Source organism: Aethina tumida, chromosome 8 (assembly GCF_024364675.1).
Source record: "Aethina tumida isolate Nest 87 chromosome 8, icAetTumi1.1, whole genome shotgun sequence".
Lineage (NCBI taxonomy): Eukaryota > Metazoa > Arthropoda > Insecta > Coleoptera > Nitidulidae > Aethina > Aethina tumida.
The window spans coordinates 3554839-3626927 of record NC_065442.1 but is presented as its reverse complement, the minus strand read 5'-3'; positions in this window follow the sequence as shown (position 1 = coordinate 3626927).

The following is a 72089-nucleotide window of genomic DNA, read 5'->3' as shown; positions in this document are numbered from 1 at the left end:
TCTAAAGAATCTAAAGAATCTAAAGAATCTAAAGAATCTAAAGAATCTAAAGAATCTAAAGAATCTAAAGAATCTAAAGAATCTAAAGAATCTAAAGAATCTAAAGAATCTAAAAAATCAAAGTATCTAAAGAATCTAAATAATCTAAAGTATCTAAATAATCTAAAGAATCTAAATAATCTAAATAATCTAAAGAATCTAAAGAATCTAAAGAATCTAAAAAATCTAAAGAATCTAAATAATCTAAAGAATCTAAATAATCTAAATAATCTAAAGAATCTAAAGAATCTAAAGAATCTAAAAAATCTAAAGAATCTAAAGAGTCTAAAGAATCTAAAGAATCTAAAAAATCTAAAGAATCTAAAGAATCTAAAGAATCTAAAGAATCTAAAGAATCTAAAGAATCTAAAGAATCTAAAGAATCTAAAGAATCTAAAAATCTAAAGAATCTAAAGAATCTAAAGAATCTAAAGAATCTAAAGAATCTAAAGAATCTAAAGAATCTAAAGAATCTAAAGAATCTAAAGAATCTAAAGAATCTAAAGAATCTAAAGAATCTAAAGAATCTAAAGAATCTAAAGAATATAAAGAATCTAAAGAATCTAAAGAATCTAAAGATTCTAAAGAATCTAAAGAATCTAAAGAATCTCAAGAATCTAAAGAATTTAAAGAATCTAAAGAATCTAAAGAATCTAAAGATCTAAAAAATCTAAAGAATCTAAAGAATCTAAAGAATCTAAAGAATCTAAAGAATCTAAAGAATCTAAGGAATCTAAAGAATCTAAAGAATCTAAAGGATCTAAAGGATCTAAAGAATCTAAAGAATCTAAAGATTCTAAAGTATCTAAAGAATCTAAAGGATCTAAAGAATCTAAAGAATCTAAAGAATCTAAAGAATCTAAAGAATCTAAAGAATCTAAAAAATCCAAAGAATCTAAAGAATCTAAAGAATCTAAAGAATCTAAAAAATCTAAAGAATCTAAAGAATCTAAAGAATCTAAAGAATCTAAAGAATCTAAAGAATCTAAAGAATCCAAAGAATCTAAAGAATCTAAAGAATCTAAAGAATCTAAAGAATCTAAAGAATCTAAAGAATCTAAAGAATCTAAAGGATCTAAAGAATCTAAAGGATCTGAAGAATCTGAAGAATCTAAAGAATCTAAAGAATCTAAAGAATCTAAAGAATCTAAATAGTCTAAAGAATCTAAATAATCTAAAGAATCTAAAGAATCTAAAGAATCTAAAGAATCTAAAGAATCTAAAGAATCTAAAGAATCTAAAGAATCTAAAGAATCTAAAGAATCAAAAGAATCTAAAGAATCTAAAGAATCTAAAAAATCTAAAATATCTAAAGAATCTAAAGAATCTAAAAATTCTTAAGAATCTAAAGAATCTAAAGAATCTAAAGAACCTAAAGAATCTAAAGAATCTAAAGAATCTAAAGAATCTAAAGAATCTAAAGAATCTAAAGAATCTAAAGAATCTAAAGAATCTAAAGAATCTAAAGAATCTAAAGAATCTAAAGAATCTAAAGAATCTAAAGAATCTAAAGAATCTAAAGAATCTAAAGAATCTAAAGAATCTAAAGAATCTAAAGAATCTAAAGAATCTGAAGAATTTAAAGAATCTAAAGAATCTAAAAAATCTAAAGAATCTAAAGAATCTAAAGAATCTAAAGAATCTAAAGAATCTAAAGAATCTAAAGAATCTAAAGAATCTAAAGAATCTAAAGAATCTAAAGAATCTAAAAAATCTAAAGAATCTAAAGAATCTAAAGAATCTAAAAAATCTAAAGAATCTAAAGAATCTAAAGAATCTAAAGAATCTAAAGAATCCAATGAATCTAAAGAATCTAAAGAATCTAAAGAATCTAAAGAATCTAAACAATCTAAAGAATCTAAAGAATCTAAAGAATCTAAAGAATCTAAAGAATCTAAAGAATCTAAAGAATCTAAAGAATCTAAAGAATCTAAAGAATCTAAAGAATCTAAAGAATCTAAAGAATCTAAAGAATCTAAAGAATCTAAAGAATCAAAGAATCTAAAGAATCTAAATAATCTAAAGTATCTAAATAATCAAAAGAATCTAAATAATCTAAATAATCTAAAGAATCTAAAGAATCTAAAGAATCTAAAGAATATACAAAATATAAAGAATCTAAAGAATCTAAAGAATCTAAAGAATCTAAAGAATCTAAAGAATCTAAAGAATCTAAAGTATCTAAAGAATCTAAAGAATCTAAAGAATCTAAAGAATCTAAAGAATCTAAAGAATCTAAAGAACCTAAAGAATCTAAAGAATCTAAAGAATCTAAAGAATTTAAAGAATCTAAAGAATCTAAAGAATCTAAAGTATCTAAAGAATCTAAAGAATCTAAAGAATCTAAAGAATCTAAAGAATCTAAATAATCTAAATAATCTAAAGAATCTAAAGAATCTAAAGAATCTAAAAAATCTAAAGAATCTAAAGAATCTAAAGAATCTAAAGAATCTAAAGAATCTAAAGAATCTAAAGAATCTAAAGAATCTAAAGAATCTAAAGAATCTAAAAAATCTAAAGAATCTAAAGAATCTAAAGAATCTAAAGAATCTAAAGAATCTAAAGAATCTAAAGAATCTAAAGAATCTAAAGAATCTAAAGAATCTAAAGAATCTAAAGAATCTCAAGAATCTAAAGAATCTAAAGAATCTAAAGGATCTAAAGAATCTAAAGAATCTAAAGAATCTAAAGAATCTAAAGAATCTAAAGAATCTAAAGAATCTAAGGAATCTAAAGAATCTAAAGAATCTAAAGAATCTAAAGGATCTAAAGGATCTAAAGAATCTAAAGAATCTAAAGAATCTAATGTATCTAAAGAATCTAAAGAATCTAAAGAATCTAAAGAATCTAAAGAATCTAAAGAATCTAAAGAATCTAAAAAATCTAAAGAATCTAAAGAATCTAAAGAATCTAAAGAATCTAAAGAATCTAAAGGATCTAAAGAATCTAAAGAATCTAAAGAATCTAAAGAATCTAAAGAATATAAAGAATCTAAAGAATCTAAAGAATCTAAAGGATCTAAAGAATCTAAAGGATCTGAAGAATCTGAAGAATCTAAAGAATCTAAAGAATCTAAAGAATCTAAAGAATCTAAAGAATCTAAAGAATCTAAAGAATCTAAAGAATCTAAAGAATCTAAAGAATCTAAAGAATCTAAAGAATCTAAAGTATCTAAAGAATCTAAAGAATCTAAAGAATCTAAAAAATCTAAAATATCTAAAGAATCTAAAGAATCTAAAGAATCTAAAAATTCTTAAGAATCTAAAGAATCTAAAGAATCTAAAGAATCTAAAGAATCTAAAGAATCTAAAGAATCTAAAGAATCTAAAGAATCTAAAGAATCTAAAGAATCCAAAGAATCTAAAGAATCTAAAGAATCTAAAGAATCTAAAGAATCTAAAGAATCTAAAGAATCTAAAGAATCTAAAGAATCTAAAGAATCTAAAGAATCTAAAGAATCTAAAGAATCTAAAGAATCTGAAGAATTTAAAGGATCTAATGAATCTAAAAAACCTAAAGAATCTAAAGAATCTAAAGATTCTAAAGAATCTAAAGAATCTAAAGAATCTAAAGATTCTAAAGAATCTAAAGAATCTAAATAATCTAAAAAATCTAAAGAATCTAAAGAATCTAAAGAATCTATAGAATCTAAAGAATCCAAAGAATCTAAAGAAACTAAAGAATCTAAAGAATCTAAAGAATCTAAAGAATCTAAAGAATCTAAAGAATCTAAAGAATCTAAAGAATCTAAAGAATCTAAAAAATCTAAAGAATCTAAAGAATCTAAAGAATCTAAAGAATCTAAAGAATCTAAAGAATCTAAAGAGTCTAAAGAATCTAAAGAATCTAAAGAATCTAAAGAATCTAAAGAATCTAAAGAATCTAAAGAATCTAAAGAATCTAAAGAATCTAAAGAATCTAAAGAATCTAAAGAATCTAAAGAATCTAAAGAATCTAAAGAATCTAAAGAATCTAAAGAATCTAAAGAATCTAAAGAATCTAAAGAATCTAAAGAATCTAAAGAATCTAAAGAATCTAAAGAATCTAAAGAATCTAAAGAATCTAAAGAATCTAAAGAATCTAAAGAATCTAAAGAATCTAAAGAATCTAAAGAATCTAAAGAATCTAAAGAATCTAAAGAATCTAAAGAATCTAAAGAATCTAAAGAATCTAAAGAATCTAAAGAATCTAAAGAATCTAAAGAATCTAAAGAATCTAAAGAATCTAAAGAATCTAAAGAATCTAAAGAATCTAAAGAATCTAAAGAATCTAAAGAATCTAAAGAATCTAAAGAATCTAAAAAATCTAAAGAATCTAAAGAATCTAAAGAATCTAAAAAATCTAAAGAATCTAAAGAATCTAAAGAATCTAAAGAATCTAAAGAATCTAAAGAATCCAAAGAATCTAAAGAATCTAAAGAATCTAAAGAATCTAAAGAATCTAAAGAATCTAAAGAATCTAAAGAATCTAAAGAATCTAAAGAATCTAAAGAATCTAAAGAATCTAAAGAATCTAAAGAATCTAAAGAATCTAAAGAATCTAAAGAATCTAAAGAATCTAAAGAATCTAAAGAATCTAAAGAATCTAAAGAATCTAAAGAATCTAAAGAATCAAAGAATCTAAAGAATCTAAATAATCTAAAGTATCTAAATAATCAAAAGAATCTAAATAATCTAAATGATCTAAAGAATCTAAAGAATCTAAAGAATCTAAAGAATATACAAAATATAAAGAATCTAAAGAATCTAAAGAATCTAAAGAATCTAAAGAATCTAAAGAATCTAAAGAATCTAAAGAATCTAAAGTATCTAAAGAATCTAAAGAATCTAAAGAATCTAAAGAATCTAAAGAATCTAAAGAACCTAAAGAATCTAAAGAATCTAAAGAATCTAAAGAATCTAAAGAATCTAAAGAATCTAAAGAATCTAAAGAATCTAAAGAATCTAAAGTATCTAAAGAATCTAAAGAATCTAAAGAATCTAAAGAATCTAAAGAATCTAAAGAATCTAAAGAATCTAAAGAATCTAAAGAATCTAAAGAATCTAAAGAATCTAAAGAATCTAAAGAATCTAAAGAATCTAAAGAATCTAAAGAATCTAAAGAATCTAAAGAATCTAAAGAATCTAAGGAATCTAAAGAATCTAAAGAATCTAAAGAATCTAAAGGATCTAAAGGATCTAAAGAATCTAAAGAATCTAAAGAATCTAAAGAATCTAAAGAATCTAAAAAATCTAAAGAATCTAAAGAATCTAAAGAATCTAAAGAATCTAAAGAATCTAAAGAATCTAAAGAATCTAAAGAATCTAAAGAATCTAAAGAATCTAAAGAATCTAAAGAATCTAAAGAATCTAAAGAATCTAAAGAATCTAAAGAATCTAAAGAATCTAAAGAATCTAAAGAATCTAAAGAATCTAAAGAATCTAAAGAATCTAAAGAATCTAAAGAATCTAAAGAATCTAAAGAATCTAAAGAATCTCAAGAATCTAAAGAATCTAAAGAATCTAAAGAATCTAAAGAATCTAAAGAATCTAAAGAATCTAAAGAATCTAAAGAATCTAAAGAATCTAAAGAATCTAAAGAATCTAAGGAATCTAAAGAATCTAAAGAATCTAAAGAATCTAAAGGATCTAAAGGATCTAAAGAATCTAAAGAATCTAAAGAATCTAATGTATCTAAAGAATCTAAAGAATCTAAAGAATCTAAAGAATCTAAAGAATCTAAAGAATCTAAAAAATCTAAAGAATCTAAAGAATCTAAAGAATCTAAAGAATCTAAAGAATCTAAAGGATCTAAAGAATCTAAAGAATCTAAAGAATCTAAAGAATCTAAAGAATATAATGAATCTAAAGAATCTAAAGAATCTAAAGGATCTAAAGAATCTAAAGGATCTGAAGAATCTGAAGAATCTAAAGAATCTAAAGAATCTAAAGAATCTAAAGAATCTAAAGAATCTAAAGAATCTAAAGAATCTAAAGAATCTAAAGAATCTAAAGAATCTAAAGAATCTAAAGAATCTAAAGAATCTAAAGTATCTAAAGAATCTAAAGAATCTAAAGAATCTAAAAAATCTAAAATATCTAAAGAATCTAAAGAATCTAAAGAATCTAAAAATTCTTAAGAATCTAAAGAATCTAAAGAGTCTAAAGAATCTAAAGAATCTAAAGAATCTAATGAATCTAAAGAATCTAAAGAATCCAAAGAATCTAAAGAATCTAAAGAATCTAAAGAATCTAAAGAATCTAAAGAATCTAAAGAATCTAAAGAATCTAAAGAATCTAAAGAATCTAAAGAATCTAAAGAATCTAAAGAATCTGAAGAATTTAAAGGATCTAATGAATCTAAAAAATCTAAAGAATCTAAAGAATCTAAAGATTCTAAAGAATCTAAAGAATCTAAAGAATCTAAAGAATCTAAAGATTCTAAAGAATCTAAAGAATCTAAATAATCTAAAAAATCTAAAGAATCTAAAGAATCTAAAGAATCTATAGAATCTAAAGAATCCAAAGAATCTAAAGAAACTAAAGAATCTAAAGAATCTAAAGAATCTAAAGAATCTAAAGAATCTAAAGAATCTAAAGAATCTAAAGAATCTAAAGAATCTAAAGAATCTAAAAAATCTAAAGAATCTAAAGAATCTAAAGAATCTAAAGAATCTAAAGAATCTAAAGAATCTAAAGAGTCTAAAGAATCTAAAGAATCTAAAGAATCTAAAGAATCTAAAGAATCTAAAGAATCTAAAGAATCTAAAGAATCTAAAGAATCTAAAGAATCTAAAGAATCTAAAGAATCTAAAGAATCTAAAGAATCTAAAGAATCTAAAGAATCTAAAGAATCTAAAGAATCTAAAGAATCTAAAGAATCTAAAGAATCTAAAGAATCTAAAGAATCTAAAAAATCTAAAGAATCTAAAGAATCTAAAGAATCTAAAGAATCTAAAGAATTTAAAGAATCTAAAGAATCTAAAGAATCTAAAGAATCTAAAGAATCTAAAGAATCTAAAGAATCTAAAGAATCTAAAGAATCTAAAGAATCTAAAGAATCTAAAGAATCTAAAGAATCTAAAGAATCTAAAGAATCTAAAAAATCTAAAGAATCTAAAGAATCTAAAGAATCTAAAAAATCTAAAGAATCTAAAGAATCTAAAGAATCTAAAGAATCTAAAGAATCTAAAGAATCTAAAGAATCTAAAGAATCTAAAGAATCTAAAGAATCTAAAAAATCTAAAGAATCTAAAGAATCTAAAGAATCTAAAAAATCTAAAGAATCTAAAGAATCTAAAGAATCTAAAGAATCTAAAGAATCTAAAGAATCCAAAGAATCTAAAGAATCTAAAGAATCTAAAGAATCTAAAGAATCTAAAGAATCTAAAGAATCTAAAGAATCTAAAGAATCTAAAGAATCTAAAGAATCTAAAGAATCTAAAGAATCTAAAGAATCTAAAGAATCTAAAGAATCTAAAAATCTAAAGAATCTAAAGAATCTAAAGAATCTAAAGAATCTAAAGAATCTAAAGAATCTAAAGAATCTAAAGAATCTAAAGAATCTAAAGAATCTAAAGAATCTAAAGAATCTAAAGAATCTAAAGAATCTAAAGAATCTAAAGAATCTAAAGAATCTAAAGAATCTAAAGAATCTAAAGAATCTAAAGAATCTAAAGAATCTAAAGAATCTAAAGAATCTAAAGAATCTAAAGAATCTAAAGAATCCAAAGAATCTAAAGAATTTAAAGAATCTAAAGAATCTAAAGAATCTAAAAAATCTAAAGAATCTAAAGAATCTAAAGAATCTAAAGAATCTAACGAATCTAAAGAATCTAAAACATCTAAAGTATCTAAAGAATCTAAGGAATTTAAAGAATCTAAAAAATCTAAAAAATCTAAAGAATCTAAAGAATCTAAAGAATCTAAAGAATCTAAAGAATCTAAAGAATCTAAAGAATCTAAAGAATCTAAAGAATCTAAAGAATCTAAAGAATCTAAAGAATCTAAAGAATCTAAAGAATCTAAAGAATCTAAAGAATCTAAAGAATCTAAAGAATCTAAAGAATCTAAAGAATCTAAAGAATCAAAGTATCTAAAGAATCTAAATAATCTAAAGTATCTAAATAATCTAAAGAATCTAAATAATCTAAATAATCTAAAGAATCTAAAGAATCTAAAGAATCTAAAAAATCTAAAGAATCTAAATTATCTAAAGTATCTAAATAATCTAAATAATCTAAAGAATCTAAAGAATCTAAAGAATCTAAAGAATCTAAAAAATCTAAAGAATCTAAAGAATCTAAAGAATCTAAAGAATCTAAAAAATCTAAAGAATCTAAAGAATCTAAAGAATCTAAAAAATCTAAAGAATCTAAAGAATCTAAAGAATCTAAAGAATCTAAAGAATCTAAAGAATCTAAAGAATCTAAAGAATCTAAAGAATCTAAAGAATCTAAAGAATCTAAAGAATCTAAAGAATCTAAAGAATCTAAAGAATCTAAAAAATCTAAAGAATCTAAAGAATCTAAAGATTCTAAAGAATCTAAAGAATCTAAAGAATCTAAAGAATCTAAAGAATCTAAAGAATCTAAAGAATCTAAAGAATCTAAAGAATCTAAAGAATCTAAAGAATCTAAAGAATCTAAAGAATCTAAAGAATCTAAAGAATCTAAAGAATCTAAAAAATCTAAAGAATCTAAAGAATCTAAAGAATCTAAAGAATCTAAAGAATCTAAAGAATCTAAAGAATCTCAAGAATCTAAAGAATCTAAAGAATCTAAAGAATCTAAAGAATCTAAAGAATCTAAAGAATCTAAAGAATCTAAAGAATCTAAAGAATCTAAAGAATCTAAAGAATCTAAGGAATCTAAAGAATCTAAAGAATCTAAAGGATCTAAAGGATCTAAAGAATCTAAAGAATCTAAAGAATCTAATGTATCTAAAGAATCTAAAGAATCTAAAGAATCTAAAAAATCTAAAGAATCTAAAGAATCTAAAAAATCTAAAGAATCTAAAGAATCTAAAGAATCTAAAGAATCTAAAGAATCTAAAGAATCTAAAGAATCTAAAGAATCTAAAGAATCTAAAGAATATAAAGAATCTAAAGAATCTAAAGAATCTAAAGGATCTAAAGAATCTAAAGGATCTGAAGAATCTGAAGAATCTAAAGAATCTAAAGAATCTAAAGAATCTAAATAATCTAAAGAATCTAAATAATCTAAAGAATCTAAAGAATCTAAAGAATCTAAAGAATCTAAAGAATCTAAAGAATCTAAAGAATCTAAAGAATCTAAAGAATCTAAAGAATCTAAAGAATCTAAAGTATCTAAAGAATCTAAAGAATCGAAAGAATCTAAAAAATCTAAAATATCTAAAGAATCTAAAGAATCTAAAGAATCTAAAGAATCTAAAGAATCTAAAGAATCTAAAGAATCTAAAGAATCTAAAGAATCTAAAGAATCTAAAGAATCTAAAGAATCTAAAGAATCTAAAGAATCTAAAGAATCTAAAGAATCTAAAGAATCTAAAGAATCTAAAGAATCTAAAGAATCTAAAGAATCTAAAGAATCTAAAGAATCTGAAGAACTTAAAGAATCTAATGAATCTAAAAAATCTAAAGAATCTAAAGAATCTAAAGATTCTAAAGAATCTAAAGAATCTAAAAATCTAAAGAATCTAAAGAATCTAAAGATTCTAAAGAATCTAAAGAATCTAAATAATCTAAAAAATACAAAGAATCTAAAGAATCTAAAGAATCTATAGAATCTAAAGAATCTAAAGAATCTAAAGAATCTAAAGAGTCTAAAGAATCTAAAGAATCTAAAGAATCTAAAGAATCTAAAGAATCTAAAGAATCTAAAGAATCTAAAGAATCTAAAGAATCTAAAGAATCTAAAGAATCTAAAGAATCTAAAGAATCTAAAGAATCTAAAGAATCTAAAGAATCTAAAGAATCTAAAGAATCTAAAGAATCTAAAGAATCTAAAGAATCTAAAGAATCTAAAGAATCTAAAGAATCTAAAGAATCTAAAGAATCTAAAAAATCTAAAGAATCTAAAGAATCTAAAGAATCTAAAAAATCTAAAGAATCTAAAGAATCTAAAGAATCTAAAGAATCTAAAGAATCCAAAGAATCTAAAGAATCTAAAGAATCTAAAGAATCTAAAGAATCTAAAGAATCTAAAGAATCTAAAGAATCTAAAGAATCTAAAGAATCTAAAGAATCTAAAGAATCTAAAGAATCTAAAGAATCTAAAGAATCTAAAGAATCTAAAGAATCTAAAGAATCTAAAGAATCTAAAGAATCTAAAGAATCTAAAGAATCTAAAGAATCTAAAGAATCAATGAATCTAAAGAATCTAAATAATCTAAAGTATCTAAATAATCAAAAGAATCTAAATAATCTAAATAATCTAAAGAATCTAAAGAATCTAAAGAATCTAAAGAATCTAAAGAATCTAAAGAATCTACAGAATCTAAAAAATCTAAAGAATCTAAAGAATCTAAAGAATCTAAAGAATCTAAAGAATCTAAAGAATCTAAAGAATCTAAAGAATCTAAAGAATCTAAAGAATCTAAAGAATCTAAAGAATCTAAAGGATCTAAAGAATCTAAAGAATCTAAAGAATCTAAAGAATCTAAAGAATCTAAAGAATCTAAAGAATCTAAAGAATCTAAAGAATCTAAAGAATCTAAAGAATCTAAAGAATCTAAAGAATCTAAAGAATCTAAAGAATCTAAAGAATCTAAAGTATCTAAAGAATCTAAAGAATCGAAAGAATCTAAAAAATCTAAAATATCTAAAGAATCTAAAGAATCTAAAGAATCTAAAGAATCTAAAGAATCTAAAGAATCTAAAGAATCTAAAGAATCGAAAGAATCTAAAAAATCTAAAATATCTAAAGAATCTAAAGAATCTAAAGAATCTAAAGAATCTAAAGAATCTAAAGAATCTAAAGAATCTAAAGAATCTAAAGAATCTAAAGAATCTAAAGAATCTAAAGAATCTAAAGAATCTAAAGAATCTAAAGAATCTAAAGAATCTAAAGAATCTAAAGAATCTAAAGAATCTAAAGAATCTAAAGAATCTAAAGAATCTAAAGAATCTAAAGAATCTAAAGAATCTAAAGAATCTAAAGAATCTAAAGAATCTAAAGAATCTAAAGTATCTAAAAAATCTAAAGAATCGAAAGAATCTAAAAAATCTAAAATATCTAAAGAATCTAAAGAAACTAAAGAATCTAAAGAATCTAAAGAATCTAAAGAATCTAAAGAATCTAAAGAATCTAAAGAATCTAAAGAATCTAAAGAATCTAAAGAATCTAAAGAATCTAAAGAATCTAAAGAATCTAAAGAATCTAAAGAATCTAAAGAATCTAAAGAATCTGAAGAATTTAAAGAATCTAATGAATCTAAAAAATCTAAAGAATCTAAAGAATCTAAAGATTCTAAAGAATCTAAAGAATCTAAAGAATCTAAAGAATCTAAAGATTCTAAAGAATCTAAAGAATCTAAATAATCTAAAAAATCCAAAGAATCTAAAGAATCTAAAGAATCTATAGAATCTAAAGAATCTAAAGAATCTAAAGAATCTAAAGAATCTAAAGAATCTAAAGAATCTAAAGAATCTAAAGAATCTAAAGAATCTAAAGAATCTAAAGAATCTAAAGAATCTAAAGAATCTAAAGAATCTAAAGAATCTAAAGAATCTAAAGAATCTAAAGAATCTAAAGAATCTAAAGAATCTAAAGAATCTAAAGAATCTAAAGAATCTAAAGAATCTAAAGAATGTAAAAAATCTAAAGAATCTAAAGAATCTAAAGGATCTAAAAAATCTAAAGAATCTAAAGAATCTAAAGAATCTAAAGAATCTAAAGAATCCAAAGAATCTAAAGAATCTAAAGAATCTAAAGAATCTAAAGAATCTAAAGAATCTAAAGAATCTAAAGAATCTAAAGAATCTAAAGAATCTAAAGAATCTAAAGAATCTAAAGAATCTAAAGAATCTAAAGAATGTAAAGAATCTAAAGAATCTAAAGAATCTAAAGAATCTAAAGAATCTAAAGAATCTAAAGAATCAAAGAATCTAAAGAATCTAAATAATCTAAAGTATCTAAATAATCAAAAGAATCTAAATAATCTAAATAATCTAAAGAATCTAAAGAATCTAAAGAATCTAAAGAATCTAAAGAATCTAAAGAATCTAAAGAATCTAAAGAATCTAAAAAATCTAAAGAATCTAAAGAATCTAAAGAATCTAAAGAATCTAAAGAATCTAAAGAATCTAAAGAATCTAAAGAATCTAAAGAATCTAAAGGATCTAAAGAATCTAAAGAATCTAAAGAATCTAAAGAATCTAAAGAATCTAAAGAATCTAAAGAATCTAAAGAATCTAAAGAATCTAAAGAATCTAAAGAATCTAAAGAATCTAAAGAATCTAAAGAAACTAAAGAATCTAAAGAATCTAAAGAATCTAAAGAATCTAAAGAATCTAAAGAATTTAAAGAATCTAAAGAATCTAAAGAATCTAAAGAATCTAAAGAATCTAAAGAATCTAAAGAATCTAAAGAATCTAAAGAATCTAAAGAATCTAAAGAATCTAAAGAATCTAAAGAATCTAAAGAATCTAAAGAATCTAAAGAATCTAAAGAATCTAAAGAATCTAAAGAATCTAAAGAATCTAAAGAATCTAAAGAATCTAAAGAATCTAAAGAATCTAAAGAATCTAAAGAATCTAAAGAATCTAAAGAATCTAAAAAATCTAAAGAATCTAAAGAATCTAAAGAATCTAAAGAATCTAAAGAATCTAAAGAATCTAAAGAATCTAAAGAATCTAAAGAATCTAAAGAATCTAAAGAATCTAAAAAATCTAAAGAATCTAAAGAATCTAAAGAATCTAAAGAATCTAAAGAATCTAAAGAATCTAAAGAATTTAAAGAATCTAAAGAATCTAAAGAATCTAAAGAATCTAAAGAATCTAAAGAATCTAAAGAATCTAAAGAATCTAAAGAATCTAAAGAATCTAAAGAATCTAAAGAATCTAAAGAATCTAAAGAATCTAAAGAATCTAAAGAATCAAAGTATCTAAAGAATCTAAATAATCTAAAGTATCTAAATAATCTAAAGAATCTAAATAATCTAAATAATCCAAAGAATCTAAAGAATCTAAAGAATCTAAAAAATCTAAAAATCTAAATAATCCAAAGAATCTAAATAATCTAAATAATCTAAAGAATCTAAAGAATCTAAAGAATCTAAAGAATCTCAAGAATCTAAAGAATCTAAAGAATCTAAAGAATCTAAAGAATCTAAAGAATCTAAAGAATCTAAAGAATCTAAAGAATCTAAAGAATCTAAAGAATCTAAAGAATCTAAAGAATCTAAAGAATCTAAAGAATCTAAGGAATCTAAAGAATCTAAAGAATCTAAAGGATCTAAAGGATCTAAAGAATCTAAAGATTCTAAAGTATCTAAAGAATCTAAAGAATCTAAAGAATCTAAAGAATCTAAAGAATCTAAAGAATCTAAAGAATCTAAAGAATCTAAAGAATCTAAAGAATCTAAAGAATCTAAAGAATCTAAAGAATCTAAAAAATCCAAAGAATCTAAAGAATCTAAAGAATCTAAAGAATCTAAAGAATCTAAAGAATCTAAAGAATCTAAAGAATCTAAAGAATCTAAAGAATCTAAAGAATCTAAAGAATCTAAAGAATCTAAAGAATCTAAAGAATCTAAAGAATCTAAAGAATCTAAAGAATCTAAAGAATCTAAGGAATCTAAAGAATCTAAAGAATCTAAAGGATCTAAAGGATCTAAAGAATCTAAAGAATCTAAAGATTCTAAAGTATCTAAAGAATCTAAAGAATCTAAAGAATCTAAAGAATCTAAAGAATCTAAAGAATCTAAAGAATCTAAAGAATCTAAAGAATCTAAAGAATCTAAAGAATCTAAAGAATCTAAAAAATCCAAAGAATCTAAAGAATCTAAAGAATCTAAAGAATCTAAAGAATCTAAAGAATCTAAAGAATCTAAAGAATCTAAAGAATCTAAAGAATCTAAAGAATCTAAAAAATCTAAAGAATCTAAAGAATCTAAAGAATCTAAAGAATCTAAAGAATCTAAAGAACCTAAAGAATCTAAAGAATCTAAAGAATCTAAAGAATCTAAAGAATCTAAAGAATCTAAAGAATCTAAAGAATCTAAAGAATCTAAAGAATCTAAAGAATCTAAAGAATCTAAAGAATCTAAAGAATCTAAAGAATCTAAAGAATCTAAAGAATCTAAAGAATCTAAAGAATCTAAAGAATCTAAAGAATCTAAAGAATCTAAAGAATCTAAAGATTCCAAAGAATCTAAAGAATCTAAAGAATCTAAAAAATCCAAAGAATCTAAAGAATCTAAAGAATCTAAAGGATCTAAAGAATCTAAAGGATCTGAAGAATCTGAAGAATCTAAAGAATCTAAAGAATCTAAAGAATCTAAATAATCTAAAGAATCTAAATAATCTAAAGAATCTAAAGAATCTAAAGAATCTAAAGAATCTAAAGATTCTAAAGAATCTAAAGAATCTAAATAATCTAAAAAATCCAAAGAATCTAAAGAATCTAAAGAATCTATAGAATCTAAAGAATCTAAAGAATCTAAAGAATCTAAAGAATCTAAAGAATCTAAAGAATCTAAAGAATCTAAAGAATCTAAAGAATCTAAAGAATCTAAAGAATCTAAAGAATCTAAAGAATCTAAAGAATCTAAAGAATCTAAAGAATCTAAAGAATCTAAAGAATCTAAAGAATCTAAAGAATCTAAAGAATGTAAAAAATCTAAAGAATCTAAAGAATCTAAAGGATCTAAAAAATCTAAAGAATCTAAAGAATCTAAAGAATCTAAAGAATCTAAAGAATCCAAAGAATCTAAAGAATCTAAAGAATCTAAAGAATCTAAAGAATCTAAAGAATCTAAAGAATCTAAAGAATCTAAAGAATCTAAAGAATCTAAAGAATCTAAAGAATCTAAAGAATCTAAAGAATCTAAAGAATGTAAAGAATCTAAAGAATCTAAAGAATCTAAAGAATCTAAAGAATCTAAAGAATCTAAAGAATCAAAGAATCTAAAGAATCTAAATAATCTAAAGTATCTAAATAATCAAAAGAATCTAAATAATCTAAATAATCTAAAGAATCTAAAGAATCTAAAGAATCTAAAGAATCTAAAGAATCTAAAGAATCTAAAGAATCTAAAGAATCTAAAGAATCTAAAAAATCTAAAGAATCTAAAGAATCTAAAGAATCTAAAGAATCTAAAGAATCTAAAGAATCTAAAGAATCTAAAGAATCTAAAGGATCTAAAGAATCTAAAGAATCTAAAGAATCTAAAGAATCTAAAGAATCTAAAGAATCTAAAGAATCTAAAGAATCTAAAGAATCTAAAGAATCTAAAGAATCTAAAGAATCTAAAGAAACTAAAGAATCTAAAGAATCTAAAGAATCTAAAGAATCTAAAGAATCTAAAGAATTTAAAGAATCTAAAAAATCTAAAGAATCTAAAGAATCTAAAGAATCTAAAGAATCTAAAGAATCTAAAGAATCTAAAGAATCTAAAGAATCTAAAGAATCTAAAGAATCTAAAGAATCTAAAGAATCTAAAGAATCTAAAGAATCTAAAGAATCTAAAGAATCTAAAGAATCTAAAGAATCTAAAGAATCTAAAGAATCTAAAGAATCTAAAGAATCTAAAGAATCTAAAGAATCTAAAGAATCTAAAGAATCTAAAGAATCTAAAGAATCTAAAGAATCTAAAGAATCTAAAGAATCTAAAGAATCTAAAGAATCTAAAAAATCTAAAGAATCTAAAGAATCTAAAGAATCTAAAGAATCTAAAGAATCTAAAGAATCTAAAGAATCTAAAGAATCTAAAGAATCTAAAAAATCTAAAGAATCTAAAGAATCTAAAGAATCTAAAGAATCTAAAGAATCTAAAGAATCTAAAGAATTTAAAGAATCTAAAGAATCTAAAGAATCTAAAGAATCTAAAGAATCTAAAGAATCTAAAGAATCTAAAGAATCTAAAGAATCTAAAGAATCTAAAGAATCTAAAGAATCTAAAGAATCTAAAGAATCTAAAGAATCTAAAGAATCAAAGTATCTAAAGAATCTAAATAATCTAAAGTATCTAAATAATCTAAAGAATCTAAATAATCTAAATAATCCAAAGAATCTAAAGAATCTAAAGAATCTAAAAAATCTAAAGAATCTAAATAATCCAAAGAATCTAAATAATCTAAATAATCTAAAGAATCTAAAGAATCTAAAGAATCTAAAAAATCTAAAGAATCTAAAGAATCTAAAGAATCTAAAGAATCTAAAAAATCTAAAGAATCTAAAGAATCTAAAGAATCTAAAGAATCTAAAGAATCTAAAGAACCTAAAGAATCTAAAGAATCTAAAGAATCTAAAGAATCTAAAGAATCTAAAGAATCTAAAGAATCTAAAGAATCTAAAGAATCTAAAGAATCTAAAGAATCTAAAGAATCTAAAGAATCTAAAGAATCTAAAGAATCTAAAGAATCTAAAGAATCTAAAGAATCTAAAGAATCTAAAGAATCTAAAGAATCTAAAGAATCTAAAGAATCTAAAGAATATAAAGAATCTAAAGAATCTAAAGAATCTAAAGATTCTAAAGAATCTAAAGAATCTAAAGAATCTCAAGAATCTAAAGAATCTAAAGAATCTAAAGAATCTAAAGAATCTAAAGAATCTAAAGAATCTAAAGAATCTAAAGAATCTAAAGAATCTAAAGAATCTAAAGAATCTAAAGAATCTAAAGAATCTAAAGAATCTAAAGAATCTAAAGAATCTAAGGAATCTAAAGAATCTAAAGAATCTAAAGGATCTAAAGGATCTAAAGAATCTAAAGAATCTAAAGATTCTAAAGTATCTAAAGAATCTAAAGAATCTAAAGAATCTAAAGAATCTAAAGAATCTAAAGAATCTAAAGAATCTAAAGAATCTAAAGAATCTAAAGAATCTAAAGAATCTAAAGAATCTAAAGAATCTAAAAAATCCAAAGAATCTAAAGAATCTAAAGAATCTAAAGAATCTAAAGAATCTAAAGAATCTAAAGAATCTAAAGAATCTAAAGAATCTAAAGAATCTAAAGAATCTAAAGTATCTAAAAAATCTAAAGAATCTAAAGAATCTAAAGAATCTAAAGAATCTAAAGAATCTAAAGAACCTAAAGAATCTAAAGAATCTAAAGAATCTAAAGAATCTAAAGAATCTAAAGAATCTAAAGAATCTAAAGAATCTAAAGAATCTAAAGAATCTAAAGAATCTAAAGAATCTAAAGAATCTAAAGAATCTAAAGAATCTAAAGAATCTAAAGAATCTAAAGAATCTAAAGAATCTAAAGAATCTAAAGAATCTAAAGAATCTAAAGAATCTAAAGAATCTAAAGAATCTAAAGAATCTAAAGAATCTAAAGAATCTAAAGAATCTAAAGAATCTAAAGAATCTAAAGAATCTAAAGAATCTAAAGAATCTAAAGAATCTAAAGATTCCAAAGAATCTAAAGAATCTAAAGAATCTAAAGAATCTAAAGAATCTAAAGAATCTAAAGAATCTAAAGAATCTAAGGAATCTAAAGAATCTAAAGAATCTAAAGGATCTAAAGGATCTAAAGAATCTAAAGAATCTAAAGATTCTAAAGTATCTAAAGAATCTAAAGAATCTAAAGAATCTAAAGAATCTAAAGAATCTAAAGAATCTAAAGAATCTAAAGAATCTAAAGAATCTAAAGAATCTAAAGAATCTAAAGAATCTAAAGAATCTAAAAAATCCAAAGAATCTAAAGAATCTAAAGAATCTAAAGAATCTAAAGAATCTAAAGAATCTAAAGAATCTAAAGAATCTAAAGAATCTAAAGAATCTAAAAAATCTAAAGAATCTAAAGAATCTAAAGAATCTAAAGAATCTAAAGAATCTAAAGAACCTAAAGAATCTAAAGAATCTAAAGAATCTAAAGAATCTAAAGAATCTAAAGAATCTAAAGAATCTAAAGAATCTAAAGAATCTAAAGAATCTAAAGAATCTAAAGAATCTAAAGAATCTAAAGAATCTAAAGAATCTAAAGAATCTAAAGAATCTAAAGAATCTAAAGAATCTAAAGAATCTAAAGAATCTAAAGAATCTAAAGAATCTAAAGAATCTAAAGAATCTAAAGAATCTAAAGAATCTAAAGAATCTAAAGAATCTAAAGATTCCAAAGAATCTAAAGAATCTAAAGAATCTAAAAAATCCAAAGAATCTAAAGAATCTAAAGAATCTAAAGGATCTAAAGAATCTAAAGGATCTGAAGAATCTGAAGAATCTAAAGAATCTAAAGAATCTAAAGAATCTAAATAATCTAAAGAATCTAAATAATCTAAAGAATCTAAAGAATCTAAAGAATCTAAAGAATCTAAAGAATCTAAAGAATCTAAAGAATCAAAAGAATCTAAAGAATCTACAGAATCTAAAAAATCTAAAGAATCTAAAGAATCTAAAGAATCTAAAGAATCTAAAGAATCTAAAGAATCTAAAGAATCTAAAGAATCTAAAGAATCTAAAGAATCTAAAGAATCTAAAGGATCTAAAGAATCTAAAGAATCTAAAGAATCTAAAGAATCTAAAGAATCTAAAGAATCTAAAGAATCTAAAGAATCTAAAGAATCTAAAGAATCTAAAGAATCTAAAGAATCTAAAGAATCTAAAGAATCTAAAGAATCTAAAGAATCTAAAGAATCTAAAGAATCTAAAGAATCTAAAGAATCTAAAGTATCTAAAGAATCTAAAGAATCGAAAGAATCTAAAAAATCTAAAATATCTAAAGAATCTAAAGAATCTAAAGAATCTAAAGAATCTAAAGAATCTAAAGAATCTAAAGAATCTAAAGAATCTAAAGAATCTAAAGTATCTAAAAAATCTAAAGAATCGAAAGAATCTAAAAAATCTAAAATATCTAAAGAATCTAAAGAAACTAAAGAATCTAAAGAATCTAAAGAATCTAAAGAATCTAAAGAATCTAAAGAATCTAAAGAATCTAAAGAATCTAAAGAATCTAAAGAATCTAAAGAATCTAAAGAATCTAAAGAATCTAAAGAATCTAAAGAATCTAAAGAATCTGAAGAATTTAAAGAATCTAATGAATCTAAAAAATCTAAAGAATCTAAAGAATCTAAAGATTCTAAAGAATCTAAAGAATCTAAAGAATCTAAAGAATCTAAAGATTCTAAAGAATCTAAAGAATCTAAATAATCTAAAAAATCCAAAGAATCTAAAGAATCTAAAGAATCTATAGAATCTAAAGAATCTAAAGAATCTAAAGAATCTAAAGAATCTAAAGAATCTAAAGAATCTAAAGAATCTAAAGAATCTAAAGAATCTAAAGAATCTAAAGAATCTAAAGAATCTAAAGAATCTAAAGAATCTAAAGAATCTAAAGAATCTAAAGAATCTAAAGAATCTAAAGAATCTAAAGAATCTAAAGAATCTAAAGAATCTAAAGAATCTAAAGAATCTAAAGAATCTAAAGAATCTAAAGAATCTAAAGAATCTAAAGAATCTAAAGAATCTAAAGAATCTAAAGAATATAAAGAATCTAAAGAATCTAAAGAATCTAAAGATTCTAAAGAATCTAAAGAATCTAAAGAATCTCAAGAATCTAAAGAATCTAAAGAATCTAAAGAATCTAAAGAATCTAAAGAATCTAAAGAATCTAAAGAATCTAAAGAATCTAAAGAATCTAAAGAATCTAAAGAATCTAAAGAATCTAAAGAATCTAAAGAATCTAAAGAATCTAAAGAATCTAAAGAATCTAAGGAATCTAAAGAATCTAAAGAATCTAAAGGATCTAAAGGATCTAAAGAATCTAAAGAATCTAAAGATTCTAAAGTATCTAAAGAATCTAAAGAATCTAAAGAATCTAAAGAATCTAAAGAATCTAAAGAATCTAAAGAATCTAAAGAATCTAAAGAATCTAAAGAATCTAAAGAATCTAAAGAATCTAAAAAATCCAAAGAATCTAAAGAATCTAAAGAATCTAAAGAATCTAAAGAATCTAAAGAATCTAAAGAATCTAAAGAATCTAAAGAATCTAAAGAATCTAAAGTATCTAAAAAATCTAAAGAATCTAAAGAATCTAAAGAATCTAAAGAATCTAAAGAATCTAAAGAACCTAAAGAATCTAAAGAATCTAAAGAATCTAAAGAATCTAAAGAATCTAAAGAATCTAAAGAATCTAAAGAATCTAAAGAATCTAAAGAATCTAAAGAATCTAAAGAATCTAAAGAATCTAAAGAATCTAAAGAATCTAAAGAATCTAAAGAATCTAAAGAATCTAAAGAATCTAAAGAATCTAAAGAATCTAAAGAATCTAAAGAATCTAAAGAATCTAAAGAATCTAAAGAATCTAAAGAATCTAAAGAATCTAAAGAATCTAAAGAATCTAAAGAATCTAAAGAATCTAAAGAATCTAAAGAATCTAAAGAATCTAAAGAATCTAAAGAATCTAAAGAATCTAAAGATTCCAAAGAATCTAAAGAATCTAAAGAATCTAAAGAATCTAAAGAATCTAAAGAATCTAAAGAATCTAAAGAATCTAAGGAATCTAAAGAATCTAAAGAATCTAAAGGATCTAAAGGATCTAAAGAATCTAAAGAATCTAAAGATTCTAAAGTATCTAAAGAATCTAAAGAATCTAAAGAATCTAAAGAATCTAAAGAATCTAAAGAATCTAAAGAATCTAAAGAATCTAAAGAATCTAAAGAATCTAAAGAATCTAAAGAATCTAAAGAATCTAAAAAATCCAAAGAATCTAAAGAATCTAAAGAATCTAAAGAATCTAAAGAATCTAAAGAATCTAAAGAATCTAAAGAATCTAAAGAATCTAAAGAATCTAAAAAATCTAAAGAATCTAAAGAATCTAAAGAATCTAAAGAATCTAAAGAATCTAAAGAACCTAAAGAATCTAAAGAATCTAAAGAATCTAAAGAATCTAAAGAATCTAAAGAATCTAAAGAATCTAAAGAATCTAAAGAATCTAAAGAATCTAAAGAATCTAAAGAATCTAAAGAATCTAAAGAATCTAAAGAATCTAAAGAATCTAAAGAATCTAAAGAATCTAAAGAACCTAAAGAATCTAAAGAATCTAAAGAATCTAAAGAATCTAAAGAATCTAAAGAATCTAAAGAATCTAAAGAATCTAAAGAATCTAAAGAATCTAAAGATTCCAAAGAATCTAAAGAATCTAAAGAATCTAAAAAATCCAAAGAATCTAAAGAATCTAAAGAATCTAAAGGATCTAAAGAATCTAAAGGATCTGAAGAATCTGAAGAATCTAAAGAATCTAAAGAATCTAAAGAATCTAAATAATCTAAAGAATCTAAATAATCTAAAGAATCTAAAGAATCTAAAGAATCTAAAGAATCTAAAGAATCTAAAGAATCTAAAGAATCAAAAGAATCTAAAGAATCTACAGAATCTAAAAAATCTAAAGAATCTAAAGAATCTAAAGAATCTAAAGAATCTAAAGAATCTAAAGAATCTAAAGAATCTAAAGAATCTAAAGAATCTAAAGAATCTAAAGAATCTAAAGAATCTAAAGAATCTAAAGAATCTAAAGAATCTAAAGAATCTAAAGAATCTAAAGAATCTAAAGAATCTAAAGAATCTAAAGAATCTAAAGAATCTAAAGAATCTAAAGAATCTAAAGAATCTAAAGAATCTAAAGAATCTAAAGAATCTAAAGAATCTAAAGAATCTAAAGAATCTAAAGAATCTAAAGAATCTAAAGAATCTAAAGTATCTAAAGAATCTAAAGAATCGAAAGAATCTAAAAAATCTAAAATATCTAAAGAATCTAAAGAATCTAAAGAATCTAAAGAATCTAAAGAATCTAAAGAATCTAAAGAATCTAAAGAATCTAAAGAATCTAAAGTATCTAAAAAATCTAAAGAATCGAAAGAATCTAAAAAATCTAAAATATCTAAAGAATCTAAAGAAACTAAAGAATCTAAAGAATCTAAAGAATCTAAAGAATCTAAAGAATCTAAAGAATCTAAAGAATCTAAAGAATCTAAAGAATCTAAAGAATCTAAAGAATCTAAAGAATCTAAAGAATCTAAAGAATCTAAAGAATCTAAAGAATCTAAAGAATCTGAAGAATTTAAAGAATCTAATGAATCTAAAAAATCTAAAGAATCTAAAGAATCTAAAGATTCTAAAGAATCTAAAGAATCTAAAGAATCTAAAGAATCTAAAGATTCTAAAGAATCTAAAGAATCTAAATAATCTAAAAAATCCAAAGAATCTAAAGAATCTAAAGAATCTATAGAATCTAAAGAATCTAAAGAATCTAAAGAATCTAAAGAATCTAAAGAATCTAAAGAATCTAAAGAATCTAAAGAATCTAAAGAATCTAAAGAATCTAAAGAATCTAAAGAATCTAAAGAATCTAAAGAATCTAAAGAATCTAAAGAATCTAAAGAATCTAAAGAATCTAAAGAATCTAAAGAATCTAAAGAATGTAAAAAATCTAAAGAATCTAAAGAATATAAAGAATCTAAAAAATCTAAAGAATCTAAAGAATCTAAAGAATCTAAAGAATCTAAAGAATCCAAAGAATCTAAAGAATCTAAAGAATCTAAAGAATCTAAAGAATCTAAAGAATCTAAAGAATCTAAAGAATCTAAAGAATCTAAAGAATCTAAAGAATCTAAAGAATCTAAAGAATCTAAAGAATCTAAAGAATCTAAAGAATGTAAAGAATCTAAAGAATCTAAAGAATCTAAAGAATCTAAAGAATCTAAAGAATCTAAAGAATCAAAGAATCTAAAGAATCTAAATAATCTAAAGTATCTAAATAATCAAAAGAATCTAAATAATCTAAATAATCTAAAGAATCTAAAGAATCTAAAGAATCTAAAGAATCTAAAGAATCTAAAGAATCTAAAGAATCTAAAGAATCTAAAGAATCTAAAGAATCTAAAAAATCTAAAGAATCTAAAGAATCTAAAGAATCTAAAGAATCTAAAGAATCTAAAGAATCTAAAGAATCTAAAGAATCTAAAGAATCTAAAGGATCTAAAGAATCTAAAGAATCTAAAGAATCTAAAGAATCTAAAGAATCTAAAGAATCTAAAGAATCTAAAGAATCTAAAGAATCTAAAGAATCTAAAGAATCTAAAGAATCTAAAGAATCTAAAGAAACTAAAGAATCTAAAGAATCTAAAGAATCTAAAGAATCTAAAGAATCTAAAGAATTTAAAGAATCTAAAGAATCTAAAGAATCTAAAGAATCTAAAGTATCTAAAGAATCTAAAGAATCTAAAGAATCTAAAGAATCTAAAGAATCTAAAGAATCTAAAGAATCTAAAGAATCTAAAGAATCTAAAGAATCTAAAGAATCTAAAGAATCTAAAGAATCTAAAGAATCTAAAGAATCTAAAGAATCTAAAGAATCTAAAGAATCTAAAGATTCCAAAGAATCTAAAGAATCTAAAGAATCTAAAAAATCCAAAGAATCTAAAGAATCTAAAGAATCTAAAGGATCTAAAGAATCTAAAGGATCTGAAGAATCTGAAGAATCTAAAGAATCTAAAGAATCTAAAGAATCTAAATAATCTAAAGAATCTAAATAATCTAAAGAATCTAAAGAATCTAAAATCTAAAGAATCTAAAGAATCTAAAGAATCTAAAGAATCTAAATAATCTAAAGAATCTAAAGAATCTAAAAAATCTAAAGAATCTAAAGAATCTAAAGAATCTAAAGAATCTAAAGAATCTAAAGAATCTAAAGAATCTAAAGAATCTAAAGAATCTAAAGGATCTAAAGAATCTAAAGAATCTAAAGAATCTAAAGAATCTAAAGAATCTAAAGAATCTAAAGAATCTAAAGAATCTAAAGAATCTAAAGAATCTAAAGAATCTAAAGAATCTAAAGAATCTAAAGAATCTAAAGAATCTAAAGAATCTAAAGAATCTAAAGAATCTAAAGAATCTAAAGTATCTAAAGAATCTAAAGAATCGAAAGAATCTAAAAATCTAAAATATCTAAAGAATCTAAAGAATCTAAAGAATCTAAAGAATCTAAAGAATCTAAAGAATCTAAAGAATCTAAAGAATCTAAAGAATCTAAAGTATTATCTAAAAAATCTAAAGAATCGAAAGAATCTAAAAAATCTAAAATATCTAAAGAATCTAAAGAAACTAAAGAATCTAAAGAATCTAAAGAATCTAAAGAATCTAAAGAATCTAAAGAATCTAAAGAATCTAAAGAATCTAAAGAATCTAAAGAATCTAAAGAATCTAAAGAATCTAAAGAATCTAAAGAATCTAAAGAATCTAAAGAATCTGAAGAATTTAAAGAATCTAATGAATCTAAAAAATCTAAAGAATCTAAAGAATCTAAAGATTCTAAAGAATCTAAAGATCTAAAGAATCTAAAGAATCTAAAGATTCTAAAGAATCTAAAGAATCTAAATAATCTAAAAAATCCAAAGAATCTAAAGAATCTAAAGAATCTATAGAATCTAAAGAATCTAAAGAATCTAAAGAATCTAAAGAATCTAAAGAATCTAAAGAATCTAAAGAATCTAAAGAATCTAAAGAATCTAAAGAATCTAAAGAATCTAAAGAATCTAAAGAATCTAAAGAATCTAAAGAATCTAAAGAATCTAAAGAATCTAAAGAATCTAAAGAATCTAAAGAATCTAAAGAATCTAAAGAATGTAAAAAATCTAAAGAATCTAAAGAATCTAAAGAATCTAAAAAATCTAAAGAATCTAAAGAATCTAAAGAATCTAAAGAATCCAAAGAATCTAAAGAATCTAAAGAATCTAAAGAATCTAAAGAATCTAACGAATCTAAAGAATCTAAAGAATCTAAAGAATCTAAAGAATCTAAAGAATCTAAAGAATCTAAAGAATCTAAAGAATCTAAAGAATCTAAAGAATCTAAAGAATCTAAAGAATGTAAAGAATCTAAAGAATCTAAAGAATCTAAAGAATCTAAAGAATCTAAAGAATCTAAAGAATCAAAGAATCTAAAGAATCTAAATAATCTAAAGTATCTAAATAATCAAAAAGAATCTAAATAATCTAAATAATCTAAAGAATCTAAAGAATCTAAAGAATCTAAAGAATCTAAAGAATCTAAAGAATCTAAAGAATCTAAAGAATCTAAAAAATCTAAAGAATCTAAAGAATCTAAAGAATCTAAAGAATCTAAAGAATCTAAAGAATCTAAAGAATCTAAAGAATCTAAAGAATCTAAAGGATCTAAAGATATCTAAAGAATCTAAAGAATCTAAAGAATCTAAAGAATCTAAAGAATCTAAAGAATCTAAAGAATCTAAAGAATCTAAAGAATCTAAAGAATCTAAAGAATCTAAAGAAACTAAAGAATCTAAAGAATCTAAAGAATCTAAAGAATCTAAAGAATCTAAAGAATTTAAAGAATCTAAAGAATCTAAAGAATCTAAAGAATCTAAAGAATCTAAAGAATCTAAAGAATCTAAAGAATCTAAAGAATCTAAAGAATCTAAAAGAATCTAAAGAATCTAAAGAATCTAAAGAATCTAAAGAATCTAAAGAATCTAAAGAATCTAAAGAATCTAAAGAATCTAAAGAATCTAAAGAATCTAAAGAATCTAAAGAATCTAAAGAATCTAAAGAATCTAAAGAATCTAAAGAATCTAAAGAATCTAAAGAATCTAAAGAATCTAAAGAATCTAAAAAATCTAAAGAATCTAAAGAATCTAAAGAATCTAAAGAATCTAAAGAATCTAAAGAATCTAAAGAATCTAAAGAATCTAAAGAATCTAAAGAATCTAAAGAATCTAAAAAATCTAAAGAATCTAAGAATCTAAAGAATCTAAAGAATCTAAAGAATCTAAAGAATTTAAAGAATCTAAAGAATCTAAAGAATCTAAAGAATCTAAAGAATCTAAAGAATCTAAAGAATCTAAAGAATCTAAAGAATCTAAAGAATCTAAAGAATCTAAAGAATCTAAAGAATCTAAAGAATCTAAAGAATCTAAAGAATCAAAGTATCTAAAGAATCTAAATAATCTAAAGTATCTAAATAATCTAAAGAATCTAAATAATCTAAATAATCCAAAGAATCTAAAGAATCTAAAGAATCTAAAAAATCTAAAGAATCTAAATAATCCAAAGAATCTAAATAATCTAAATAATCTAAAGAATCTAAAGAATCTAAAGAATCTAAAGAATCTAAAAAATCTAAAGAATCTAAAGAATCTAAAGAATCTAAAGAATCTAAAAAATCTAAAGAATCTAAAGAATCTAAAGAATCTAAAAAATCTAAAGAATCTAAAGAACCTAAAGAATCTAAAGAATCTAAAGAATCTAAAGAATCTAAAGAATCTAAAGAATCTAAAGAATCTAAAGAATCTAAAGAATCTAAAGAATCTAAAGAATCTAAAGAATCTAAAGAATCTAAAGAATCTAAAGAATCTAAAGAATCTAAAGAATCTAAAGAATCTAAAGAATCTAAAGAATCTAAAGAATCTAAAGAATCTAAAGAATATAAAGAATCTAAAGAATCTAAAGAATCTAAAGAATCTAAAGATTCTAAAGAATCTAAAGAATCTAAAGAATCTCAAGAATCTAAAGAATCTAAAGAATCTAAAGAATCTAAAGAATCTAAAGAATCTAAAGAATCTAAAGAATCTAAAGAATCTAAAGAATCTAAAGAATCTAAAGAATCTAAAGAATCTAAAGAATCTAAAGAATCTAAAGAATCTAAAGAATCTAAGGAATCTAAAGAATCTAAAGAATCTAAAGGATCTAAAGGATCTAAAGAATCTAAAGAATCTAAAGAATCTAAAGATTCTAAAGTATCTAAAGAATCTAAAGAATCTAAAGAATCTAAAGAATCTAAAGAATCTAAAGAATCTAAAGAATCTAAAGAATCTAAAGAATCTAAAGAATCTAAAGAATCTAAAAAATCCAAAGAATCTAAAGAATCTAAAGAATCTAAAGAATCTAAAGAATCTAAAGAATCTAAAGAATCTAAAGAATCTAAAGAATCTAAAGAATCTAAAGAATCTAAAGAATCTAAAGAATCTAAAGATTCCAAAGAATCTAAAGAATCTAAAGAATCTAAAAAATCTAAAGAATCTAAAGGATCTAAAGAATCTAAAGGATCTGAAGAATCTGAAGAATCTAAAGAATCTAAAGAATCTAAAGAATCTAAATAATCTAAAGAATCTAAATAATCTAAAGAATCTAAAGAATCTAAAGAATCTAAAGAATCTAAAGAATCTAAAGAATCTAAAGAATCTAAAGAATCAAAAGAATCTAAAGAATCTAAAGAATCTAAAGAATCTAAAGAATCTAAAAAATCTAAAATATCTAAAGAATCTAAAGAATCTAAAGAATCTAAAAATTCTTAAGAATCCAAAGAATCTAAAGAATCTAAAGAATCTAAAGAATCTAAAGAATCTAAAGAATCTAAAGAATCTAAAGAATCTAAAGAATCTAAAGAATCTAAAGAATCTAAAGAATCTAAAGAATCTAAAGAATCTAAAGAATCTAAAGAATCTAAAGAATCTAAAGAATCTAAAGAATCTAAAGAATCTAAAGAATCTAAAGAATCTAAAGAATCTAAAGAATCTAAAGAATCTAAAGAATCTAAAGAATCTAAAGAATCTAAAGAATCTAAAGAATCTAAAGAATCTAAAGAATCTAAAGAATCTGAAGAATTTAAAGAATCTAATGAATCCAAAAAATCTAAAGAATCTAAAGAATCTAAAGATTCTAAAGAATCTAAAGAATCTAAAGAATCTAAAGAATCTAAAGATTCTAAAGAATCTAAAGAATCTAAATAATCTAAAAAATCCAAAGAATCTAAAGAATCTAAAGAATCTATAGAATCTAAAGAATCTAAAGAATCTAAAGAATCTAAAGAATCTAAAGAATCTAAAGAATCTAAAGAATCTAAAGAATCTAAAGAATCTAAAGAATCTAAAGAATCTAAAGAATCTAAAGAATCTAAAGAATCTAAAGAATCTAAAGAATCTAAAGAATCTAAAGAATCTAAAGAATCTAAAGAATCTAAAGAATCTAAAGAATCTAAAGAATCTAAAGAATCTAAAGAATCTAAAGAATGTAAAAAATCTAAAGAATGTAAAAAATCTAAAGAATCTAAAGAATCTAAAGAATCTAAAAAATCTAAAGAATCTAAAGAATCTAAAGAATCTAAAGAATCTAAAGAATCTAAAGAATCCAAAGAATCTAAAGAATCTAAAGAATCTAAAGAATCTAAAGAATCTAAAGAATCTAAAGAATCTAAAGAATCTAAAGAATCTAAAGAATCTAAAGAATGTAAAGAATCTAAAGAATCTAAAGAATCTAAAGAATCTAAAGAATCTAAAGAATCTAAAGAATCAAAGAATCTAAATAATCTAAAGTATCTAAATAATCAAAAGAATCTAAATAATCTAAATAATCTAAAGAATCTAAAGAATCTAAAGAATCTAAAGAATCTAAAGAATCTAAAGAATCTAAAGAATCTAAAGAATCTAAAGAATCTAAAGAATCTAAAGAATCTAAAAAATCTAAAGAATCTAAAGAATCTAAAGAATCTAAAGAATCTAAAGAATCTAAAGAATCTAAAGAATCTAAAGAATCTAAAGGATCTAAAGAATCTAAAGAATCTAAAGAATCTAAAGAATCTAAAGAATCTAAAGAATCTAAAGAATCTAAAGAATCTAAAGAATCTAAAGAATCTAAAGAATCTAAAGAAACTAAAGAATCTAAAGAATCTAAAGAATCTAAAGAATCTAAAGAATCTAAAGAATTTAAAGAATCTAAAGAATCTAAAGAATCTAAAGAATCTAAAGAATCTAAAGAATCTAAAGAATCTAAAGAATCTAAAGAATCTAAAGAATCTAAAGAATCTAAAGAATCTAAAGAATCTAAAGAATCTAAAGAATCTAAAGAATCTAAAGAATCTAAAGAATCTAAAGAATCTAAAGAATCTAAAGAATCTAAAGAATCTAAAGAATCTAAAAAATCTAAAGAATCTAAAGAATCTAAAGAATCTAAAGAATCTAAAGAATCTAAAGAATCTAAAGAATCTAAAGAATCTAAAGAATCTAAAGAATCTAAAGAATTTAAAGAATCTAAAGAATCTAAAGAATCTAAAGAATCTAAAGAATCTAAAGAATCTAAAGAATCTAAAGAATCTAAAGAATTTAAAGAATCTAAAGAATCTAAAGAATCTAAAGAATCTAAAGAATCTAAAGAATCTAAAGAATCTAAAGAATCTAAAGAATCTAAAGAATCTAAAGAATCTAAAGAATCTAAAGAATCTAAAGAATCTAAAGAATCTAAAGAATCTAAAGAATCTAAAGAATCTAAAGAATCTAAAGAATCAAAATATCTAAAGAATCTAAATAATCTAAAGTATCTAAATAATCTAAAGAATCTAAATAATCTAAATAATCCAAAGAATCTAAAGAATCTAAAGAATCTAAAAAATCTAAAGAATCTAAATAATCTAAAGAATCTAAATAATCTAAATAATCTAAAGAATCTAAAGAATCTAAAGAATCTAAAAAATCTAAAGAATCTAAAGAATCTAAAGAATCTAAAGAATCTAAAAAATCTAAAGAATCTAAAGAATCTAAAGAATCTAAAGAATCTAAAGAATCTAAAGAACCTAAAGAATCTAAAGAATCTAAAGAATCTAAAGAACCTAAAGAATCTAAAGAATCTAAAGAATCTAAAGAATCTAAAGAATCTAAAGAATCTAAAGAATCTAAAGAATCTAAAGAATCTAAAGAATCTAAAGAATCTAAAGAATCTAAAGAATCTAAAGAATCTAAAGAATTTAAAGAATCTAAAGAATCTAAAGAATCTAAAGAATCTAAAGAATCTAAAGAATCTAAAGAATCTAAAGAATCTAAAGAATTTAAAGAATCTAAAGAATCTAAAGAATCTAAAGAATCTAAAGAATCTAAAGAATCTAAAGAATCTAAAGAATCTAAAGAATCTAAAGAATCTAAAGAATCTAAAGAATCTAAAGAATCTAAAGAATCTAAAGAATCTAAAGAATCTAAAGAATCTAAAGAATCTAAAGAATCTAAAGAATCAAAATATCTAAAGAATCTAAATAATCTAAAGTATCTAAATAATCTAAAGAATCTAAATAATCTAAATAATCCAAAGAATCTAAAGAATCTAAAGAATCTAAAAAATCTAAAGAATCTAAATAATCTAAAGAATCTAAATAATCTAAATAATCTAAAGAATCTAAAGAATCTAAAGAATCTAAAAAATCTAAAGAATCTAAAGAATCTAAAGAATCTAAAGAATCTAAAAAATCTAAAGAATCTAAAGAATCTAAAGAATCTAAAGAATCTAAAGAATCTAAAGAACCTAAAGAATCTAAAGAATCTAAAGAATCTAAAGAACCTAAAGAATCTAAAGAATCTAAAGAATCTAAAGAATCTAAAGAATCTAAAGAATCTAAAGAATCCAAAGAATCTAAAGAATCTAAAGAATCTAAAGAATCTAAAGAATCTAAAGAATCTAAAGAATCTAAAGAATCTAAAGAATCTAAAGAATCTAAAGAATCTAAAGAATCTAAAGAATCTAAAGAATCTAAAGAATCTAAAGAATCTAAAGAATCTAAAGAATCTAAAAAATCCAAAGAATCTAAAGAATCTAAAGAATCTAAAGAATCTAAAGAATCTAAAGAATCTAAAGAATCTAAAGAATCTAAAGAATCTAAAGAATCTAAAGAATCCAAAGAATCTAAAGAATCTAAAGAATCTAAAGAATCTAAAGAATCTAAAGAATCTAAAGAATCTAAAAAATCTAAAGAATCTAAAGGATCTAAAGAATCTAAAGGATCTGAAGAATCTGAAGAATCTAAAGAATCTAAAGAATCTAAAGAATCTAAAGAATCTAAAGAATCTAAGGAATCTAAAGAATCTAAAGAATCTAAAGGATCTAAAGGATCTAAAGAATCTAAAGAATCTAAAGATTCTAAAGTATCTAAAGAATCTAAAGAATCTAAAGAATCTAAAGAATCTAAAGAATCTAAAGAATCTAAAGAATCTAAAGAATCTAAAGAATCTAAAGAATCTAAAGAATCTAAAGAATCTAAAGAATCTAAAGAATCTAAAAAATCCAAAGAATCTAAAGAATCTAAAGAATCTAAAGAATCTAAAGAATCTAAAGAATCTAAAGAATCTAAAGAATCTAAAGAATCTAAAGAATCTAAAGAATCTAAAGAATCTAAAGAATCCAAAGAATCTAAAGAATCTAAAGAATCTAAAAAATCTAAAGAATCTAAAGGATCTAAAGAATCTAAAGGATCTGAAGAATCTGAAGAATCTAAAGAATCTAAAGAATCTAAAGAATCTAAATAATCTAAAGAATCTAAATAATCTAAAGAATCTAAAGAATCTAAAGAATCTAAAGAATCTAAAGAATCTAAAGAATCAAAAGAATCTAAAGAATCTAAAGAATCTAAAGAATCTAAAGAATCTAAAAAATCTAAAATATCTAAAGAATCTAAAGAATCTAAAGAATCTAAAAATTCTTAAGAATCTAAAGAATCTAAAGAATCTAAAGAATCTAAAGAATCTAAAGAATCTAAAGAATCTAAAGAATCTAAAGAATCTAAAGAGTCTAAAGAATCTAAAGAATCTAAAGAATCTAAAGAATCTAAAGAATCTAAAGAATCTAAAGAATCTAAAGAATCTAAAGAATCTAAAGAATCTAAAGAATCTAAAGAATCTAAAGAATCTAAAGAATCTAAAGAATCTAAAGAATCTAAAGAATCTAAAGAATCTAAAGAATCTAAAGAATCTAAAGAATCTAAAGAATCTAAAGAATCTGAAGAATTTAAAGAATCTAAAGAATCTAAAAAATCTAAAGAATCTAAAGAATCTAAAGAATCCAAAGAATCTAAAGAATCTAAAGAATCTAAAGAATCTAAAGAATCTAAAGAATCTAAAGAATCTAAAGAATCTAAAGAATCTAAAGAAACTAAAGAATCTAAAGAATCTAAAGAATCTAAAGAATCTAAAGAATCTAAAGAATCTAAAGAATCTAAAGAATCTAAAAAATCTAAAGAATCTAAAGAATCTAAAGAATCTAAAAAATCTAAAGAATCTAAAGAATCTAAAGAATCTAAAGAATCTAAAGAATCCAAAGAATCTAAAGAATCTAAAGAATCTAAAGAATCTAAAGAATCTAAAGAATCTAAAGAATCTAAAGAATCTAAAGAATCTAAAGAATCTAAAGAATCTAAAGAATCTAAAGAATCTAAAGAATCTAAAGAATCTAAAGAATCTAAAGAATCTAAAGAATCTAAAGAATCTAAAGAATCTAAAGAATCTAAAGAATCTAAAGAATCTAAAGAATCTAAAGAATCTAAAGAATCTAAAGAATCTAAATAATCAAAAAATCTAAATAATCTAAATAATCTAAAGAATCTAAAGAATCTAAAGAATCTAAAGAATCTACAAAATCTAAAGAATCTAAAGAATCTAAAGAATCTAAAGAATCTAAAGAATCTAAAGAATCTAAAGAATCTAAAGAATCTAAAGAATCTAAAGAATCTAAAGAATCTAAAGAATCTAAAGAATCTAAAGAATCTAAAGAACCTAAAGAATCTAAAGAATCTAAAGAATCTAAAGAATCTAAAGAATCTAAAGAATCTAAAGAATCTAAAGAATCTAAAGTATCTAAAGAATCTAAAGAATCTAAAGAATGTAAAGAATCTAAAGAATCTAAATAATCTAAAGAATCTAAAGAATCTAAAGAATCTAAAGAATCTAAAAAATCTAAAGAATCTAAAGAATCTAAAGAATCTAAAGAATCTAAAGAATCTAAAGAATCTAAAGAATCTAAAGAATCTAAAGAATCTAAAGAATCTAAAGAATCTAAAGAATCTAAAGAATCTAAAGAATCTAAAAAATCTAAAGAATCTAAATAATCTAAAGAATCTAAAGAATCTAAATAATCTAAAGAATCTAAAGAATCTAAAGAATCTAAAGAATCTAAAGAATCTAAAGAATCTAAAGAATCTAAAGAATCTAAAGAATCTAAAGAATCTGAAGAATCTAAAGAATCTAAAGAATCTAAAGAATCTAAAGAATCTAAAGAATCTAAAGATTCTAAAGAATCTAAAGAATCTAAAGAATCTAAAGAATCTAAAGAATCTAAAGAATCTAAAGAATCTAAAGAATCTAAAGAATCTAAAGAATCTAAAGAATCTAAAGAATCTAAAGAATCTAAAGGATCTAAAAGATCTAAAGAATCTAAAGAATCTAAAGAATCTAAAGAATCTAAAGAATCTAAGGAATCTAAAGAATCTAAAGAATCTAAAGGATCTAAAAGATCTAAAGAATCTAAAGAATCTAAAGATTCTAAAGTATCTAAAGAATCTAAAGAATCTAAAGAATCTAAAGAATCTAAAGAATCTAAAGAATCTAAAGAATCTAAAGAATCTAAAAAATCCAAAGAATCTAAAGAATCTAAAGAATCTAAAGAATCTAAAGAATCTAAAGAATCTAAAGAATCTAAAGAATCTAAAGAATCCAAAGAATCTAAAGAATCTAAAGAATCTAAAGAATCTAAAGAATCTAAAGAATCAAAGAATCTAAATAATCTAAAGTATCTAAATAATCAAAAGAATCTAAATAATCTAAATAATCTAAAGAATCTAAAGAATCTAAAGAATCTAAAGAATCTAAAGAATCTAAAGAATCTAAAGAATCTAAAGAATCTAAAGAATCTAAAGAATCTAAAAAATCTAAAGAATCTAAAGAATCTAAAGAATCTAAAGAATCTAAAGAATCTAAAGAATCTAAAGAATCTAAAGAATCTAAAGGATCTAAAGAATCTAAAGAATCTAAAGAATCTAAAGAATCTAAAGAATCTAAAGAATCTAAAGAATCTAAAGAACCTAAAGAATCTAAAGAATCTAAAGAATCTAAAGAATCTAAAGAAACTAAAGAATCTAAAGAATCTAAAGAATCTAAAGAATCTAAAGAATCTAAAGAATTTAAAGAATCTAAAGAATCTAAAGAATCTAAAGAATCTAAAGAATCTAAAGAATCTAAAGAATCTAAAGAATCTAAAGAATCTAAAGAATCTAAAGAATCTAAAGAATCTAAAGAATCTAAAGAATCTAAAGAATCTAAAGAATCTAAAGAATCTAAAGAATCTAAAGAATCTAAAGAATCTAAAGAATCTAAAGAATCTAAAGAATCTAAAAAATCTAAAGAATCTAAAGAATCTAAAGAATCTAAAGAATCTAAAGAATCTAAAGAATCTAAAGAATCTAAAGAATCTAAAGAATCTAAAGAATCTAAAGAATTTAAAGAATCTAAAGAATCTAAAGAATCTAAAGAATCTAAAGAATCTAAAGAATCTAAAGAATCTAAAGAATCTAAAGAATTTAAAGAATCTAAAGAATCTAAAGAATCTAAAGAATCTAAAGAATCTAAAGAATCTAAAGAATCTAAAGAATCTAAAGAATTTAAAGAATCTAAAGAATCTAAAGAATCTTAAGAATCTAAAGAATCTAAAGAATCTAAAGAATCTAAAGAATCTAAAGAATCTAAAGAATCTAAAGAATCTAAAGAATCAAAGTATCTAAAGAATCTAAATAATCTAAAGTATCTAAATAATCTAAAGAATCTAAATAATCTAAATAATCCAAAGAATCTAAAGAATCTAAAGAATCTAAAAAATCTAAAGAATCTAAATAATCTAAAGAATCTAAATAATCTAAATAATCTAAAGAATATAAAGAATCTAAAGAATCTAAAAAATCTAAAGAATCTAAAGAATCTAAAGAATCTAAAGAATCTAAAAAATCTAAAGAATCTAAAGAATCTAAAGAATCTAAAGAATCTAAAGAATCTAAAGAACCTAAAGAATCTAAAGAATCTAAAGAATCTAAAGAATCTAAAGAATCTAAAGAATCTAAAGAATCTAAAGAATCTAAAGAATCTAAAGAATCTAAAGAATCCAAAGAATCTAAAGAATCTAAAGAATCTAAAGAATCTAAAGAATCTAAAGAATCTAAAGAATCTAAAGAATCTAAAGAATCTAAAGAATCTAAAGAATCTAAAGAATCTAAAGAATCTAAAGAATCTAAAGAATCTAAAGAATCTAAAGAATCTAAAGAATCTAAAAAATCCAAAGAATCTAAAGAATCTAAAGAATCTAAAGAATCTAAAGAATCTAAAGAATCTAAAGAATCCAAAGAATCTAAAGAATCTAAAGAATCTAAAGAATCTAAAGAATCTAAAGAATCTAAAGAATCTAAAAAATCTAAAGAATCTAAAGAATCTAAAGAATCTAAAGAATCTAAAGAATCTAAAGAATCTAAAAAATCTAAAGAATCTAAAGAATCTAAAGAATCTAAAGAATCTAAAAAATCTAAAGAATCTAAAGAATCTAAAGAATCTAAAGAATCTAAAGAATCTAAAGAACCTAAAGAATCTAAAGAATCTAAAGAATCTAAAGAATCTAAAGAATCTAAAGAATCTAAAGAATCTAAAGAATCTAAAGAATCTAAAGAATCTAAAGAATCTAAAGAATCTAAAGAATCTAAAGAATCTAAAGAATCCAAAGAATCTAAAGAATCTAAAGAATCTAAAAAATCTAAAGAATCTAAAGAATCTAAAGAATCTAAAGAATCTAAAGAATCTAAAGAATCTAAAGAATCTAAAGAATCTAAAGAATCTAAAGAATCTAAAGAATCTAAAGAATCTAAAGAATCTAAAGAATCTAAAAAATCCAAAGAATCTAAAGAATCTAAAGAATCTAAAGAATCTAAAGAATCTAAAGAATCTAAAGAATCTAAAGAATCTAAAGAATCTAAAGAATCTAAAGAATCCAAAGAATCTAAAGAATCTAAAGAATCTAAAGAATCTAAAGAATCTAAAGAATCTAAAGAATCTAAAGAATCTAAATAATCTAAAGAATCTAAAGAATCTAAAGAATCTAAAGAATCTAAAGAATCTAAAGAATCTAAAGAATCTAAAGAATCTAAAGAATCTAAAGAATCTAAAAAATCTAAAGAATCTAAAGAATCTAAAGAATCTAAAGAATCTAAAGAATCTAAAGAATCTAAAGAATCTAAAGAATCTAAAGAATCTAAAGAATCTAAAGAATGTAAAGAATCTAAAGAATCTAAAGAATCTAAAGAATCTAAAGAATCTAAAGAATTTAAAGAATCTAAAGAATCTAAAGAATCTAAAGAATCTAAAGAATCTAAAGAATCTAAAGAATCTAAAGAATCTAAAGAATTTAAAGAATCTAAAGAATCTAAAGAATCTAAAGAATCTAAAGAATCTAAAGAATCTAAAGAATCTAAAGAATCTAAAGAATCTAAAGAATCTAAAGAATCTAAAGAATCTAAAGAATCTAAAGAATCTAAAGAATCTAAAGAATCTAAAGAATCAAAGTATCTAAAGAATCTAAATAATCTAAAGTATCTAAATAATCTAAAGAATCTAAATAATCTAAATAATCCAAAGAATCTAAAGAATCTAAAGAATCTAAAAAATCTAAAGAATCTAAATAATCTAAAGAATCTAAATAATCTAAATAATCTAAAGAATCTAAAGAATCTAAAGAATCTAAAAAATCTAAAGAATCTAAAGAATCTAAAGAATCTAAAGAATCTAAAAAATCTAAAGAATCTAAAGAATCTAAAGAATCTAAAGAATCTAAAGAATCTAAAGAACCTAAAGAATCTAAAGAATCTAAAGAATCTAAAGAATCTAAAGAATCTAAAGAATCTAAAGAATCTAAAGAATCTAAAGAATCTAAAGAATCTAAAGAATCTAAAGAATAAAAAGAATCTAAAGAATCTAAAGAATCTAAAGAATCTAAAGAATCTAAAGAATCTAAAGAATCTAAAGAATCTAAAGAATCTAAAGAATCTAAAGAATCTAAAGAATCTAAAGAATCTAAAGAATCTAAAGAATCTAAAGAATCTAAAGAATCTAAAAAATCCAAAGAATCTAAAGAATCTAAAGAATCTAAAGAATCTAAAGAATCTAAAGAATCTAAAGAATCTAAAGAATCTAATGAATCTAAAGAATCTAAAGAATCTAAAGAATCCAAAGAATCTAAAGAATCTAAAGAATCTAAAGAATCTAAAGAATCTAAAGAATCTAAAGAATCTAAAAAATCTAAAGAATCTAAAGGATCTAAAGAATCTAAAGGATCTGAAGAATCTGAAGAATCTAAAGAATCTAAAGAATCTAAAGAATCTAAAGAATCTAAAGAATCTAAGGAATCTAAAGAATCTAAAGAATCTAAAGGATCTAAAGGATCTAAAGAATCTAAAGAATCTAAAGATTCTAAAGTATCTAAAGAATCTAAAGAATCTAAAGAATCTAAAGAATCTAAAGAATCTAAAGAATCTAAAGAATCTAAAGAATCTAAAGAATCTAAAGAATCTAAAGAATCTAAAGAATCTAAAGAATCTAAAGAATCTAAAGAATCTAAAAAATCCAAAGAATCTAAAGAATCTAAAGAATCTAAAGAATCTAAAGAATCTAAAGAATCTAAAGAATCTAAAGAATCTAAAGAATCTAAAGAATCTAAAGAATCCAAAGAATCTAAAGAATCTAAAGAATCTAAAAAATCTAAAGAATCTAAAGGATCTAAAGAATCTAAAGGATCTGAAGAATCTGAAGAATCTAAAGAATCTAAAGAATCTAAAGAATCTAAATAATCTAAAGAATCTAAATAATCTAAAGAATCTAAAGAATCTAAAGAATCTAAAGAATCTAAAGAATCTAAAGAATCAAAAGAATCTAAAGAATCTAAAGAATCTAAAGAATCTAAAGAATCTAAAAAATCTAAAATATCTAAAGAATCTAAAGAATCTAAAGAATCTAAAAATTCTTAAGAATCTAAAGAATCTAAAGAATCTAAAGAATCTAAAGAATCTAAAGAATCTAAAGAATCTAAAGAATCTAAAGAATCTAAAGAATCTAAAGAATCTAAAGAATCTAAAGAATCTAAAGAATCTAAAGAATCTAAAGAATCTAAAGAATCTAAAGAATCTAAAGAATCTAAAGAATCTAAAGAATCTAAAGAATCTAAAGAATCTAAAGAATCTAAAGAATCTAAAGAATCTAAAGAATCTAAAGAATCTAAAGAATCTAAAGAATCTAAAGAATCTAAAGAATATAAAGAATCTAAAGAATCTAAAGAATCTAAAGAATCTAAAGAATCTAAAGAATCTGAAGAATTTAAAGAATTTAAAGAATCTAAAGAATCTAAAAAATCTAAAGAATCTAAAGAATCTAAAGAATCTAAAGAATCTAAAGAATCTAAAGAATCTAAAGAATCTAAAGAATCTAAAGAATCTAAAGAATCTAAAGAATCTAAAGAATCTAAAGAATCTAAAGAATCTAAAGAATCTAAAGAATCTAAAGAATCTAAAGAATCTAAAGAATCTAAAAAATCTAAAGAATCTAAAGAATCTAAAGAATCTAAAAAATCTAAAGAATCTAAAGAATCTAAAGAATCTAAAGAATCTAAAGAATCCAAAGAATCTAAAGAATCTAAAGAATCTAAAGAATCTAAAGAATCTAAACAATCTAAAGAATCTAAAGAATCTAAAGAATCTAAAGAATCTAAAGAATCTAAAGAATCTAAAGAATCTAAAGAATCTAAAGAATCTAAAGAATCTAAAGAATCTAAAGAATCTAAAGAATCTAAAGAATCTAAAGAATCTAAAGAATCTAAATAATCAAAAGAATCTAAATAATCTAAATAATCTAAAGAATCTAAAGAATCTAAAGAATCTAAAGAATCTACAAAATCTAAAGAATCTAAAGAATCTAAAGAATCTAAAGAATCTAAAGAATCTAAAGAATCTAAAGAATCTAAAGAATCTAAAGAATCTAAAGAATCTAAAGAATCTAAAGAATCTAAAGAACCTAAAGAATCTAAAGAATCTAAAGAATCTAAAGAATCTAAAGAATCTAAAGAATCTAAAGAATCTAAAGAATCTAAAGAATCTAAAGAATCTAAAGTATCTAAAGAATCTAAAGAATCTAAAGAATGTAAAGAATCTAAAGAATCTAAATAATCTAAATAATCTAAAGAATCTAAAGAATCTAAAGAATCTAAAAAATCTAAAGAATCTAAAGAATCTAAAGAATCTAAAGAATCTAAAGAATCTAAAGAATCTAAAGAATCTAAAGAATCTAAAGAATCTAAAGAATCTAAAGAATCTAAAGAATCTAAAAAATCTAAAGAATCTAAATAATCTAAATAATCTAAAGAATCTAAATAATCTAAATAATCTAAAGAATCTAAAGAATCTAAAGAATCTAAAGAATCTAAAGAATCTAAAGAATCTAAAGAATCTAAAGAATCTGAAGAATCTAAAGAATCTAAAGAATCTAAAGAATCTAAAGAATCTAAAGAATCTAAAGAATCTAAAGAATCTAAAGAATCTAAAGAATCTAAAGAATCTAAAGAATCTAAAGAATATAAAGAATCTAAAGAATCTAAAGAATCTAAAGATTCTAAAGAATCTAAAGAATCTAAAGAATCTCAAGAATCTAAAGAATCTAAAGAATCTAAAGAATCTAAAGAATCTAAAGAATCTAAAGAATCTAAAGAATCTAAAGAATCTAAAGAATCTAAAGAATCTAAAGAATCTAAAGAATCTAAAGAATCTAAAGAATCTAAAGAATCTAAGGAATCTAAAGAATCTAAAGAATCTAAAGGATCTAAAAGATCTAAAGAATCTAAAGAATCTAAAGATTCTAAAGTATCTAAAGAATCTAAAGAATCTAAAGAATCTAAAGAATCTAAAGAATCTAAAGAATCTAAAGAATCTAAAGAATCTAAAAAATCCAAAGAATCTAAAGAATCTAAAGAATCTAAAGAATCTAAAGAATCTAAAGAATCTAAAGAATCTAAAGAATCTAAAGAATCTAAAGAATCCAAAGAATCTAAAGAATCTAAAGAATCTAAAGTATCTAAAGAATCTAAAGAATCTAAAGAATCTAAAGGATCTAAAGAATCTAAAGGATCTGAAGAATCTGAAGAATCTAAAGAATCTAAAGAATCTAAAGAATCTAAATAATCTAAAGAATCTAAATAATCTAAAGAATCTAAAGAATCTAAAGAATCTAAAGAATCTAAAGAATCTAAAGAATCAAAAGAATCTAAAGAATCTAAAGAATCTAAAGAATCTAAAGAATCTAAAAAATCTAAAATATCTAAAGAATCTAAAGAATCTAAAGAATCTAAAAATTCTTAAGAATCTAAAGAATCTAAAGAATCTAAAGAATCTAAAGAATCTAAAGAATCTAAAGAATCTAAAGAATCTAAAGAATCTAAAGAATCTAAAGAATCTAAAGAATCTAAAGAATCTAAAGAATCTAAAAAATCCAAAGAATCTAAAGAATCTAAAGAATCTAAAGAATCTAAAGAATCTAAAGAATCTAAAGAATCTAAAGAATCTAAAGAATCTAAAGAATCTAAAGAATCCAAAGAATCTAAAGAATCTAAAGAATCTAAAGAATCTAAAGAATCTAAAGAATCTAAAGAATCTAAAAAATCTAAAGAATCTAAAGAATCTAAAGAAACTAAAGAATCTAAAGAATCTAAAGAATCTAAAAAATCTAAAGAATCTAAAGAATCTAAAGAATCTAAAGAATCTAAAAAATCTAAAGAATCTAAAGAATCTAAAGAATCTAAAGAATCTAAAGAATCTAAAGAACCTAAAGAATCTAAAGAATCTAAAGAATCTAAAGAATCTAAAGAATCTAAAGAATCTAAAGAATCTAAAGAATCTAAAGAATCTAAAGAATCTAAAGAATCCAAAGAATCTAAAGAATCTAAAGAATCTAAAGAATCTAAAGAATCTAAAGAATCTAAAGAATCTAAAGAATCTAAAGAATCTAAAGAATCTAAAGAATCTAAAGAATCTAAAGAATCTAAAGAATCTAAAGAATCTAAAGAATCTAAAGAATCTAAAGAATCTAAAGAATCTAAAGAATCTAAAAAATCCAAAGAATCTAAAGAATCTAAAGAATCTAAAGAATCTAAAGAATCTAAAGAATCTAAAGAATCTAAAGAATCTAAAGAATCTAAAGAATCTAAAGAATCCAAAGAATCTAAAGAATCTAAAGAATCTAAAGAATCTAAAGAATCTAAAGAATCTAAAGAATCTAAAGAATCTAAAGAATCTAAAGAATCTAAAGAATCTAAAGAATCTAAAGAATCTAAAGAATCTAAAGAATCTAAAGAATCTAAAGAATCTAAAGAATCTAAAAAATCTAAAGAATCTAAAGAATCTAAAGAATCTAAAGAATCTAAAGAATCTAAAGAATCTAAAGAATCTAAAGAATCTAAAGAATCTAAAGAATCTAAAGAATTTAAAGAATCTAAAGAATCTAAAGAATCTAAAGAATCTAAAGAATCTAAAGAATCTAAAGAATCTAAAGAATCTAAAGAATTTAAAGAATCTAAAGAATCTAAAGAATCTAAAGAATCTAAAGAATCTAAAGAATCTAAAGAATCTAAAGAATCTAAAGAATCTAAAGAATCTAAAGAATCTAAAGAATCTAAAGAATCTAAAGAATCTAAAGAATCTAAAGAATCTAAAGAATCTAAAGAATCTAAAGAATCAAAGTATCTAAAGAATCTAAATAATCTAAAGTATCTAAATAATCTAAAGAATCTAAATAATCTAAATAATCCAAAGAATCTAAAGAATCTAAAGAATCTAAAAAATCTAAAGAATCTAAATAATCTAAAGAATCTAAATAATCTAAATAATCTAAAGAATCTAAAGAATCTAAAGAATCTAAAAAATCTAAAGAATCTAAAGAATCTAAAGAATCTAAAGAATCTAAAAAATCTAAAGAATCTAAAGAATCTAAAGAATCTAAAGAATCTAAAGAATCTAAAGAACCTAAAGAATCTAAAGAATCTAAAGAATCTAAAGAATCTAAAGAATCTAAAGAATCTAAAGAATCTAAAGAATCTAAAGAATCTAAAGAATCTAAAGAATCTAAAGAATCCAAAGAATCTAAAGAATATAAAGAATCTAAAGAATCTAAAGAATCTAAAGAATCTAAAGAATCTAAAGAATCTAAAGAATCTAAAGAATCTAAAGAATCTAAAGAATCTAAAGAATCTAAAGAATCTAAAGAATCTAAAGAATCTAAAGAATCTAAAAAATCCAAAGAATCTAAAGAATCTAAAGAATCTAAAGAATCTAAAGAATCTAAAGAATCTAAAGAATCTAAAGAATCTAAAGAATCTAAAGAATCTAAAGAATCCAAAGAATCTAAAGAATCTAAAGAATCTAAAGAATCTAAAGAATCTAAAGAATCTAAAGAATCTAAAAAATCTAAAGAATCTAAAGGATCTAAAGAATCTAAAGGATCTGAAGAATCTGAAGAATCTAAAGAATCTAAAGAATATAAAGAATCTAAAGAATCTAAAGAATCTAAGGAATCTAAAGAATCTAAAGAATCTAAAGGATCTAAAGGATCTAAAGAATCTAAAGAATCTAAAGATTCTAAAGTATCTAAAGAATCTAAAGAATCTAAAGAATCTAAAGAATCTAAAGAATCTAAAGAATCTAAAGAATCTAAAGAATCTAAAGAATCTAAAGAATCTAAAGAATCTAAAGAATCTAAAGAATCTAAAGAATCTAAAGAATCTAAAAAATCCAAAGAATCTAAAGAATCTAAAGAATCTAAAGAATCTAAAGAATCTAAAGAATCTAAAGAATCTAAAGAATCTAAAGAATCTAAAGAATCTAAAGAATCTAAAGAATCTAAAGAATCCAAAGAATCTAAAGAATCTAAAGAATCTAAAAAATCTAAAGAATCTAAAGGATCTAAAGAATCTAAAGGATCTGAAGAATCTGAAGAATCTAAAGAATCTAAAGAATCTAAAGAATCTAAATAATCTAAAGAATCTAAATAATCTAAAGAATCTAAAGAATCTAAAGAATCTAAAGAATCTAAAGAATCTAAAGAATCAAAAGAATCTAAAGAATCTAAAGAATCTAAAGAATCTAAAGAATCTAAAAAATCTAAAATATCTAAAGAATCTAAAGAATCTAAAGAATCTAAAAATTCTTAAGAATCTAAAGAATCTAAAGAATCTAAAGAATCTAAAGAATCTAAAGAATCTAAAGAATCTAAAGAATCTAAAGAATCTAAAGAATCTAAAGAATCTAAAGAATCTAAAGAATCTAAAGAATCTAAAGAATCTAAAGAATCTAAAGAATCTAAAGAATCTAAAGAATCTAAAGAATCTAAAGAATCTAAAGAATCTAAAGAATCTAAAGAATCTAAAGAATCTAAAGAATCTAAAGAATCTAAAGAATCTAAAGAATCTAAAGAATCTAAAGAATCTAAAGAATCTAAAGAATCTAAAGAATCTAAAGAATCTAAAGAATCTAAAGAATCTAAAGAATCTAAAGAATCTGAAGAATTTAAAGAATCTAAAGAATCTAAAAAATCTAAAGAATCTAAAGAATCTAAAAAATCCAAAGAATCTAAAGAATCTAAAGAATCTAAAGAATCTAAAAAATCCAAAGAATCTAAAGAATCTAAAGAATCTAAAGAATCTAAAGAATCTAAAGAATCTAAAGAATCTAAAGAATCTAAAGAATCTAAAGAATCCAAAGAATCTAAAGAATCTAAAGAATCTAAAGTATCTAAAGAATCTAAAGAATCTAAAGAATCTAAAGGATCTAAAGAATCTAAAGGATCTGAAGAATCTGAAGAATCTAAAGAATCTAAAGAATCTAAAGAATCTAAATAATCTAAAGAATCTAAATAATCTAAAGAATCTAAAGAATCTAAAGAATCTAAAGAATCTAAAGAATCTAAAGAATCAAAAGAATCTAAAGAATCTAAAGAATCTAAAGAATCTAAAGAATCTAAAAAATCTAAAATATCTAAAGAATCTAAAGAATCTAAAGAATCTAAAAATTCTTAAGAATCTAAAGAATCTAAAGAATCTAAAGAATCTAAAGAATCTAAAGAATCTAAAGAATCTAAAGAATCTAAAGAATCTAAAGAATCTAAAGAATCTAAAGAATCTAAAGAATCTAAAGAATCTAAAAAATCCAAAGAATCTAAAGAATCTAAAGAATCTAAAGAATCTAAAGAATCTAAAGAATCTAAAGAATCTAAAGAATCTAAAGAATCTAAAGAATCTAAAGAATCCAAAGAATCTAAAGAATCTAAAGAATCTAAAGAATCTAAAGAATCTAAAGAATCTAAAGAATCTAAAAAATCTAAAGAATCTAAAGAATCTAAAGAAACTAAAGAATCTAAAGAATCTAAAGAATCTAAAAAATCTAAAGAATCTAAAGAATCTAAAGAATCTAAAGAATCTAAAAAATCTAAAGAATCTAAAGAATCTAAAGAATCTAAAGAATCTAAAGAATCTAAAGAACCTAAAGAATCTAAAGAATCTAAAGAATCTAAAGAATCTAAAGAATCTAAAGAATCTAAAGAATCTAAAGAATCTAAAGAATCTAAAGAATCTAAAGAATCCAAAGAATCTAAAGAATCTAAAGAATCTAAAGAATCTAAAGAATCTAAAGAATCTAAAGAATCTAAAGAATCTAAAGAATCTAAAGAATCTAAAGAATCTAAAGAATCTAAAGAATCTAAAGAATCTAAAGAATCTAAAGAATCTAAAGAATCTAAAGAATCTAAAGAATCTAAAGAATCTAAAAAATCCAAAGAATCTAAAGAATCTAAAGAATCTAAAGAATCTAAAGAATCTAAAGAATCTAAAGAATCTAAAGAATCTAAAGAATCTAAAGAATCTAAAGAATCCAAAGAATCTAAAGAATCTAAAGAATCTAAAGAATCTAAAGAATCTAAAGAATCTAAAGAATCTAAAGAATCTAAAGAATCTAAAGAATCTAAAGAATCTAAAGAATCTAAAGAATCTAAAGAATCTAAAGAATCTAAAGAATCTAAAGAATCTAAAGAATCTAAAGAATCTAAAAAATCTAAAGAATCTAAAGAATCTAAAGAATCTAAAGAATCTAAAGAATCTAAAGAATCTAAAGAATCTAAAGAATCTAAAGAATCTAAAGAATCTAAAGAATTTAAAGAATCTAAAGAATCTAAAGAATCTAAAGAATCTAAAGAATCTAAAGAATCTAAAGAATCTAAAGAATCTAAAGAATCTAAAGAATTTAAAGAATCTAAAGAATCTAAAGAATCTAAAGAATCTAAAGAATCTAAAGAATCTAAAGAATCTAAAGAATCTAAAGAATCTAAAGAATCTAAAGAATCTAAAGAATCTAAAGAATCTAAAGAATCTAAAGAATCTAAAGAATCTAAAGAATCTAAAGAATCTAAAGAATCAAAGTATCTAAAGAATCTAAATAATCTAAAGTATCTAAATAATCTAAAGAATCTAAATAATCTAAATAATCCAAAGAATCTAAAGAATCTAAAGAATCTAAAAAATCTAAAGAATCTAAATAATCTAAAGAATCTAAATAATCTAAATAATCTAAAGAATCTAAAGAATCTAAAGAATCTAAAAAATCTAAAGAATCTAAAGAATCTAAAGAATCTAAAGAATCTAAAAAATCTAAAGAATCTAAAGAATCTAAAGAATCTAAAGAATCTAAAGAATCTAAAGAACCTAAAGAATCTAAAGAATCTAAAGAATCTAAAGAATCTAAAGAATCTAAAGAATCTAAAGAATCTAAAGAATCTAAAGAATCTAAAGAATCTAAAGAATCTAAAGAATCCAAAGAATCTAAAGAATATAAAGAATCTAAAGAATCTAAAGAATCTAAAGAATCTAAAGAATCTAAAGAATCTAAAGAATCTAAAGAATCTAAAGAATCTAAAGAATCTAAAGAATCTAAAGAATCTAAAGAATCTAAAGAATCTAAAGAATCTAAAAAATCCAAAGAATCTAAAGAATCTAAAGAATCTAAAGAATCTAAAGAATCTAAAGAATCTAAAGAATCTAAAGAATCTAAAGAATCTAAAGAATCTAAAGAATCCAAAGAATCTAAAGAATCTAAAGAATCTAAAGAATCTAAAGAATCTAAAGAATCTAAAGAATCTAAAAAATCTAAAGAATCTAAAGGATCTAAAGAATCTAAAGGATCTGAAGAATCTGAAGAATCTAAAGAATCTAAAGAATCTAAAGAATCTAAAGAATCTAAAGAATCTAAGGAATCTAAAGAATCTAAAGAATCTAAAGGATCTAAAGGATCTAAAGAATCTAAAGAATCTAAAGATTCTAAAGTATCTAAAGAATCTAAAGAATCTAAAGAATCTAAAGAATCTAAAGAATCTAAAGAATCTAAAGAATCTAAAGAATCTAAAGAATCTAAAGAATCTAAAGAATCTAAAGAATCTAAAGAATCTAAAGAATCTAAAGAATCTAAAAAATCCAAAGAATCTAAAGAATCTAAAGAATCTAAAGAATCTAAAGAATCTAAAGAATCTAAAGAATCTAAAGAATCTAAAGAATCTAAAGAATCTAAAGAATCTAAAGAATCTAAAGAATCCAAAGAATCTAAAGAATCTAAAGAATCTAAAAAATCTAAAGAATCTAAAGGATCTAAAGAATCTAAAGGATCTGAAGAATCTGAAGAATCTAAAGAATCTAAAGAATCTAAAGAATCTAAATAATCTAAAGAATCTAAATAATCTAAAGAATCTAAAGAATCTAAAGAATCTAAAGAATCTAAAGAATCTAAAGAATCAAAAGAATCTAAAGAATCTAAAGAATCTAAAGAATCTAAAGAATCTAAAAAATCTAAAATATCTAAAGAATCTAAAGAATCTAAAGAATCTAAAAATTCTTAAGAATCTAAAGAATCTAAAGAATCTAAAGAATCTAAAGAATCTAAAGAATCTAAAGAATCTAAAGAATCTAAAGAATCTAAAGAATCTAAAGAATCTAAAGAATCTAAAGAATCTAAAGAATCTAAAGAATCTAAAGAATCTAAAGAATCTAAAGAATCTAAAGAATCTAAAGAATCTAAAGAATCTAAAGAATCTAAAGAATCTAAAGAATCTAAAGAATCTAAAGAATCTAAAGAATCTAAAGAATCTAAAGAATCTAAAGAATCTAAAGAATCTAAAGAATCTAAAGAATCTAAAGAATCTAAAGAATCTAAAGAATCTAAAGAATCTAAAGAATCTGAAGAATTTAAAGAATCTAAAGAATCTAAAAAATCTAAAGAATCTAAAGAATCTAAAGAATCTAAAGAATCTAAAGAATCTAAAGAATCTAAAGAATCTAAAGAATCTAAAGAATCTAAAGAATCTAAAGAATCTAAAGAATCTAAAGAATCTAAAGAATCTAAAGAATCTAAAGAATCTAAAGAATCCAAAGAATCTAAAGAATCTAAAGAATCTAAAGAATCTAAAAAATCTAAAGAATCTAAAGAATCTAAAGAATCTAAAAAATCTAAAGAATCTAAAGAATCTAAAGAATCTAAAGAATCTAAAGAATCCAAAGAATCTAAAGAATCTAAAGAATCTAAAGAATCTAAAGAATCTAAACAATCTAAAGAATCTAAACAATCTAAAGAATCTAAAGAATCTAAAGAATCTAAAGAATCTAAAGAATCTAAAGAATCTAAAGAATCTAAAGAATCTAAAGAATCTAAAGAATCTAAAGAATCTAAAGAATCTAAAGAATCTAAAGAATCTAAAGAATCTAAAGAATCTAAATAATCAAAAGAATCTAAATAATCTAAATAATCTAAAGAATCTAAAGAATCTAAAGAATCTAAAGAATCTACAAAATCTAAAGAATCTAAAAAATCTAAAGAATCTAAAGAATCTAAAGAATCTAAAGAATCTAAAGAATCTAAAGAATCTAAAGAATCTAAAGAATCTAAAGAATCTAAAGAATCTAAAGAACCTAAAGAATCTAAAGAATCTAAAGAATCTAAAGAATCTAAAGAATCTAAAGAATCTAAAGAATCTAAAGAATCTAAAGAATCTAAAGAATCTAAAGAATCTAAAGTATCTAAAGAATCTAAAGAATCTAAAGAATGTAAAGAATCTAAAGAATCTAAATAATCTAAATAATCTAAAGAATCTAAAGAATCTAAAGAATCTAAAAAATCTAAAGAATCTAAAGAATCTAAAGAATCTAAAGAATCTAAAGAATCTAAAGAATCTAAAGAATCTAAAGAATCTAAAGAATCTAAAGAATCTAAAGAATCTAAAGAATCTAAAAAATCTAAAGAATCTAAATAATCTAAATAATCTAAAGAATCTAAATAATCTAAATAATCTAAAGAATCTAAAGAATCTAAAGAATCTAAAGAATCTAAAGAATCTAAAGAATCTAAAGAATCTAAAGAATCTGAAGAATCTAAAGAATCTAAAGAATCTAAAGAATCTAAAGAATCTAAAGAATCTAAAGAATCTAAAGAATCTAAAGAATCTAAAGAATCTAAAGAATCTAAAGAATCTAAAGAATCTAAAGAATATAAAGAATCTAAAGAATCTAAAGAATCTAAAGATTCTAAAGAATCTAAAGAATCTAAAGAATCTCAAGAATCTAAAGAATCTAAAGAATCTAAAGAATCTAAAGAATCTAAAGAATCTAAAGAATCTAAAGAATCTAAAGAATCTAAAGAATCTAAAGAATCTAAAGAATCTAAAGAATCTAAAGAATCTAAAGAATCTAAGGAATCTAAAGAATCTAAAGAATCTAAAGGATCTAAAAGATCTAAAGAATCTAAAGAATCTAAAGATTCTAAAGTATCTAAAGAATCTAAAGAATCTAAAGAATCTAAAGAATCTAAAGAATCTAAAGAATCTAAAGAATCTAAAGAATCTAAAAAATCCAAAGAATCTAAAGAATCTAAAGAATCTAAAGAATCTAAAGAATCTAAAGAATCTAAAGAATCTAAAGAATCTAAAGAATCCAAAGAATCTAAAGAATCTAAAGAATCTAAAGTATCTAAAGAATCTAAAGAATCTAAAGAATCTAAAGGATCTAAAGAATCTAAAGGATCTGAAGAATCTGAAGAATCTAAAGAATCTAAAGAATCTAAAGAATCTAAATAATCTAAAGAATCTAAATAATCTAAAGAATCTAAAGAATCTAAAGAATCTAAAGAATCTAAAGAATCTAAAGAATCAAAAGAATCTAAAGAATCTAAAGAATCTAAAGAATCTAAAGAATCTAAAAAATCTAAAATATCTAAAGAATCTAAAGAATCTAAAGAATCTAAAAATTCTTAAGAATCTAAAGAATCTAAAGAATCTAAAGAATCTAAAGAATCTAAAGAATCTAAAGAATCTAAAGAATCTAAAGAATCTAAAGAATCTAAAGAATCTAAAGAATCTAAAGAATCTAAAGAATCTAAAGAATCTAAAGAATCTAAAGAATCTAAAGAATCTAAAGAATCTAAAGAATCTAAAGAATCTAAAGAATCTAAAGAATCTAAAGAATCTAAAGAATCTAAAGAATCTAAAGAATCTAAAGAATCTGAAGAATCTAAAGAATCTAAAGAATCTAAAAAATCAAAAGAATCTAAAGAATCTAAAGAATCTAAAGAATCTAAAGAATCTAAAGAATCTAAAGAATCTAAAGAATCTAAAGAATCTAAAGAATCTAAAGAATCTAAAGAATCTAAAGAATCTAAAGAATCTAAAGAATCTAAAGAATCTAAAGAATCTAAAGAATCTAAAGAATCTAAAGAATCTAAAGAATCTAAAGAATCTAAAGAATCTAAAGAATCTAAAGAATCTAAAGAATCTAAAGAATCTAAAGAATCTAAAAAATCTAAAGAATCTAAAGAATCTAAAGAATCTAAAAAATCTAAAGAATCTAAAGAATCTAAAGAATCTAAAGAATCTAAAGAATCCAAAGAATCTAAAGAATCTAAAGAATCTAAAGAATCTAAAGAATCTAAACAATCTAAAAATCTAAAGAATCTAAAGAATCTAAAGAATCTAAAGAATCTAAAGAATCTAAAGAATCTAAAGAATCTAAAGAATCTAAAGAATCTAAAGAATCTAAAGAATCTAAAGAATCTAAAGAATCTAAAGAATCTAAAGAATCTAAAGAATCTAAAGAATCTAAAGAATCTAAAGAATCTAAAGAATCTAAAGAATCTAAAGAATCTAAAGAATCTAAAGAATCTAAAGAATCTAAAGAATCTAAAGAATCTAAAGAATCTAAAGAATCAAAAGAATCTAAAGAATCTAAAGAATCTAAAGAATCTAAAGAATCTAAAAAATCTAAAATATCTAAAGAATCTAAAGAATCTAAAGAATCTAAAAATTCTTAAGAATCTAAAGAATCTAAAGAATCTAAAGAATCTAAAGAATCTAAAGAATCTAAAGAATCTAAAGAATCTAAAGAATCTAAAGAATCTAAAGAATCTAAAGAATCTAAAGAATCTAAAGAATCTAAAGAATCTAAAGAATCTAAAGAATCTAAAGGATCTAAAGAATCTAAAGAATCTAAAGAATCTAAAGAATCTAAAGAATCTAAAGAATCTAAAGAATCTAAAGTATCTAAAGAATCTAAAGAATCTAAAGAATCTAAAGAATCTAAAGAATCTAAAGAATCTAAAGAATCTAAAAAATCTAAAGAATCTAAAGAATCTAAAGAATCTAAAGAATCTAAAGAATCTAAAGAATCTAAAGAATCCAAAGAATCTAAAGAATCTAAAGAATCTAAAGAATCTAAAAAATCTAAAGAATCTAAAGGATCTAAAGAATCTAAAGGATCTGAAGAATCTGAAGAATCTAAAGAATCTAAAGAATCTAAAGAATCTAAATAATCTAAAGAATCTAAATAATCTAAAGAATCTAAAGAATCTAAAGAATCTAAAGAATCTAAAGAATCTAAAGAATCAAAAGAATCTAAAGAATCTAAAGAATCTAAAGAATCTAAAGAATCTAAAAAATCTAAAATATCTAAAGAATCTAAAGAATCTAAAGAATCTAAAAATTCTTAAGAATCTAAAGAATCTAAAAAATCTAAAGAATCTAAAGAATCTAAAGAATCTAAAGAATCTAAAGAATCTAAAGAATCTAAAGAATCTAAAGAATCTAAAGAATCTAAAGAATCTAAAGAATCTAAAGAATCTAAAGAATCTAAAGAATCTAAAGAATCTAAAGAATCTAAAGAATCTAAAGAATCTAAAGAATCTAAAGAATCTAAAGAATCTAAAGAATCTAAAGAATCTAAAGAATCTAAAGAATCTAAAGAATCTGAAGAATTTAAAGAATCTAAAGAATCTAAAAAATCTAAAGAATCTAAAGAATCTAAAGAATCTAAAGAATCTAAAGAATCTAAAGAATCTAAAGAATCTAAAGAATCTAAAGAATCTAAAGAATCTAAAGAATCTAAAGAATCTAAAGAATCTAAAGAATCTAAAGAATCTAAAGAATCTAAAGAATCTAAAGAATCTAAAGAATCTAAAGAATCTAAAGAATCTAAAAAATCTAAAGAATCTAAAGAATCTAAAGAATCTAAAAAATCTAAAGAATCTAAAGAATCTAAAGAATCTAAAGAATCTAAAGAATCTAAAGAATCCAAAGAATCTAAAGAATCTAAAGAATCTAAAGAATCTAAAGAATCTAAACAATCTAAAGAATCTAAAGAATCTAAAGAATCTAAAGAATCTAAAGAATCTAAAGAATCTAAAGAATCTAAAGAATCTAAAGAATCTAAAGAATCTAAAGAATCTAAAGAATCTAAAGAATCTAAAGAATCTAAAGAATCTAAAGAATCTAAAGAATCTAAATAATCAAAAGAATCTAAATAATCTAAATAATCTAAAGAATCTAAAGAATCTAAAGAATCTAAAGAATCTACAAAATCTAAAGAATCTAAAGAATCTAAAGAATCTAAAGAATCTAAAGAATCTAAAGAATCTAAAGAATCTAAAGAATCTAAAGAATCTAAAGAATCTAAAGAATCTAAAGAATCTAAAGAATCTAAAGAACCTAAAGAATCTAAAGAATCTAAAGAATCTAAAGAATCTAAAGAATCTAAAGAATCTAAAGAATCTAAAGAATCTAAAGAATCTAAAGAATCTAAAGAATCTAAAGTATCTAAAGAATCTAAAGAATCTAAAGAATCTAAAGAATCTAAAGAATCTAAATAATCTAAATAATCTAAAGAATCTAAAGAATCTAAAGAATCTAAAAAATCTAAAGAATCTAAAGAATCTAAAGAATCTAAAGAATCTAAAGAATCTAAAGAATCTAAAGAATCTAAAGAATCTAAAGAATCTAAAGAATCTAAAGAATCTAAAGAATCTAAAGAATCTAAAGAATCTAAAAAATCTAAAGAATCTAAATAATCTAAATAATCTAAAGAATCTAAATAATCTAAATAATCTAAAGAATCTAAAGAATCTAAAGAATCTAAAGAATCTAAAGAATCTAAAGAATCTAAAGAATCTAAAGAATCTAAAGAATCTGAAGAATCTAAAGAATCTAAAGAATCTAAAGAATCTAAAGAATCTAAAGAATCTAAAGAATCTAAAGAATCTAAAGAATCTAAAGAATCTAAAGAATCTAAAGAATCTAAAGAATATAAAGAATCTAAAGAATCTAAAGAATCTAAAGATTCTAAAGAATCTAAAGAATCTAAAGAATCTCAAGAATCTAAAGAATCTAAAGAATCTAAAGAATCTAAAGAATCTAAAGAATCTAAAGAATCTAAAGAATCTAAAGAATCTAAAGAATCTAAAGGATCTAAAGAATCTAAAGAATCTAAGGAATCTAAAGAATCTAAAGAATCTAAAGGATCTAAAAGATCTAAAGAATCTAAAGAATCTAAAGATTCTAAAGTATCTAAAGAATCTAAAGAATCTAAAGAATCTAAAGAATCTAAAGAATCTAAAAAATCTAAAGAATCTAAAGAATCTAAAAAATCCAAAGAATCTAAAGAATCTAAAGAATCTAAAGAATCTAAAGAATCTAAAGAATCTAAAGAATCTAAAGAATCTAAAGAATCCAAAGAATCTAAAGAATCTAAAGAATCTAAAATATCTAAAGAATCTAAAGAATCTAAAGAATCTAAAGGATCTAAAGGATCTGAAGAATCTGAAGAATCTAAAGAATCTAAAGAATCTAAAGAATCTAAATAATCTAAAGAATCTAAATAATCTAAAGAATCTAAAGAATCTAAAGAATCTAAAGAATCTAAAGAATCTAAAGAATCAAAAGAATCTAAAGAATCTAAAGAATCTAAAGAATCTAAAGAATCTAAAAAATCTAAAATATCTAAAGAATCTAAAGAATCTAAAGAATCTAAAAATTCTTAAGAATCTAAAGAATCTAAAGAATCTAAAAAATCTAAAGAATCTAAAGAATCTAAAGAATCTAAAGAATCTAAAGAATCTAAAGAATCTAAAGAATCTAAAGAATCTAAAGAATCTAAAGAATCTAAAGAATCTAAAGAATCTAAAGAATCTAAAGAATCTAAAGAATCTAAAGAATCTAAAGAATCTAAAGAATCTAAAGAATCTAAAGAATCTAAAGAATCTAAAGAATCTAAAGAATCTGAAGAATTTAAAGAATCTAAAGAATCTAAAAAATCAAAAGAATCTAAAGAATCTAAAGAATCTAAAGAATCTAAAGAATCTAAAGAATCTAAAGAATCTAAAGAATCTAAAGAATCTAAAGAATCTAAAGAATCTAAAGAATCTAAAGAATCTAAAGAATCTAAAGAATCTAAAGAATCTAAAGAATCTAAAGAATCTAAAGAATCTAAAGAATCTAAAGAATCTAAAGAATCTAAAGAATCTAAAGAATCTAAAGAATCTAAAGAATCTAAAGAATCTAAAGAATCTAAAGAATCTAAAGAATCTAAAGAATCTAAAGAATCTAAAGAATCTAAAGAATCTAAAGAATCTAAAGAATCTAAAGAATCTAAAGAATCTAAAGAATCTAAAGAATCTAAAGAATCTAAAGAATCTAAAGAATCTAAAAAATCTAAAGAATCTAAAGAATCTAAAGAATCTAAAAAATCTAAAGAATCTAAAGAATCTAAAGAATCTAAAGAATCTAAAGAATCCAAAGAATCTAAAGAATCTAAAGAATCTAAAGAATCTAAAGAATCTAAACAATCTAAAGAATCTAAAGAATCTAAAGAATCTAAAGAATCTAAAGAATCTAAAGAATCTAAAGAATCTAAAGAATCTAAAGAATCTAAAGAATCTAAAGAATCTAAAGAATCTAAAGAATCTAAAGAATCTAAAGAATCTAAAGAATCTAAAGAATCTAAAGAATCAAAGAATCTAAAGAATCTAAATAATCTAAAGTATCTAAATAATCAAAAGAATCTAAATAATCTAAATAATCTAAAGAATCTAAAGAATCTAAAGAATCTACAAAATCTAAAGAATCTAAAGAATCTAAAGAATCTAAAGAATCTAAAGAATCTAAAGAATCTAAAGAATCTAAAGAATCTAAAGAATCTAAAGAATCTAAAGAATCTAAAGAATCTAAAGAATCTAAAGAATCTAAAGAATCTAAAGAATCTAAAGAACCTAAAGAATCTAAAGAATCTAAAGAATCTAAAGAATCTAAAGAATCTAAAGAATCTAAAGAATCTAAAGTATCTAAAGAATCTAAAGAATCTAAAGAATCTAAAGAATCTAAAAAATCTAAAGAATCTAAAGAATCTAAAGAATCTAAAGAATCTAAAGAATCTAAAGAATCTAAAGAATCTAAAGAATCTAAAGAATCTAAAGAATCTAAAGAATCTAAAGAATCTAAAGAATCTAAAGAATCTAAAGAATCTAAAGAATCTAAAAAATCTAAAGAATTTAAAGAATCTAAAGAATCTAAAAAATCTAAAGAATCTAAAGAATCTAAAGAATCTAAAGAATCTAAAGAATCCAAAGAATCTAAAGAATCTAAAGGATCTAAAGAATCTAAAGAATCTAAACAATCTAAAGAATCTAAAGAATCTAAAGAATCTAAAGAATCTAAAGAATCTAAAGAATCTAAAGAATCTAAAGAATCTAAAGAATCTAAAGAATCTAAAGAATCTAAAGAATCTAAAGAATCTAAAGAATCTAAAGAATCTAAAGAATCTAAAGAATCTAAAGAATCTAAAGAATCTAAAGAATCTAAAGAATCTAAAGAATCAAAAGAATCTAAAGGATCTAAAGAATCTAAAGAATCTAAAAAATCTAAAATATCTAAAGAATCTAAAGAATCTAAAGAAACTAAAAATTCTTAAGAATCTAAAGAATCTAAAGAATCTAAAAAATCTAAAGAATCTAAAGAATCTAAAGAATCTAAAGAATCTAAAGAATCTAAAGAATCTAAAGAATCTAAAGAATCTAAAGAATCTAAAGAATCTAAAGAATCTAAAGAATCTAAAGAATCTAAAGAATCTAAAGAATCTAAAGAATCTAAAGAATCTAAAGAATCTAAAGAATCTAAAGAATCTAAAGAATCTAAAGAATCTAAAGAATCTAAAGAATCTAAAGAATCTAAAGAATCTAAAGAATCTAAAGAATCTAAAGAATCTAAAGAATCTAAAGAATCTAAAGAATCTAAAGAATCTAAAGAATCTGAAGAATTTAAAGAATCTAAAGTATCTAAAAAATCTAAAGAATCTAAAGAATCTAAAGAATCTAAAGAATCTAAAGAATCTAAAGAATCTAAATAATCTAAAGAATCTAAAGAATCTAAAGAATCTAAAGAATCTAAAGAATCTAAAGAATCTAAAGAATCTAAAGAATCTAAAGAATCTAAAGAATCTAAAGAATCTAAAGAATCTAAAGAATCTAAAGAATCTAAAGAATCTAAAGAATCTAAAGAATCTAAAGAATCTAAAGAATCTAAAGAATCTAAAGAATCTAAAGAATCTAAAGAATCTAAAGAATCTAAAGAATCTAAAATATCTAAAGAATTTAAAGAATCTAAAGAATCTAAAAAATCTAAAGAATCCAAAGAATCTAAAGAATCTAAAGAATCTAAAGAATCCAAAGAATCTAAAGAATCTAAAGGATCTAAAGAATCTAAAGAATCTAAACAATCTAAAGAATCTAAAGAATCTAAAGAATCTAAAGAATCTAAAGAATCTAAAGAATCTAAAGAATCTAAAGAATCTAAAGAATCTAAAGAATCTAAAGAATCTAAATAATCTAAAGAATCTAAAGAATCTAAAGAATCTAAAGAATCTAAAGAATCTAAAGAATCTAAAGAATCAAAAGAATCTAAAGAATCTAAAGAATCTAAAGAATCTAAAGAATCTAAAAAATCTAAAATATCTAAAGAATCTAAAGAATCTAAAAATTCTTAAGAATCTAAAGAATCTAAAGAATCTAAAGAATCTAAAGAATCTAAAGAATCTAAAGAATCTAAAGAATCTAAAGAATCTAAAGAATCTAAAGAATCTAAAGAATCTAAAGAATCTAAAGAATCTAAAGAATCTAAAGAATCTAAAGGATCTAAAGAATCTAAAGAATCTAAAGAATCTAAAGAATCTAAAGAATCTAAAGAATCTAAAGAATCTAAAGAATCTAAAGAATCTAAAGAATCTAAAGAATCTAAAGAATCTAAAGAATCTAAAGAATCTAAAGAATCTGAAGAATTTAAAGAATCTAAAGAATCTAAAAAATCTAAAGAATCTAAAGAATCTAAAGAATCTAAAGAATCTAAAGAATCTAAAGAATCTAAAGAATCTAAAGAATCTAAAGAATCTAAAGAATCTAAAGAATCTAAAGAATCTAAAGAATCTAAAGAATCTAAAGAATCTAAAGAATCTAAAGAATCTAAAGAATCTAAAGAATCTAAAGAATCTAAAGAATCTAAAGAATCTAAAGAATCTAAAGAATCTAAAGAATCTAAAAAATCTAAAGAATCTAAAGAATCTAAAGAATCTAAAAAATCTAAAGAATCTAAAGAATCTAAAGAATCTAAAGAATCTAAAGAATCCAAAGAATCTAAAGAATCTAAAGAATCTAAAGAATCTAAAGAATCTAAACAATCTAAAGAATCTAAAGAATCTAAAGAATCTAAAGAATCTAAAGAATCTAAAGAATCTAAAGAATCTAAAGGATCTAAAGAATCTAAAGAATCTAAAGAATCTAAAGAATCTAAAGAATCTAAAGAATCTAAAGAATCTAAAGAATCTAAAGAATCTAAAGAATCTAAAGAATCTAAAGAATCTAAAGAATCTAAAGAATCTAAAGAATCTAAAGAATCAAAGAATCTAAAGAATCTAAATAATCTAAAGTATCTAAATAATCAAAAGAATCTAAATAATCTAAATAATCTAAAGAATCTAAAGAATCTAAAGAATCTAAAGAATCTACAAAATCTAAAGAATCTAAAGAATCTAAAGAATCTAAAGAATCTAAACAATCTAAAGAATCTAAAGAATCTAAAGAATCTAAAGAATCTAAAGAATCTAAAGAATCTAAAGAATCTAAAGGATCTAAAGAATCTAAAGAATCTAAAGAATCTAAAGAATCTAAAGAATCTAAAGAATCTAAAGAATCTAAAGAATCTAAAGAATCTAAAGAATCTAAAGAATCTAAAGAATCTAAAGAATCTAAAGAATCTAAAGAATCTAAAGAATCAAAGAATCTAAAGAATCTAAATAATCTAAAGTATCTAAATAATCAAAAGAATCTAAATAATCTAAATAATCTAAAGAATCTAAAGAATCTAAAGAATCTAAAGAATCTACAAAATCTAAAGAATCTAAAGAATCTAAAGAATCTAAAGAATCTAAAGAATCTAAAGAATCTAAAGAATCTAAAGAATCTAAAGAATCTAAAGAATCTAAAGAATCTAAAGAACCTAAAGAATCTAAAGAATCTAAAGAATCTAAAGAATCTAAAGAATCTAAAGAATCTAAAGAATCTAAAAAATCTAAAGAATCTAAATAATCTAAATAATCTAAAGAATCTAAATAATCTAAATAATCTAAAGAATCTAAAGAATCTAAAGAATCTAAAGAATCTAAAGAATCTAAAGAATCTAGAGAATCTAAAGAATCTAAAGAATCTAAAGAATCTAAAGAATCTAAAGAATCTAAAGAATCTAAAGAATCTAAAGAATCTAAAGAATCTAAAGAATCTAAAGAATCCAAAGAATCTAAAGAATATAAAGAATCTAAAGAATCTAAAGAATCTAAAGATTCTAAAGAATCTAAAGAATCTAAAGAATCTCAAGAATCTAAAGAATCTAAAGAATCTAAAGAATCTAAAGAATCTAAAGAATCTAAAGAATCTAAAGAATCTAAAGAATCTAAAGAATCTAAAGAATCTAAAGAATCTAAAGAATCTAAAGAATCTAAAGAATCTAAGGAATCTAAAGAATCTAAAGAATCTAAAGGATCTAAAGGATCTAAAGAATCTAAAGAATCTAAAGATTCTAAAGTATCTAAAGAATCTAAAGAATCTAAAGAATCTAAAGAATCTAAAGAATCTAAAGAATCTAAAGAATCTAAAGAATCTAAAAAATCCAAAGAATCTAAAGAATCTAAAGAATCTAAAGAATCTAAAGAATCTAAAGAATCTAAAGAATCTAAAGAATCTAAAGAATCTAAAGAATCCAAAGAATCTAAAGAATCTAAAGAATCTAAAGAATCTAAAGAATCTAAAGAATCTAAAGAATCTAAAGGATCTAAAGAATCTAAAGGATCTGAAGAATCTGAAGAATCTAAAGAATCTAAAGAATCTAAAGAATCTAAATAATCTAAAGAATCTAAATAATCTAAAGAATCTAAAGAATCTAAAGAATCTAAAGAATCAAAAGAATCTAAAGAATCAAAAGAATCTAAAGAATCTAAAGAATCTAAAGAATCTAAAGAATCTAAAAAATCTAAAATATCTAAAGAATCTAAAGAATCTAAAGAATCTAAAAATTCTTAAGAATCTAAAGAATCTAAAGAATCTAAAGAATCTAAAGAAACTAAAGAATCTAAAGAATCTAAAGAATCTAAAGAATCTAAAGAATCTAAAGAATCTAAAGAATCTAACGAATCTAAAGAATCTAAAGAATCTAAAGAATCTAAAGAATCTAAAGAATCTAAAGAATCTAAAGAATCTAAAGAATCTAAAGAATCTAAAGAATCTAAAGAATCTAAAGAATCTAAAGAATCTAAAGAATCTAAAGAATCTAAAGAATCTAAAGATTCTAAAGAATCTAAAGAATCTAAAGAATCTAAAGAATCTAAAGAATCTAAAGAATCTAAAGAATCTAAAGAATCTAAAGAATCTAAAGAATCTAAAGAATCTAAAGAATCTAAAGAATCGAATCTAAAGAATCTAAAGAATCTAAAGAATCTAAAGAATCTAAAGAATCTAAAGAATCTAAAGAATCTAAAGAATCTAAAGAATCGAATCTAAAGAATCTAAAGAATCTAAAAAATCTAAAGAATCTAAAGAATCTAAAGAATCTAAAAAATCTAAAGAATCTAAAGAATCTAAAGAATCTAAAGAATCTAAAGAATCCAAAGAATCTAAAGAATCTAAAGAATCTAAAGAATCTAAAGAATCTAAACAATCTAAAGAATCTAAAGAATCTAAAGAATCTAAAGAATCTAAAGAATCTAAAGAATCTAAAGAATCTAAAGAATCTAAAGAATCTAAAGAATCTAAAGAATCTAAAGAATCTAAAGATTCTAAAGAATCTAAAGAATCTAAAGAATCTAAAGAATCTAAAGAATCTAAAGAATCTAAAGAATCTAAAGAATCTAAAGAATCTAAAGAATCTAAAGAATCTAAAGAATCGAATCTAAAGAATCTAAAGAATCTAAAGAATCTAAAGAATCTAAAGAATCTAAAGAATCTAAAGAATCTAAAGAATCTAAAAAATCTAAAGAATCTAAAGAATCTAAAGAATCTAAAGAATCTAAAGAATCTAAAGAATCTAAAGAATCTAAAGAATCTAAAGAATCTAAAGAATCTAAAGAATCTAAAGAATCTAAAGAATCTAAAGAATCAAAGAATCTAAAGAATCTAAATAATCTAAAGTATCTAAATAATCAAAAAATCTAAATAATCTAAATAATCTAAAGAATCTAAAGAATCTAAAGTATCTAAAGAATCCACAAAATCTAAAGAATCTGAAGAATCTAAAGAATCTAAAGAATCTAAAGAATCTAAAGAATCTAAAGAATCTAAAGAATCTAAAGAATCTAAAGAATCTAAAGAATCTAAAGAATCTAAAGAATCTAAAGAATCTAAAGTATCTAAAGAATCTAAAGAATCTAAAGAATCTAAAGAATCTAAAGAATCTAAAGAATCTAAAGAATCTAAAGAATCTAAAGAATCTAAAGAATCTAAAGAATCTAAAGAATCTAAAGAATCTAAAGAATCTAAAGAATCTAAAGAATCTAAAGAATCTAAAGAATCTAAAGAATCTAAAGAATCTAAAGAATCTAAAGAATCTAAAGAATCTAAAGAATCTAAAGAATCTAAAGAATCTAAAGAATCTAAAGAATCTAAAGAATCTAAAGAATCTAAAGAATCTAAAGAATCTAAAGAATCTAAAGAATCTAAAGAATCTAAAGAATCTAAAGAATCTAAAGAATCTAAAGAATCTAAAGAATCTAAAGAATCTAAAGAATCTAAAGAATCTAAAGAATCTAAAGAATCAAAGAATCTAAAGAATCTAAATAATCTAAAGTATCTAAATAATCAAAAGAATCTAAATAATCTAAATAATCTAAAGAATCTAAAGAATCTAAAGAATCTAAAGAATCTACAAAATCTAAAGAATCTAAAGAATCTAAAGAATCTAAAGAATCTAAAGAATCTAAAGAATCTAAAGAATCTAAAGAATCTAAAGAATCTAAAGAATCTAAAGAATCTAAAGAATCTAAAGAATCTAAAGAATCTAAAGAATCTAAAGAATCTAAAGAATCTAAAGAATCTAAAGAATCTAAAGAATCTAAAGAATCTATAGAATCTAAAGAATCTAAAGAATCTAAAGAATCTAAAAAATCTAAAGAATCTAAATAATCTAAATAATCTAAAGAATCTAAATAATCTAAATAATCTAAAGAATCTAAAGAATCGAAAGAATCTAAAGAATCTAAAGAATCTAAAGAATCTAAAGAATCTAAAGAATCTAAAGAATCTAAAGAATCTAAAGAATCTAAAGAATCTAAAGAATCTAAAGAATCTAAAGAATCTAAAGAATCTAAAGAATCTAAAGAATCTAAAGAATCTAAAGAATCTAAACAATATAAAGAATCTAAAGAATCTAAAGAAACTAAAGATTCTAAAGAATCTAAAGAATCTAAAGAATCTCAAGAATCTAAAGAATCTAAAGAATCTAAAGAATCTAAAGAATCTAAAGAATCTAAAGAATCTAAAGAATCTAAAGAATCTAAAGAATCTAAAGAATCTAAAGAATCTAAAGAATCTAAAGAATCTAAAGAATCTAAGGAATCTAAAGAATCTAAAGAATCTAAAGGATCTAAAGGATCTAAAGAATCTAAAGAATCTAAAGATTCTAAAGTATCTAAAGAATCTAAAGAATCTAAAGAATCTAAAGAATCTAAAGAATCTAAAGAATCTAAAGAATCTAAAGAATCTAAAAAATCCAAAGAATCTAAAGAATCTAAAGAATCTAAAGAATCTAAAGAATCTAAAGAATCTAAAGAATCTAAAGAATCTAAAGAATCTAAAGAATCTAAAGAATCTAAAGAATCTAAAGAATCTAAAGAATCTGAAGAATTTAAAGAATCTAAAGAATCTAAAAAATCAAAAGAATCTAAAGAATCTAAAGAATCTAAAGAATCTAAAGAATCTAAAGAATCTAAAGAATCTAAAGAATCTAAAGAATCTAAAGAATCTAAAGAATCTAAAGAATCTAAAGAATCTAAAGAATCTAAAGAATCTAAAGAATCTAAAGAATCTAAAGAATCTAAAGAATCTAAAGAATCTAAAGAATCTAAAGAATCTAAAGAATCTAAAGAATCTAAAGAATCTAAAGAATCTAAAGAATCTAAAGAATCTAAAGAATCTAAAGAATCTAAAGAATCTAAAGAATCTAAAGAATCTAAAGAATCTAAAGAATCTAAAGAATCTAAAGAATCTAAAGAATCTAAAGAATCTAAAGAATCTAAAGAATCTAAAGAATCTAAAGAATCTAAAGAATCTAAAAAATCTAAAGAATCTAAAGAATCTAAAGAATCTAAAAAATCTAAAGAATCTAAAGAATCTAAAGAATCTAAAGAATCTAAAGAATCCAAAGAATCTAAAGAATCTAAAGAATCTAAAGAATCTAAAGAATCTAAACAATCTAAAGAATCTAAAGAATCTAAAGAATCTAAAGAATCTAAAGAATCTAAAGAATCTAAAGAATCTAAAGAATCTAAAGAATCTAAAGAATCTAAAGAATCTAAAGAATCTAAAGAATCTAAAGAATCTAAAGAATCTAAAGAATCTAAAGAATCAAAGAATCTAAAGAATCTAAATAATCTAAAGTATCTAAATAATCAAAAGAATCTAAATAATCTAAATAATCTAAAGAATCTAAAGAATCTAAAGAATCTACAAAATCTAAAGAATCTAAAGAATCTAAAGAATCTAAAGAATCTAAAGAATCTAAAGAATCTAAAGAATCTAAAGAATCTAAAGAATCTAAAGAATCTAAAGAATCTAAAGAATCTAAAGAACCTAAAGAATCTAAAGAATCTAAAGAATCTAAAGAATCTAAAGAATCTAAAGAATCTAAAGAATCTAAAGTATCTAAAGAATCTAAAGAATCTAAAGAATCTAAAGAATCTAAAGAATCTAAAGAATCTAAAGAATCTAAAGAATCTAAAGAATCTAAAGAATCTAAAGAATCTAAAGAATCTAAAGAATCTAAAGAATCTAAAGAATCTAAAGAATCTAAAGAATCTAAAGAATCTAAAGAATCTAAAGAATCTAAAAAATCTAAAGAATTTAAAGAATCTAAAGAATCTAAAGAATCTAAAGAATCTAAAGAATCTAAAGAATCCAAAGAATCTAAAGAATCTAAAGGATCTAAAGAATCTAAAGAATCTAAACAATCTAAAGAATCTAAAGAATCTAAAGAATCTAAAGAATCTAAAGAATCTAAAGAATCTAAAGAATCTAAAGAATCTAAAGAATCTAAAGAATCTAAAGAATCTAAAGAATCTAAATAACCTAAAGAATCTAAAGAATCTAAAGAATCTAAAGAATCTAAAGAATCTAAAGAATCAAAAGAATCTAAAGGATCTAAAGAATCTAAAGAATCTAAAAAATCTAAAATATCTAAAGAATCTAAAGAATCTAAAGAATCTAAAAATTCTTAAGAATCTAAAGAATCTAAAGAATCTAAAAAATCTAAAGAATCTAAAGAATCTAAAGAATCTAAAGAATCTAAAGAATCTAAAGAATCTAAAGAATCTAAAGAATCTAAAGAATCTAAAGAATCTAAAGAATCTAAAGAATCTAAAGAATCTAAAGAATCTAAAGAATCTAAAGAATCTAAAGAATCTAAAGAATCTAAAGAATCTAAAGAATCTAAAGAATCTAAAGAATCTAAAGAATCTAAAGAATCTAAAGAATCTAAAGAATCTAAAGAATCTAAAGAATCTAAAGAATCTAAAGAATCTAAAGAATCTAAAGAATCTGAAGAATTTAAAGAATCTAAAGTATCTAAAAAATCTAAAGAATCTAAAGAATCTAAAGAATCTAAAGAATCTAAAGAATCTAAAGAATCTAAATAATCTAAAGAATCTAAAGAATCTAAAGAATCTAAAGAATCTAAAGAATCTAAAGAATCTAAAGAATCTAAAGAATCTAAAGAATCTAAAGAATCTAAAGAATCTAAAGAATCTAAAGAATCTAAAGAATCTAAAGAATCTAAAGAATCTAAAGAATCTAAAGAATCTAAAGAATCTAAAGAATCTAAAGAATCTAAAGAATCTAAAGAATCTAAAAAATCTAAAGAATTTAAAGAATCTAAAAAATCTAAAAAATCTAAAGAATCTAAAGAATCTAAAGAATCTAAAGAATCTAAAGAATCCAAAGAATCTAAAGGATCTAAAGAATCTAAAGAATCTAAACAATCTAAAGAATCTAAAGAATCTAAAGAATCTAAAGAATCTAAAGAATCTAAAGAATCTAAAGAATCTAAAGAATCTAAAGAATCTAAAGAATCTAAAGAATCTAAATAATCTAAAGAATCTAAAGAATCTAAAGAATCTAAAGAATCTAAAGAATCTAAAGAATCTAAAGAATCAAAAGAAACTAAAGAATCTAAAGAATCTAAAGAATCTAAAGAATCTAAAAAATCTAAAATATCTAAAGAATCTAAAGAATCTAAAAATTCTTAAGAATCTAAAGAATCTAAAGAATCTAAAGAATCTAAAGAATCTAAAGAATCTAAAGAATCTAAAGAATCTAAAGAATCTAAAGAATCTAAAGAATCTAAAGAATCTAAAGAATCTAAAGAATCTAAAGAATCTAAAGAATCTAAAGAATCTAAAGAATCTAAAGAATCTAAAGAATCTAAAGAATCTAAAGAATCTAAAGAATCTAAAGAATCTAAAGAATCTAAAGAATCTAAAGAATCTAAAGAATCAAAGAATCTAAAGAATCTAAATAATCTAAAGTATCTAAATAATCAAAAGAATCTAAATAATCTAAATAATCTAAAGAATCTAAAGAATCTAAAGAATCTACAAAATCTAAAGAATCTAAAGAATCTAAAGAATCTAAAGAATCTAAAGAATCTAAAGAATCTAAAGAATCTAAAGAATCTAAAGAATCTAAAGAATCTAAAGAATCTAAAGAATCTAAAGAATCTAAAGAACCTAAAGAATCTAAAGAATCTAAAGAATCTAAAGAATCTAAAGAATCTAAAGAATCTAAAGTATCTAAAGAATCTAAAGAATCTAAAGAATTTAAAGAATCTAAAGAATCTAAAGAATCTAAAGAATCTAAAGAATCTAAAGAATCTAAAGAACCTAAAGAATCTAAAGAATCTAAAGAATCTAAAGAATCTAAAGAATCTAAAGAATCTAAAGTATCTAAAGAATCTAAAGAATCTAAAGAATTTAAAGAATCTAAAGAATCTAAATAATCTAAATAATCTAAAGAATCTAAAGAATCTAAAGAATCTAAAAAATCTAAAGAATCTAAAGAATCTAAAGAATCTAAAGAATCTAAAGAATCTAAAGAATCTAAAGAATCTAAAGAATCTAAAGAATCTAAAGAATCTAAAGAATCTAAAGAATCTAAAGAATCTAAAGAATCTAATGAATCTAAAGAATCTAAAAAATCTAAAGAATCTAAATAATCTAAATAATCTAAAGAATCTAAATAATCTAAATAATCTAAAGAATCTAAAGAATCTAAAGAATCTAAAGAATCTAAAGAATCTAAAGAATCTAAAGAATCTAGAGAATCTAAAGAATCTAAAGAATCTAAAGAATCTAAAGAATCTAAAGAATCTAAAGAATCTAAAGAATCTAAAGAATCTAAAGAATCTAAAGAATCTAAAGAATCTAAAGAATCTAAAGAATCTAAAGAATATAAAGAATCTAAAGAATCTAAAGAATCTAAAGATTCTAAAGAATCTAAAGAATCTAAAGAATCTCAAGAATCTAAAGAATCTAAAGAATCTAAAGAATCTAAAGAATCTAAAGAATCTAAAGAATCTAAAGAATCTAAAGAATCAAAGAATCTAAAGAATCTAAATAATCTAAAGTATCTAAATAATCAAAAGAATCTAAATAATCTAAAGAATCTAAAGAATCTAAAGAATCTACAAAATCTAAAGAATCTAAAGAATCTAAAGAATCTAAAGAATCTAAAGAATCTAAAGAATCTAAAGAATCTAAAGAATCTAAAGAATCTAAAGAATCTAAAGAATCTAAAGAATCTAAAGAATCTAAAGAATCTAAAGAATCTAAAGAATCTAAAGAATCTAAAGAACCTAAAGAATCTAAAGAATCTAAAGAATCTAAAGAATCTAAAGAATCTAAAGAATCTAAAGAATCTAAAGTATCTAAAGAATCTAAAGAATCTAAAGAATCTAAAGAATCTAAAGAATCTAAAGAATCTAAAGAATCTAAAGAATCTAAAGAATCTAAAGAATCTAAAGAATCTAAAGAATCTAAAGAATCTAAAGAATCTAAAGAATCTAAAGAATCTAAAGAATCTAAAGAATCTAAAGAATCTAAAGAATCTAAAGAATCTAAAAAATCTAAATAATTTAAAGAATCTAAAGAATCTAAAAAATCTAAAGAATCTAAAGAATCTAAAGAATCTAAAGAATCTAAAGAATCCAAAGAATCTAAAGAATCTAAAGGATCTAAAGAATCTAAAGAATCTAAACAATCTAAAGAATCTAAAGAATCTAAAGAATCTAAAGAATCTAAAGAATCTAAAGAATCTAAAGAATCTAAAGAATCTAAAGAATCTAAAGAATCTAAAGAATCTAAAGAATCTAAAGAATCTAAAGAATCTAAAGAATCTAAATAATCTAAAGAATCTAAAGAATCTAAAGAATCTAAAGAATCTAAAGAATCTAAAGAATCAAAAGAATCTAAAGGATCTAAAGAATCTAAAGAATCTAAAAAATCTAAAATATCTAAAGAATCTAAAGAATCTAAAGAATCTAAAAATTCTTAAGAATCTAAAGAATCTAAAGAATCTAAAGAATCTAAAAAATCTAAAGAATCTAAAGAATCTAAAGAATCTAAAGAATCTAAAGAATCTAAAGAATCTAAAGAATCTAAAGAATCTAAAGAATCTAAAGAATCTAAAGAATCTAAAGAATCTAAAGAATCTAAAGAATCTAAAGAATCTAAAGAATCTAAAGAATCTAAAGAATCTAAAGAATCTAAAGAATCTAAAGAATCTAAAGAATCTAAAGAATCTAAAGAATCTAAAGAATCTAAAGAATCTAAAGAATCTAAAGAATCTAAAGAATCTAAAGAATCTGAAGAATTTAAAGAATCTAAAGTATCTAAAAAATCTAAAGAATCTAAAGAATCTAAAGAATCTAAAGAATCTAAAGAATCTAAAGAATCTAAATAATCTAAAGAATCTAAAGAATCTAAAGAATCTAAAGAATCTAAAGAATCTAAAGAATCTAAAGAATCTAAAGAATCTAAAGAATCTAAAGAATCTAAAGAATCTAAAGAATCTAAAGAATCTAAAGAATCTAAAGAATCTAAAGAATCTAAAGAATCTAAAGAATCTAAAGAATCTAAAGAATCTAAAGAATCTAAAGAATCTAAAAAATCTAAAGAATTTAAAGAATCTAAAGAATCTAAAAAATCTAAAGAATCTAAAGAATCTAAAGAATCTAAAGAATCTAAAGAATCCAAAGAATCTAAAGAATCTAAAGGATCTAAAGAATCTAAAGAATCTAAACAATCTAAAGAATCTAAAGAATCTAAAGAATCTAAAGAATCTAAAGAATCTAAAGAATCTAAAGAATCTAAAGAATCTAAAGAATCTAAAGAATCTAAAGAATCTAAATAATCTAAAGAATCTAAAGAATCTAAAGAATCTAAAGAATCTAAAGAATCTAAAGAATCTAAAGAATCAAAAGAATCTAAAGAATCTAAAGAATCTAAAGAATCTAAAGAATCTAAAAAATCTAAAATATCTAAAGAATCTAAAGAATCTAAAAATTCTTAAGAATCTAAAGAATCTAAAGAATCTAAAGAATCTAAAGAATCTAAAGAATCTAAAGAATCTAAAGAATCTAAAGAATCTAAAGAATCTAAAGAATCTAAAGAATCTAAAGAATCTAAAGAATCTAAAGAATCTAAAGAATCTAAAGAATCTAAAGAATCTAAAGAATCTAAAGGATCTAAAGAATCTAAAGAATCTAAAGAATCTAAAGAATCTAAAGAATCTAAAGAATCTAAAGAATCTAAAGAATCTAAAGAATCTAAAGAATCTAAAGAATCTAAAGAATCTAAAGAATCTAAAGAATCTAAAGAATCTAAAGAATCTGAAGAATTTAAAGAATCTAAAGAATCTAAAAAATCTAAAGAATCTAAAGAATCTAAAGAATCTAAAGAATCTAAAGAATCTAAAGAATCTAAAGAATCTAAAGAATCTAAAGAATCTAAAGAATCTAAAGAATCTAAAGAATCTAAAGAATCTAAAGAATCTAAAGAATCTAAAGAATCTAAAGAATCTAAAGAATCTAAAGAATCTAAAGAATCTAAAAAATCTAAAGAATCTAAAGAATCTAAAGAATCTAAAAAATCTAAAGAATCTAAAGAATCTAAAGAATCTAAAGAATCTAAAGAATCCAAAGAATCTAAAGAATCTAAAGAATCTAAAGAATCTAAAGAATCTAAAGAATCAAAAGAATCTAAAGAATCTAAAGAATCTAAAGAATCTAAAGAATCTAAAAAATCTAAAATATCTAAAGAATCTAAAGAATCTAAAAATTCTTAAGAATCTAAAGAATCTAAAGAATCTAAAGAATCTAAAGAATCTAAAGAATCTAAAGAATCTAAAGAATCTAAAGAATCTAAAGAATCTAAAGAATCTAAAGAATCTAAAGAATCTAAAGAATCTAAAGAATCTAAAGAATCTAAAGAATCTAAAGAATCTAAAGAATCTAAAGAATCTAAAGGATCTAAAGAATCTAAAGAATCTAAAGAATCTAAAGAATCTAAAGAATCTAAAGAATCTAAAGAATCTAAAGAATCTAAAGAATCTAAAGAATCTAAAGAATCTAAAGAATCTAAAGAATCTAAAGAATCTAAAGAATCTAAAGAATCTAAAGAATCTAAAGAATCTAAAGAATCTAAAGAATCAAAGAATCTAAAGAATCTAAATAATCTAAAGTATCTAAATAATCAAAAGAATCTAAATAATCTAAATAATCTAAAGAATCTAAAGAATCTAAAGAATCTAAAGAATCTACAAAATCTAAAGAATCTAAAGAATCTAAAGAATCTAAAGAATCTAAAGAATCTAAAGAATCTAAAGAATCTAAAGAATCTAAAGAATCTAAAGAATCTAAAGAATCTAAAGAATCTAAAGAATCTAAAGAATCTAAAGAACCTAAAGAATCTAAAGAATCTAAAGAATCTAAAGAATCTAAAGAATCTAAAGTATCTAAAGAATCTAAAGAATCTAAAGAATTTAAAGAATCTAAAGAATCTAAAGAATCTAAAGAATCTAAAGAATCTAAAGAATCTAAAGAATCTAAAGAATCTAAAGAATCTAAAGAATCTAAAGAATCTAAAAAATCTAAAGAATCTAAATAATCTAAATAATCTAAAGAATCTAAATAATCTAAATAATCTAAAGAATCTAAAGAATCTAAAGAATCTAAAGAATCTAAAGAATCTAAAGAATCTAGAGAATCTAAAGAATCTAAAGAATCTAAAGAATCTAAAGAATCTAAAGAATCTAAAGAATCTAAAGAATCTAAAGAATCTAAAGAATCTAAAGAATCTAAAGAATCTAAAGAATCTAAAGAATATAAAGAATCTAAAGAATCTAAAGAATCTAAAGATTCTAAAGAATCTAAAGAATCTAAAGAATCTCAAGAATCTAAAGAATCTAAAGAATCTAAAGAATCTAAAGAATCTAAAGAATCTAAAGAATCTAAAGAATCAAAGAATCTAAAGAATCTAAATAATCTAAAGTATCTAAATAATCAAAAGAATCTAAATAATCTAAATAATCTAAAGAATCTAAAGAATCTAAAGAATCTACAAAATCTAAAGAATCTAAAGAATCTAAAGAATCTAAAGAATCTAAAGAATCTAAAGAATCTAAAGAATCTAAAGAATCTAAAGAATCTAAAGAATCTAAAGAATCTAAAGAATCTAAAGAATCTAAAGAATCTAAAGAATCTAAAGAATCTAAAGAACCTAAAGAATCTAAAGAATCTAAAGAATCTAAAGAATCTAAAGAATCTAAAGAATCTAAAGTATCTAAAGAATCTAAAGAATCTAAAGAATCTAAAGAATCTAAAGAATCTAAAGAATCTAAAGAATCTAAAGAATCTAAAGAATCTAAAGAATCTAAAGAATCTAAAGAATCTAAAGAATCTAAAGAATCTAAAGAATCTAAAGAATCTAAAGAATCTAAAGAATCTAAAGAATCTAAAGAATCTAAAGAATCTAAAGAATCTAAAGAATCTAAAAAATCTAAAGAATTTAAAGAATCTAAAGAATCTAAAAAATCTAAAGAATCTAAAGAATCTAAAGAATCTAAAGAATCTAAAGAATCCAAAGAATCTAAAGAATCTAAAGGATCTAAAGAATCTAAAGAATCTAAACAATCTAAAGAATCTAAAGAATCTAAAGAATCTAAAGAATCTAAAGAATCTAAAGAATCTAAAGAATCTAAAGAATCTAAAGAATCTAAAGAATCTAAAGAATCTAAAGAATCTAAAGAATCTAAAGAATCTAAATAATCTAAAGAATCTAAAGAATCTAAAGAATCTAAAGAATCTAAAGAATCTAAAGAATCAAAAGAATCTAAAGGATCTAAAGAATCTAAAGAATCTAAAAAATCTAAAATATCTAAAGAATCTAAAGAATCTAAAGAATCTAAAAATTCTTAAGAATCTAAAGAATCTAAAGAATCTAAAAAATCTAAAGAATCTAAAGAATCTAAAGAATCTAAAGAATCTAAAGAATCTAAAGAATCTAAAGAATCTAAAGAATCTAAAGAATCTAAAGAATCTAAAGAATCTAAAGAATCTAAAGAATCTAAAGAATCTAAAAAATCTAAAGAATCTAAAGAATCTAAAGAATCTAAAGAATCTAAAGAATCTAAAGAATCTAAAGAATCTAAAGAACCTAAAGAATCTAAAGAATCTAAAGAATCTAAAGAATCTAAAGAATCTAAAGAATCTAAAGAATCTAAAGTATCTAAAGAATCTAAAGAATCTAAAGAATCTAAAGAATCTAAAGAATCTAAAGAATCTAAAGAATCTAAAGAATCTAAAGAATCTAAAGAATCTAAAGAATCTAAAGAATCTAAAGAATCTAAAGAATCTAAAGAATCTAAAGAATCTAAAGAATCTAAAGAATCTAAAGAATCTAAAGAATCTAAAGAATCTAAAAAATCTAAAGAATTTAAAGAATCTAAAGAATCTAAAAAATCTAAAGAATCTAAAGAATCTAAAGAATCTAAAGAATCTAAAGAATCCAAAGAATCTAAAGAATCTAAAGGATCTAAAGAATCTAAAGAATCTAAACAATCTAAAGAATCTAAAGAATCTAAAGAATCTAAAGAATCTAAAGAATCTAAAGAATCTAAAGAATCTAAAGAATCTAAAGAATCTAAAGAATCTAAAGAATCTAAAGAATCTAAAGAATCTAAAGAATCTAAATAATCTAAAGAATCTAAAGAATCTAAAGAATCTAAAGAATCTAAAGAATCTAAAGAATCAAAAGAATCTAAAGGATCTAAAGAATCTAAAGAATCTAAAAAATCTAAAATATCTAAAGAATCTAAAGAATCTAAAGAATCTAAAAATTCTTAAGAATCTAAAGAATCTAAAGAATCTAAAAAATCTAAAGAATCTAAAGAATCTAAAGAATCTAAAGAATCTAAAGAATCTAAAGAATCTAAAGAATCTAAAGAATCTAAAGAATCTAAAGAATCTAAAGAATCTAAAGAATCTAAAGAATCTAAAGAATCTAAAGAATCTAAAGAATCTAAAGAATCTAAAGAATCTAAAGAATCTAAAGAATCTAAAGAATCTAAAGAATCTAAAGAATCTAAAGAATCTAAAGAATCTAAAGAATCTAAAGAATCTAAAGAATCTGAAGAATTTAAAGAATCTAAAGTATCTAAAAAATCTAAAGAATCTAAAGAATCTAAAGAATCTAAAGAATCTAAAGAATCTAAAGAATCTAAATAATCTAAAGAATCTAAAGAATCTAAAGAATCTAAAGAATCTAAAGAATCTAAAGAATCTAAAGAATCTAAAGAATCTAAAGAATCTAAAGAATCTAAAGAATCTAAAGAATCTAAAGAATCTAAAGAATCTAAAGAATCTAAAGAATCTAAAGAATCTAAAGAATCTAAAGAATCTAAAGAATCT